Consider the following 72,089-nt stretch of genomic DNA (forward strand, 5'->3'; position numbering starts at 1 on the left):
TTGGAGATGGGTTGCTGCAAAAACCACCTCTCTGCCTTATAGTTGAAAAAAAGTTTTCCAATGTGTCCTGGTTAATTTTACGTGAGAATAAGTACAATTTTGTTCCAGTCAGTACCTCGGCAGCAAGCATTTCCAAAGCACATATATTGCTTAGAAGCCCCTTTACACATTTTATCCTCAGGGAGTAATCTTTTCCATCAGAGCCTACAAATTTCCAAGAGTGAATCCATGGCTTCATCACATGTAGAACATCCAGATGCTCTGAATCACTCCTAATACAGTTCCTTAGATGCACAGGCCCTTTCACACTGTATGTATTAAAGATATCAAAAATGTCATTAACTTTCTGACAAAAGTCTGAAGTGCCAGTTGCAGATAATGGCATACTACCACAAAACACAAGTGTGTCAATACCAGCTGCCACTGTATGGCTTAACACACGAACTGCAGTACCCACTTTCATTTTTGAAAAAGCTGGCAGTTCGACAGCTTTTTTAGTCAGCTTGGGAGCTAACTTGTATTTCCTGTGCAAGTCATTTGAATAGAGCTGAGAAATGTCCTTCCAAGAAGCAGTACCAACCAAACCATCATTTGATGTATGAATTATGTCATACCTAAATAGGTTGTTTCTGATGCTCTTAAACAAATGTGGGGTGTCATAGAAGAAATAGATCTTCTGCTCCTCATATACCAAACTTGGATTGTCTTGTGTAATTCCCAGTCTCTTTCTCCAGTCCACAAAATTTGAACCCTGATCAGTCACACAGGTCTTCACAACCAAGCCAATTTCCTTAAGTCTTTTGACTACTTCATAAAATATAGCAGTCAAATGAATAGCTCCCACTGTTCCTTTACAAAAACAGTAAAGCAATGGTTGTTTGAAACATGAAAAAATGCCATTAATCATTATCACCAACACACTGTTGGCAATTTTAGCTGTGCGTGTAAACCCAAAGTCCTCAAAACCAATAACAGTGTCAGAAGTGCTGTCATATGTCAAATTTGCCATTAGCGACATTTCATCCAATGACATATTCACAAGTTTATCATTATCAGAAAAATGTTGCACCTTTTGCTTTAAAAGATGGAATATATTGTCACTTATCCCACATTTTATTTGTATGCCTTCCACATACCTTTGTAGTGTACGCACTGATGGAAGCATAAAACATTCTGATAAAAACCTGTATGCCTGAGTGCTGTAATATAGTAAATTTAGAGCAAACAGCTTATTTTCGTCTTTCCATCTTGCAGCACGTTTCTCTTTCAATGGCATGCTAATCTGGCTTAACAACAAGTCAAGGGCATCTTTTTTTAAATATCGGGATCCTATAGTCTTTAACATTCGTTTGTCCTTGTTCACTTGCTCCTTCTGATACAATTTCTGTCGCTGTCTGTAGGCACTTTCCTTGTCCCGTAATAGTTTCGCTCGAAGTCTAGCGATTTGCACATTCTGACACTTCACACGCTTTTGCAAGACACGAACAGCTGCACTTAATCTAACCACTTCATCGTCAAAGCAGGTCTGTGTTGACGATTCACACGAATCTGGCACTGATACATGGTGAGCTGAACCAGCTGCTTCTGTGTCATAGGACTGTTTTACTGCTTTAGATTGACTGTCGAATCTTTGTGGCAGTTTCCTCTTCATCGTCAGCTGAGGTGGCTTATTTGGAATGTCAAACAGGGTGGGTACTGCATTCCACACGAGTTTGTTGTTGTCTGCGTTCATGAACTGGTTTTGTTCGAAATGTAGCGAACAAAACCTAATATTACTATACAGGTACACTGGGTCTTTCTTCATGAGGTCTTCTCGCCTGCTATTAACAAGCCATTTTCTGCTCCTAAAACGAAACATTCATCATTTATACACATATAGTTTGCAAGTGAATCCTGACGATACAGTTTAGTAACATGATGGTTATACCTCTCAGGATCCTTAGGAAACCTAAAAAAAGACAGCTTTGGTGTCTTCTTTCTGTTGTTGGTGCAATTTATTGCGCTACAAACGCTCCCGCCAGTAAAAGCCATTGTAAAAATCAAAATAAACAACCACTATTCTCCTTCTCGATCGCGCCGAACTCACAGTGTAACCTACCAGCCGCTTGGGGCGCTGCTGGCGCTGTAGGCAACAAAATCGAGGCGAAGTGTCGCGATTGTTATATTAGACTGTGGTGATGTTCCCTCAAACGTGAATCCACCGTAATTGCTGAGCGTGAAATTGTCTTTGGATTAATGTATTCTCTTTGGTTTAGCGAGAAAGCAAAGATTGTCTAATAGAGTTTAACGATTGACAGTTGTAGTTTAGTCTTTGACTGTGTTAGCCTTGAAAGGCGTCATGTAATTAATTTGGAAAATTTTTAGTATTTTTGTTGTTTGGCCTGTATTTGGGAATGGATGACGTAATGTGGAGTTTTGCGAAGTTATATCATTCTTTACTCATGGCTCCTTCTCACTTTAATATGAACATGAACTGACAATAACCGGCAGCGTATTAGTTTACGTGAAGTGTCATTTCAGTACCACCTGATAAGAAAGTTGCTAATTGAAAATGGCAGCTGAAGGTGGGGTTGTGAGCGTGAAAAGCCGATTCAGGTTGAGTATTTTCTGTAATCATAAATAATAATTTCGTTGGAAATAAGGTTTAGGAGTGTTTGAAAATAAGGTAGACCGACAGAGCCTTATCAGTTCTAGTTGGTTTGGCAAGCGCTCTGTGTAGGGAAGTTTTATTTTTAGGAAGGCCTTTCGTTACATTAGACGCCACTGGAGAATTTTTAAGCTGCATACTCCACCGTGCAATGCCACACTGCAGGATGTCTCACCGAACAGAAATTATTTGATAAATCTATCGTTATTTGAGATTTTGTAGTGTAAGTAAACTTTACGGTTGTTATACCAGCGCTGTTTGAAGGACGACCCCCCATTTGCCATTCAGAATGTGTTCTTCTCTTAGTGTCTTGTATATGCTCTCCCCTCTTGAAAATATTTCCGTTCAGAGTTCTCTAAAATGATTGTAATTGACATCTTTACCTGTAATCAATATTGGCTACTTAATTTTCAACGTTTTGGAAAATATTACCCCTCGTGCCTTAAGTCCACTGTCTACAATGAGACACTACATGCAGACTTTGATACAACTTGAGCGTTAGATACTGCCCGTCTGATTTGAGCCATGATATGGTGGTGGTGTGAAATGCGGAGGGAATCAAAGACTTGGTACTGCAAGCAGGTCCAACTGGATGTACGATGTAATAGTTGTCCAGAGATGAAGAGGCTTGCAGAGGATAGGCTACCCCTTGAGAGCGGAATCTGTTCCATCTTTGGCTCGAGGACAAAAACAACAATGTGGTCATTAGGAATTTTTATTACTTGAAACTAAATACTCAGCTAATTTGTTGGAATAGTAGTTAATGAAGTTAGTTTTTAATTTCCTTTCAATTTGTAGTGGTTTTCAATTACGTTCCTTGTCAGATGGAATCTTGTTGAAAACCTCAACACAAGAATATAGAACCCCAAACTAAACTGTAAACAATATGGTGAAGTTTATATGAATATCATTGTGATTGTACAAATACACCTCAATTGAAACTAATCAGAGCACTTTTCTTCTCTACAAACTCAATGGACAATATGTTGCTGGCTACCATTGCAAATGGGACTTTAGATAAAGACGACAAAACCTGAAGAATTAACTGTTCCAAATTGAAAATAAAACAATAATGCAAGAAGAATGAGAAGTATAGATGGATAGCAGGGGTAGATAAGTACAGCCAAAGATTGCAAAACGGTAGTTGTACTGTGTGTCATAATAATGTTACAAATGAACCGTATGGCATCGTATTTACAGTTTAATTTGTGATGTGAATGTGAAATTACTCGTTGTGCATCATTACAATTTATTGTGCAAATGAGCCATGGTACATAAAATTAATTATCAAATTTACATGCATGTCTGAAAGAGCAGACAGTGTTGTTGATCCAGAGATCGTTAAAGTATTACGAGCCTGGGTGGCACACGAGCCTGGGTGGCAAGCATTTGATGATGAATTTAGTGGACTACAATTGAAGGATGTAGACAGTGTGGCAAACGGAAGTTAGTGTCAATTTTAGAAACCTATAGATTGCCCATTTCTTGACCAGAGATTAAGTGGTACCCTTTCATAGAGAATGGCAAGAAATGCATCAAGCTCTTCTAATGATACTTCATCCCTCAGTGCTGTACACACCTCTCTTTGATCAATAAAACAAAACCATTTGATTTCGGAAACATTTTATTTCTTCAAATTTCCATTACCATGTACGCATGAAGATTCATCACAATTTTCATTGCTGCCCCAGAGCCATTTGAACTCCCTCATGTAATTGTTTTAGTATCAGAATCAGTTGAAATACCATTTACACCTTATTTTTCTGATTCAGCTTCTTCAGTATTATTTGTCAAAGCTAACATCTGCTCATCAATAGACAACAGTGATGAGCTACACTGTCACAGTGCCTGTTTGTTTTGTTTATGTAATGTTTTATTCTGACAAAGAAGCCACACTTAAAGTTTCATATCTCCATTGGAGCAACAGATGCAATAAAGGTTACCAACATGTGTAGCATTCATTGGCACCTAGTATGAAATGGGACAAAAATGTCACATTGGCAGTCCTAGGTATTTATTATTTTTTTCTCGAAAGGTGTTAAGACTTCATTTCAGAATGAGGTAGGCTAAGAAATACTGAAAGTCACGAACACTCATTGACGACCTAAAACAGATAGAATTGGCAGAGGGAACAAAATTTTGCTAAGGGACAGAAATGTCCTGTTGGCAGTTCTAGTGTTAAATCTTATACTTTTTTGTAATCTGAAGACAAGTTTTAAATCATATGTTCAGCTTTTATTACTGTGTGGGTATATTAGTGAATAATAGTGATTGTGATATAGTTCAACAGAGAATTTATCAGAATGTACAAAGTACAGGAAGACCTACAGAAGGTCAGCATTTAGTCCGTTTCTGGCAGCCGACCTCTCAACGTTGCCTGTAAAGTCATACACATAAATGTTTAGCAATAACAATGATGAGGTTCACTCACCAAATATGTACAGGGTTTTCTATTCGGGACAATTCAGTAGTGGAGCAGCTGTAGAAATTGCATTTAAAAATTGGTGTTAATGCTGTTTTTTACAGTCTTTTGGGTTGTGTTTTTCATTGTTGGTAATTAGTTTGGATTGTGATTAGTAGGAATTGTGGCACTTGTTTTACCTACATTGCTAAGATTAGGTTTTCAGTATTAGTTGTATGAATGAGCTTCGGTCTTGGGATACAGGGCACTTTGTTTTAGCTGTATAGGTCAAGTGAAGTGTTAGATATCAGAATTTTTCAGTTTCAGCATTTTGTTGACACAGTATCAGCAACATTTTAACCCTTAACTATAGTAGTGAAAAATACTTACGCTTCTATAATCGTGGGTCCATTGGAACCGTGTATATGGGGATTTTTCAGGATATTTAAGTTAGTATTTTATAGCACACATTTATCAAAATGGGAATACGGAAGTGTCCGATTCCACCCGTCTGCTTTGACCCATGATGTCACCAATATGGCAGAAACGACCATTCACAACTCCCATATCGTGCCTATGATGTCATTATGTAAACATGACAACAAACTTGAAAACAGATCGAAAAATCATCACACACATCTTCCTCAAAAAATATAATGAAACTAATGGGACAACCGTGCGAAATTGGGGGTTTTTGGGTGGGAAGAAACTAAATATAAACACACGCCACTGTACGAAACGACACAAAACGACAAAATAAAATGACCCCACAACCTTACCAAATACCACTACACATCATATCCTCTGGAATCTGTCACTTCCCTTTACCTATATATCTCAACAGCAACTATTGATACCACATTATAAAACTCCAAAACTTTCACCACTGCCACAATTATTGCTACCACAAAAAAACACCTAGAAAAACCAAATTGGAATCGAACACTTCCCTTGACCTATATAGGTCAACAGCAACTCACGATACCAAATCACCTATACCAACAACCAAACAACTCACAAATACCCCACAAAAAAAAAAAACACCGAAAAGAAAAACACCACCACAAAAAAGTTCCGACACTGCACTCTAGGTCAGACACCACAATCTCACATACACAAACCCACTCAAGGAAAGAAAAAAAAAACCACAACAAAAAAAAGCCAACCCCCCCCCCCCAAAAAAATCAAACACCCATAAATAATAAAAACCAAAAAACTCTCAATCACACACTACAACTCAACAACAGCAACAAAAGAGATATTCCACAACAAAATCACGAAACAACTACCACCTGCCTACCTCCAAAAAACTCGCCAACAACTAACCCCCCCCCCCCCTCCCACGACACCTCCCTAACCAACAACCTTCGGATACATCGTACTAACTGACATTTAAAAAAAACTTAAAAATACAATAGCCCTCAGGGACACTCTTCCGCAACTGTACTCATCTAAATGAGACTGAAGATTAGAAGAGCGCCTCTTCCCCCTTCCAATAACTGACTTAACGGCCCCCCCAAACCCTCCCGTGGTATTCGTACAGGCTCCGGTCTCATCATTTTTAAACTCAACGGCATGTTTAACTACTAAACTACCTATAAGATGAAAATGCATCTGAAACTGTGGTACGCCCCTTTTCTATGAAATCCTCAATTAATCCCACTAATTCCCTTTTTGTCCGTCCCTCCAAAACCCTAAATACACATTCTGAACCGTTTCCCCCCCCCCCCCCCTCCTGATAAAACAGCCCCCCACACCCATACACCAACCAAAGACTTACCCCTCCCATACTGCTTCTTCCCAAACTGCGACTTGTCAACCACCACCACCCCAGGCCCACTCAACTTACTCCTGTGCTTAATATACGCTGAATACACCTCACGACAAAATGAAAACCAATCAAGCACAGTCCTCTCATTCACATGAATCTCATGCGCACAGAAACTGTGAGAGGATCTATAGCAAAAATGATAAGTCATTAACACAATTTCTTGCGTGTCCAAACTAGACTTCTCGTACCAGGAACCTCACGCTATAGAACACCATAGATTATCCCTATGGCAGCTCCACATGAAGCCGTCCCTGGTCTGAGGCGCCAGAACTTTCGTCCATCGCATTTCCTCCCGACAGACAGAGCACTTCACCCATTTGGCCAACAGCTCAAAAAGCTAGAGGAACTCGATGAGGGACAAAGCACTGTCCTCCATCTGCACACACAAAGTCCTACTGTTCAATTTGTCAGTCATATCCCTACCTAACAAAGGCATAAACAAAGTAATGTAAAAAAATTCACACATGACAAACAGCAAACAACACTACAGTAACTTAGACACAACAAAAACTAAATCGATAACTCACTGAAAACTATTCCTGTAAAAGCACAGTCAACAGCAATACCACACACGTCAAGGACTAACACGCAACTGAACCCAATACACCACATAACACACCACCCATAAAAATGCCACCAGAGAGCACCACCGACCGCATCAAAATGACACCTATAAACACGCCACACTTGCAAACTAAACCCAATACACCACATAACACACAACCCATAAACACACCAACAGAGCACCGCCGACTGCATCAAAACGACATCTATCGTTGTAACGTCACGCCACAGCAGGATTACGTCATGGGTCAAAGCCGATGGATGGAATTGGACGCTTCCGTTGACCCATTAAAATCAACAGTAGGAGTCTGCAATTCTTTGTCTAAATGACACTTACAAAATCAGTTTTCGTAGGCTGAAAATGTGTGATGTACAGAAACATAAAGAAAATACAAAATAAACAAGTTAACTAAACCAATATTTTGTCTCCTAATTAATGAAAGTATGTTGTATCACAAAATTAACAAAAAATTGTAGCATGTTTCTAAAAAAAAAATGTACCACTTGCCCAATTACAGGCATTAATTGCATGCAGTATTTCCACAAGTCACGCATACGGGCTGCTTACACTTCATCTACACTTAGTCTATATAAGTAGACAGTCTTCGCACTCTTTCCAGGCAAATGGAATGAGCATCGCTTCATTTTGTTCTTATCCAGTTTTAGAGTCTCCCAAGAAGTTCCCTTCCCTGCCAGTGGAATTGTGATAGTTGTGGCAATGCTTATTTGAAGTTGTGCGGACAGTCTCTGATTATAGCATCTCAATTTTATATGTAGATCACATAAAGCCTTAGCAATGCCTTTCAAGAACATCATCTCTGTCATTTCAGCTCTTTCATGACTATTGAATGATGTAAGCATTCAATGCACTCATATCCAACGGTGTATACAGAAAAGGCATAGACCAACGATGTGTTCTGTGAGTGCTTGAATATACAGAGCACATCTGGTCAACAGCGTTGATGCCACCTTTTGTGGCGTTATGGTGCAGAATGATTTCAGACTTGTGTTGTCGTGCTGCATCAAAGACACAAGTATGATGCTCTTATTTTTTTGGTACATATTTGACAATTTTTGCTTCTTTTGTGAATCCGAAGAGTGAAGATCCAATTGAACGATCCTTATGTGGCAAAAATTCTTCAGGAATTTCCTTTTTGGTTTTCATCATCCCTACCACTATAATGCCTTTTGTTCACATAGTATTGACATTCCAATGAGGTGTACCAGCTGTCAGTCATAATGTTATGATTGGTGTTTAGAATTGGTTGGCTTAATTGTAAACAGACTTGTACTGGTATTGGTACTTTATCCTCTTCATCTGTCAAAGTGAGCCCATCAGTATTTTTATCATAGAAAATGACCATATTTATTCGGTTTGCTGGGAATGCGTATTTTGAAGTAACGCTGCCCACGGAAACTTAACGTCATCTCGTCAGTTGTTCCACTAGTAGCAACTGAGTAAATGCTTGAGAATTCTTATTGACTAAGTTTATTATTTCTGTAGTGATACATTGTGGGTCGATTTTTTTGTGCTTTTTCTATATATTCAGGATTGTTGAAGCGGAGGCATATTAGAACTATATAAAATCATAAAGAAGACATGCTTTGTTGGAAAACACTCTTCCAATTCCATCTGTCACAAAGAGTGATACAATAGCATCATGATTTGATATGAGCACAGTAGAATTCATCAACAGACTTAAGAAACGGTCCAGTTCTTCCCTCAGTTCTGTATGATCAGGAGATTTGTAACTCAGCATCAAAGTTTCTAATTTTTTATTGGTCCAAAACAGTATTTTGTTGAACAGTCAATTCGCCTGGAAAATTTTAAAATTCACATCAGTATTTTGTTGTTCGTATCACTATCAAACAGTAAACTGAGTGCTTCATTTGGATGGTATGGCTCAACAGGTCTTGATTGAGATATAGTAGATGGCAATCTCATAGTATTATGGCTTCTGACTTGAGTATTTCATGCTGTTGTTGCCTTAGCCCACCTATACCAATTTTCCCTGTAAAAATACCCAGTTGCAATGTGGTTGTTCACTCACCCTATTGTCTTCAGAACTTCCGCGTCAGATATTTCAGAGCTCATGTCACGGTCGCTGTCTATAACGGTGCCCTCGTAATTGTCTGAGAACTCATTGTCTGAATATGTTTCAGCATTACAAGAAGGTAAGGAGTTTTCATTAATTTCTTCATCATTGGTTTCTAATTCTTCATTCAGCCACTTTTCTATTATGTCATCCTCATTACCACATACACGTTTACAATTTGCCATCATGATAAATTGAAACAAGAAACAAAAGTAAATAGATCAACAAAAATAAAAAAAGTTACGTATCTATAGTCATGAGTCCATTGGACACTCGCGAAAGCCAATATGTACCATCGGAGTAGCAAATGAAATGCATCCATCTCACAATGTGCACTCCAAAGCACTAAAGGTTGGTGCTGGGGAGGGGGGGAGGAGGACTGTCTTGCATGCCACTTCGAAAATTCAACCTGGGTACAGTGATTGGACCCACGGCTATAGTTAAGGGTTAATATTTCATAGAGTGTTTATCAGCAGATCTGTTATAGTTGCAGTACATATAGTTGGCAACTAGTATCAAGCCTGACTTGTTGAAGCTGCACTGAAAGTGCCTGATCTTAATAACAAACATCAAAATGGCAATACATGCTTTATAAAATGTTCACAGATGACTGTGCATGATAAAGTCTGATTCTGACTTGCCAAGTAGTCCACGTTGATTGTGACAATCATCTGTGAACATTTTGTAGAGCATTTATTGCCATTTTGATGTTTGTTATTAAGGTCAGGCACCTTCAGTGCAGCCACAGTAGGCCAACTTCAGAATGAACCAGTTCATTTGAAACTAGTTGTCAAATACATTTATTGCAACTGTGACAGATTTGTTAATAGATGCTTCATGAATTCAAAATTTTTGGTTTTATGACAGGATTTTGTGTGCTTGATTTTTGCATTAGTATTTTTTTCAGTGCGCCTTAATTATTAGAATCATCATACACATTTATTTTGTTCGCCTCCCAAAACCCCATGACTGTCTCCTTAGTTTCATGTTATTCCTGCAATTTTTTAAATTTTTTATGTATATTTTTGCGTCTGTGATGGGTGATGTCATGGTTGCCATATTGAATAAGCCTGAAGTGGGGGTCTGCCATGTTGATGTCACAGGTCCAAGTTAACAGGTGCTACTGAATTCTTTGGTTTTGCCAAATTGGGTTATGTGAAATTCACTGTAACAATGTCTGTCATTTATGAAGGTTATTTCTCAATGAATTTTGTTTGACCAAATATTAAGTGGTGCATAATCTTTGTGGGATACTTACCAAGTTTACTGTAATTTAAGACTCCAAAAAAAATTCATAGCAGAGCAGAACAGATTATATACGTCAAATTTTAGTCAGCATAGGAGTGCCACAAAAATACCTAACAGTAATCAGTTGGAGTTGCTGCACCGAAGATGCCCATAAAGCAAACACTAAGATTTCCTTCCACTTCTTTGTCCAATCTGAACTTGTGTTGATGGGCTGTAAAACCTGAATCTTCCTTTATTTTGCTACTGATGTAGATGTCATAATTTCTAAGCACTTTCTAAGAGTGTGTTTAGCTGATGGTAATCATGGAACATCTGACAGAGTGTATGTATGTGATGTGCAGCTGCACTCTGTAGTAGAACAGTATAAATGTTCTTTATATCTTCCTTGGTGAAGACATAATCCTCTGTATTACAGAACTCTGTAGCACTCTACATTACTGTTTCCAGTAGAAAGTGGCAATTTTTATTTATCTTTGAGTAATGCTAGTGTTCTGATTTATTAAAAACAATTGGTGTTTGAAGTAAAAACAGAATGGTGCTTTCAAAACTTTAACATCTTTGATAATGTTTTCTTTCAGCCAATTGTGGGAATGGTTGCAATGGTGTCCAGTTTCAACAGATACTCTTCGGACAATTGAAAAGAAAATAATGACATGTAAGTGTACAATGTAATTGAGATCTATTGATTTTCTAAATGCAATTGAACTTTTTTTCTGTTTAAAGAAGACATTTATAAATTAGAGAATACTGAAGATTGCAGTACCAGACATCAACTTTGACCCATGATGTCATCAAGATGGTAGATACCCCTATTTAAAATTTATACAATATGGCGACCGTCATGTCACACATTACACATGTGAATACACACAAACAAAACAAAAAAGTAATGTCAGAACTAACATGAAACTAATGGAATAAGTGTAGGAATTGTGTGTTTTGGGTGGGGACAATCAGAATCATAAAGACATACAAAATCAAATACTAATGCAAAATTCAACCAATGGAAACCTCAGCCCTCAGCAGAATCACAATTAAAAAACCATTAAAAAGGGGTACTGGAAATTTCACTTGACCTATATAGCTTGGAAAAAGCTTGTGATACCCATGAGCCAAACTAATGTAACTGTTATCAAAATCGTACCAGACCAAAATAGCACCACCATACTCCACGATACCCACCGTTATAAACTACTAAATGTGAACTGCAGGTACCAACCTGAAATACAAAGTCACAAAAACTACTCCAACATAAATTTCTATAGCCACACCCCAAAGAAAATTATGTACATAAACAGAGCCCGCCCCCCCCCCCCCAAAAAAAAAAAAAAAAAAAAAAAAAAAAAAAAAAAAAAAAAAAAAAAAAAAAAAAAAAAAAAAAGCACCACCACCACCACCCAACAACTAAACAGCTAATACTTGACCCCAATACAATGTCCCACACTGCCAACATGTCATACATTCAACCGTAATACCATTTAACCAGAGAAGTTTAATAGTAGCATCATCTATAGCAGCAACTAATAAATCACTAGTAAGAGCCGTGCCTAGTACCAAGCTAAAAAATAAAAAAAAATTCTAACCGTGAACCTTTAATAACATGATGAACTAGCAATTCCAAAAACAAATCAGTGGCCAATAACTAATGACATTAAAATTATTCACTACCAAGCAAGCAGAAACAGACTTCCTGAGCACAGGGTACCCTCGACACTAAGTCCAGTGCCACATCATCATCAGTCACAATCAGTTTAGAAACATAAACATCCCTCATTAAAGTATACCAGTACTTACTCCAACATGCCATTTGCAAACATGATCACAATGATGTTACACAACACAGCTACGTCATGGATCAAAGCCAACGGCTGGTGCTGCAAACTTTGCTTCGCCATAAATAAAGTCAGTGCTCTCCAATTGCTGTTATGTTATGTAGAAGAACTTTTTATTATTGGTCTCAGATTTTAAAATTATGTTATTGTTACAGGTTTAAAAACAAAATATCGTGGATGGTATGTCGATATAGGAGCTGTTGTCGGGACATCAGACAAAGTATGGACCGTTTCTCTTAATGAAGAATCTCCACGAACACCAATTGTATTACTTCATGGTCTCGCAGCAGGTGTTGCTTTGTGGTGTCTTAATTATGATTCATTGGCCAGCAAAAGACCTGTATATGCAATTGATCTTCTGGGTTAGTGTTATTACTACTTTTGACGATGTGTAGAACTGCTGTGTAATAGTTTTAAAAAAATGAAAAAATCAAAACATAATTCTAGTTAGACTAGTTCATTTAGCTAGTTAAGCTTCGTAGATATTATTTACGATAAACTTTGTTACATAAAATGTGCCAGTAGACACTGGCACACTGGCACACACAGTGAGGTGACAAAAGTAATGGGATACATCCCAGTATCGTGTCAAACCTATTTTTGAAACTTCCTGGTGGATTAAAACTGTGCGTCAATCCGAGACTTGAACTCGGGACCTTTGCCTTTCACAGGCAAGTGCTCTACCAACTGAGCTATCAAAGCATGATTTGTGACCTGTCCTCACAGCTTCACTTTCGCTAGTACCTAGTCTTCTACCTTACAAACTTCACAGAAGCTCTCCTGCGAAACTTGCAGAACTAGCACTCCTGGAAGAAAGGATATTGCAGAGACATGGCTGTGCCACAGCCTGGAGGATATTTCCAGAATGAAATTTTCACTTTGCAGTGGAGAGTGTGCTGATTTGAAACCTCCTGGTGGATTAAAATTGTGTACGGGTTATGAGTTGTGCTTGGGTAATTCAGTTGGTAGAGCACTTGCCCGCGAAAGGCAAAGGTCCTGAGTTCGAGTCTCAGTCCAGCACACAGTTTTAATCTGTCATGAAGTTTCAAATCAGCACTCACTCCGCTGCAGAGTGAAATTTTCATTCAGGAAACCTAGTTTTGCTTGGTATAGTGTAGCAACTCTACATGGCATTGACTCAAAAAGTTGTTGGAAGTCCCCTGCAGAAATATTGAGCCATGCTGCCTCTGTAACTTTCCGTAATTGTGAAAGTGTTGCTGGTGCAGATTTTGTGCATAAACTGACCTCATGCGTACTTCGTTATGTCCCATAAATGTTTGATGGGATTCATGTCAGGGGATGTGGGTGCCCATATCGTTTAGTTGAGTTGTCCAGAACGTTCTTCAAACCAGTTGCAAACAATTGTAGCCTGATGAGATGTTTGGGAATGTCAAGTACACGAATGACTGCAAATTGGCTCCAAGTAACCAAACGTGACAATTTTCAGCCAGTGATAAGTTTAATTGGACCAGAGGACTCAGTCCATTCCATTTAAACACAGCCCACACCATTATGGAGGTGCAGCCAGCTTGCACTGTGCCTTATTGACAGCTTGAGTCCATGGCTTTATGGGATCTGCACCCCACTCGATTCCTACCATCAGCTCATACCAACTGAAATTGGGACTAATCTGATCAGCCCACAGTTTTCCAATCATCTAGGATCCAACCGATATGGTCACAAGCCCAGGAGAGATTCAGCAAGTGATTTCGTGCTGCTAGCAATGGCACTCACATTGGTCACCTGCTGCCACTGCCTACATATGCTAAATTTCATTGCACTGTCCTAAAGGATATGTTTGTTGTACGTCCCACATTGATTTGTGCGATTATTTCACATTAGCATTGTCTGTTAGCACTGCCAACTGCACACAAATGCCGCTGCTCTCAGTGAAAGCTGTCAGCCAGTTTGTTGTGTGTGGTGAGAGGTAGTGCCTGATGTGTGGTATTCTGGGCATGCTCTTGACAATGTGGATCTAGAAATATTGACTTTGATAATGACTTTACAAATTAATGTCCCGTGCATCTTGCTCGAACTACCATTTTGTAATTAACAATGAAATCCAGACCATTAGGTGCTTACAGGCATTGTTAATATCAATATGGACAGTTGACAATGTGTGCCCTGACCAGTACTTGAACCTGGGATCTCCTGTTTACATGGCAGATGCACTATCCATCGAGGACACGGATGATGGTGCTACTGCAGTGACTTATCTCTGGCATGCTCCCGGTGAGATCCACACTTCCAACTTACTGTCCACACACTACATTTGTAGTGCCCATTCCCTCTATACTCATGCCTCTTAAATACAGGTGTCCCCACACATTTCATTGTGGCACATGGCACATATCCGGCCTTTGATTTCTCGGTTTGCAGTCCTGGCCTTCTCCTGTCTATCCACTGGAGAACACATGACAACCTATGTGGTAGTGACCACTTCCCCATCTTTCTGTCATTCCCCTGGCGTCATGCCCATGGGCGCGTACCCAGATGGGATTTAAACAAGGGAGATTGGGAAGCCTTCACCTCTGCTGTCAATGCTGAATATCCCCCACATGGTGCCATCAATGTTGTCATTGAGTAGGTCACTACAACAATCGTCTCTGTGGCGAAAAACACGATCCCTCGTTCTTTAGAGTGCCCCTAGCGAAAGACAGTCCCTTGGTGGCCACCGGAAATCACTGAGACAATTAAAGAGCATCGGCGAGCTCTACAGCGACGTAAGCAGCACCCTTCCCTAGAGCACCTATTAGCCTTTAAGCAGCTCCGTGCCTGCCTTCGCCAGCTTATAAAATGATGGAAATGAGTGTTGGGAGAGGTATGTGTCGACCATTGGGTGCAATACGTCACCTTCCCAAGTCTGGACGAAGATCAGATGTCTTTTTGGGAAACCAGACCCCAACAAGTGCCCCTGGCATTAACATCAATCGCGTGTTATCTTCCAACGCAGATGCAGTTGCTGAGAGCTTTGCTGAGGACTATGCTCGAGCCTCTGCGTCAGATAACTAACCCCCAGCCTTTCACACCCTCAAACGGTGGATGGAAGGTAAAGTCCTCTTGTTCACTACATGCCGTAGTGAACCCTATAATGCCCATTTACATATTGGGAGCTCCTTAGCGCCCTTGCACATTGCCCCCACACAGCTCCTGAGCTGGATTGGATCCACAGTCCAACATCCCCTCGTCATCTTCAACTGGATCTGGTGTGATGGTGTCTTTCCATCGCAATGGCAGGAGAGCACCATAATTCCAGTGCTCAAACCCGGTCAAAACTCACTTGATGTGGATAGTTACTGGCCCATCAGCCTCACCAGCTTTCTTTGTAAGCTTCTGGAACATACGGTGTGCCGGTGGTTGGGTTGTGTCCTGGAGTCACGTGGCCTACTGGCACCATGTCAGGGCGGCTTCTGCCAGGGTCACTCCAGCACTGATAATCTTATGTCCCTCGAGTCTGCCATCCAAACAGCCTTTTCCAGATGCCAACATCTGGTTGCCATCTTTTTTGACGTACGTAAATCATACGACACAACCTGGCGACATCATATCCTTTCCACATTGTATGAGTGGGGTCTCCAGGGCCCGCTCCCGATTTTTGTCTAAAACTTCCTGTGCTCCATACTTTCAGTGTCCAAGTTGGTGCCTCCCATAGTTCCCCCCGAATTCAGGAGTATGGCGTTCCGCAGGGCTCCGTATTGAGTGTCTGTCTATTTTAAGTGGCAATTAACGGTCTAGCAGCAGCTGTAGGGCCGTCGGTCTCACCTTCTGTATATGTGGATGACTTCTGCATTTCGTACTCCTCCTCTGGTACTGGTGTTGCTGAGCGGTGCCTATGTGAGCCATTCACAAGGCACAATCTTGGGCCCTAGCCCACAGTTTCCAGTTTTCAGCCGTGAAGTCATGTGTCATGCATTTGTGTCGGCATCGCACCATTCATCCAGAACCAGAACTTCACCTTAATGACAATCCACTCACTGTAGCGGAGACATTTTGATTATTAGGACTGGTTTTCAGTGTATAATTGACTTGGCTACCTCATATTCATCGGCTTAACCGAAAGTGCTGGCAGCACCTCAATGCCCTCCGCTGCGTGAGCAACACCAACTGGGGTGCATATCGCTCTACGCTGCTGCAGCTCAACAGAGCCCTTGTTCAATCCCGCCTTGACTATGGGAATCTGGTTTATGATTCAGCAGTGCCCTCAGCATTGGATTTACTTGACCCAGTGCACCACTGCGGCGTTCGCCTAGCAATGGGTGCTTTTAGAACGAGTCGAACGAACCTGGTGACCAGTGTCCTGGTGGAGGCCTGAGTCCCTCCATCGAAGGTTAGCCATGCACAGATGCTTGCCAGTTACATTGTACATGTTCATAGTTCTCGTGCGCATCCGAATTACCGTCTCCTTTTCCCAACCACAGTGGTTCATCTCCCGCATCAGTGGCCCAGGTCAGGCTTATGACTGCGGTTCACGTCCGGTCCCTTCTGTGTGAACTGGAGTCCTTCCCATTACCACCTCTCCTTGAGGTCCATTCACGTACACCTCCACGTTGTACACCTAGGCCACAGATCCTTCTGGAGCTTTTGCATGGCCCTAAGGACTCCATTATCCTTGCGGATCTTCGCTATCACTTCCTCTTGATTCTCAACAAGTACCGGGCCCACGAAGTGGTTTACACCAATGGCTCGATGGCTGATGGTCACATAGGCTTTGTATATGTTCATGGAAGACATATTGAACAGCACTCCTTGCCAGATGGCTGCAGTGTTTTCACTGCAGAGCTGGCGGCCATATCTCATGCTCTTGGGCACATCCACTCATGCCCTTTTGAGTAATTTCTCCTGTGTACTGACTCCTTGAGCAGCCTACAAGCTATGGACCAGTGCTACCCTCGCCATCCTTTGGTAGCATTCCTTCAGGAGTCCATCTAAGCCCTGGAATGGTCCCGTCGTTCAGTGGTGATGTGTGGACCCAGGACATGTCGGAATCCCAGGCAACGAACTTGCTGACATGCTGGGCAAACAGGCTACGCGGAAACTGCTTCTGGAGATAAGCTTCTCTGAAACTGACTTGCGTTCTATCTTATCCCACAGGGTTTTTTGGCTTTGGGAGATGGAATGGCATAACAGTATGCACAACAGACTACGTGTTGTTAAGGAGACTATGAATGTGTGGAAGTCTTCCATGCGGTCCGCTCGCAGGGAATCAGTTGTCCTCTGCCAGCTCTGCATTGGCTGTATGTGGCTAACGCGTGGTTACCTCCTCTGTTGCGAGGACCCACCTCAGTGTCACTGTGGCTCATAAGTGACGGTCATCCACCTCTTGCTGGACTGCCCAGTTTTAGCTTATCTGCGGCGGACTTTAACTTTACTAGCATCCTACCTTCAGTGTTGGGTGACAATGCCTCAACAGCAATTTAGTTTTACGTTTTATTCATGAGGGTGGGTTTTATTATTTGCTCTAAGTTTTAGCGCATGTCCTTTGTCCCTCTGTGTCCATTCTAGTGCTTTTAGGGTGGAGGTTTTAATGTGTTGCAGAGTGGCTGGCTTCTCCTTTTTATTCTCATTGTTAGCCAACCATGGTAATCTGCTCTCTTGTCTTTATCTCTTCTACCTGTTTCTTTCATCTCTCTGTAGTTTTCATGTCCGATTTTGTTCATTTTAGTGTTTGTTGCCCTTCTGTTATTCTTGTAAGACTCAGAGAAATATGCTCTTACTTCATGTTTTAACCATTTTTATCTGTGCTAGATAGGTAAATTATGGTAAAGCTGCACTACATCATGTTTTCTCAAAATGAATGACAGTCTAAAAATGTAGTGCTTCAGATAATTTAAATAGGGAATTAGGAGGTAGCAGCATCAGTTTTGAATTCTGATATACTTTTTTTTATTAATAAAAGTATTATAACTGTTGTAATGAACTGTAGATTATTTACATGGATAACTAATGTCCTCCTTTTACTGGGCATGAGCTGTGCATTTTCCCACTATATGTGAGAGCACATTTTTATCCAGTCTTCCCTTCGCTTGTGCACCGCTTCTTGTACTCCCATTAGCCTACTATCCTTTGTTTTTCCACATGACCTTTCCTGCTCTGCATGCATTTCATGTATCACATTTGGTATTCTTCATTTGACCATTCACTTTTTGTTTGTCTTTACTATTTCGATTCTCTCTCTTTTCCTGCAGGGTTTCACTTTTTATGTCCCTCTGACTGCCATGTTTCTTACCCTATCACTGTGTGTCTCTCTTATGCTGCTCCTCAGGTATTGCATTATGTTTAGTGTATTTTACTCTTGTCTCTTTCCTTGATTACCCATCTCCCAACTACATTCATCAGTATTAGTGTGCGGTATGTGTAGCATATCACTATTGTCTTTTTAGGGTACAATCCCTTGCTCGATACCAAGCTTCTGGTGGACTTGTAGAAGGTTTGAACTTTCGACTGTCATTCATTACATTCTGTGTCATTGTCCTCTCTGATCTGTTGCACTGACAAAATATTTAAAACTTTTCACTTTCTTCAATTCTGCCCTCTGCATTAATACACTTTATCTCATTTCTTGTGATCAAAACTTCCCCTCTCTTTTATGCTAAAATTCATTAGACAATCTTTAATTTCTTCCTTCTCTGTGTCTAACTGCTGTTGGACTTCCAGTTCTCCCTGCACCTTCTCTCTGCGACTAGCATAGCTCCTTATTTTCTTTAACAGTATTTTCTGCCATTATGTCGTGACACTTTGATGAAAAGCAATGGTGAGAGAACAATTCCTTCTTGTAGTCTTTGTCTCTGTTCCATACAGTCTGTTCTCTCCAACCTTTACACATCTTCGATCTTCAGTTGTCTTCATGCATCTTTTTTCTTACCATCCATTCGGTGTGTTTATCAACACCTATTCTGGAAAGCTTCCCATACCTTCTGCATACCCTATCACATGCATTTCCTCTGTCAAGGAAAGTCATCACCATGTTCTATCTATACTCGGCACTTGTTCAGCCTACAAAATCTGAAATCTTATTGTTCTTCTCGTACTTCCTTTTCTTCCTTGCTCCATGTTCTTATTTCTAAGACCTCAAGTGGCATGATCCCACTTTTTTTTTATAATACTTTCTTCGAAATAGGTGTAACAATGTCCTCCTTTCAGTCTACAAGTGTGTGTATCTCCTTCCACATTTCCTCCATGATTGTGATACAGCTTTCCTACTTACCTCCTGCCTTCATCTCAATTCTCACTTCCTTTCCTCCATTAATTTTTCTTAACACCCATTGTACTACTTCTTGTGTTAATTATGTGAATACTTATGTTCCCTTCTGACTCATCTTCTTTTCATTCCTTCTATTTAGTTCTGTCTTGGGTTTGGGTGAGTTACCTGAAATGTTTCCACTGCAGTTGTTTTATTCCATCTACTTTCTCCACTTCCTTGCTTGCTTTATTTATCATACTTGGGATATCTGTTGTAACGTGCCTCTTCCTTTTTCACATTCTGTGCAACATGTTGATTTTTCCATCACAGCTCTGTTCTGTCATTTTCATGAATTATTCTGCCCATTCTTTTTTTCTTCTTTTTGCCATAATGTATTTTGCTTCCTTTTTCAGCAGTCTGCATTCATCCCCCTCTCTGATTTTTATTAAACTACTACCTGAAACTATTGCTTTTATTTTCTATTACTTTCTTTATTATTAATTTTATTATTACTATTACTCTGTTAACACTTCAAAAAGTTTTGCTCAAAGTAGGGCTTGACTGGAAGGACAGGCGACTGAGTTTGAGTATATACGAAAGTCAAAGTACTGAATTAGATGATAATGATAGCAGGAAAGAAGCCAAAAACAGAAGGAGAGTGTGTGAACAGTGCCCTCTATCATTTTACTTATTTTGTATGTTCATTGAGGAGAGGGGGTAACAGCAATGAAAGGAAAAGAACTGAAACCAATTATGGGGATGAAGGATATGTTGTAAGGAGAGTTCCTACTTGTGCATTTCAGAAAAGCTGATGTTGGTCAGAAGAATTCAGTTAGTACAGGCTGTGAAGCTGTCATTAAAAGGAAGCACATTGTCTTGGCAGCAACAGACTGGTCCAGCTGCATCTTGGCCATAGTTAGGTTGTGGCCATTTGTATGGCCAGACAGCTTGTTGGTTGTCATGCCCAAGTAGAATGCAGCACAGTGGCTGCAGCTAAATTGGTGGATCACATATGTACATTCACAGGTGACCTTACCTTTGATGGGATAGAGGTGACAGTGACGGGACTGGGGAAGGTTGTAGTGGGAGGATGGATGGGATAGGTCTTGCTTTTAGGTCTGTTGCAGGCTATGAGCCAAGTGGTTAGGGAGCAGGGATGGAGTAGCGATGGACAATGATGTTGCGTAAGTTGGGTGTGCGATAGAAAACCACTGTGGGGTCCCTGCTCCCACTCCAGTGCTACACGTCTTCTGCCCACCAACACATGTACATAGTCGTTTCCTCTTCCCTTCTTTCCTCTTCTCCCTTTAAATCCCCTCCCCTTCCCCATGTGGAGCCTCCCAATGTTGCATCTAACAACCCTATGCTGTCCCCACCACACCCCTGCACACTCCCATCTCTAGCATCTTTCCCCACCTGTTTCCTGCTATTCATTTTCCTTCCAGCCCCACACCTCTTCCTTACCTTCACTACCCACCCCAGCTAGATTGCTGCCCATGTCGGACGCAGTCACAGTTGGGTGTTAGTGCCCAAAGACAATGGTCATTTTGTGTGTGTGTGTGTGTGTGTGTGTGTGTGTGTGTGTGTGTGTGTGTAAGAGATAAGAGAGAGAAGTATTGTTAGTTGTACGCCAATGCAAAGTAAAACTCTCTTGCCACTTAATTGAAGGTGATATTTTTTTACAAAACATTTTTGAATCCGGGGTCATAGGAAAGGAAACAAGTGAATGACCATGAATATCTTATTTAAAAATGTTTTAACTGTCATGGGATGTTCTTCATACATGAAGATGGAGAGGTTTGCTGAAGAGAGGAAGCAATGATTGTAGAGACTCTTGGAGGATGCAGAAGAAGAATACTTAATCAGTAGTTTTAGTTAGTTTAAAAGACAATTTATTCATGTTTAACAAAATAAAATGAATGTTACCATGCAGTTACTTTTGAAACATATTACTATATTCATCATACACAATTATTTTATTTTGTGTACTTGAACGATAGTTGAATCTTTTGATCTGTCATATGCATAACTTTTCATCCTATCTGTGGGAGAATATTTGTTGAAAGATTGTTTTGTTTTTGTTTCTTGTTATTTCTTTGTTAATCTCTGTCCCTATCATTACTGATAATAAGATAGATGGCCTAATATAAAGTTTAATAAATATTCATGAATGGTGCCTTTCCAGTCAAAAATGGTTTGGCTGAGAAATAAAATATGAGGCCTGTCTTTTACAAAGAATATCATGAGCCCCAGTGTGTTAAAAATTGGCATCAGTATATTACATTTTTATGACATAAAAAAGATACTGTTTAACAACATGTTTGAATTGTTTTTAAAATCCCAAACATTTTGTTACTATAATTTTTGGAGAGAAAATAATTGTGAAACATTTACTGTGTTGAAAATGATCGAAAGAGCAAGTTGTTTGGCCATTATGGCAGGTTTTATTTGTAAATCTCTTAGTAATATTAACACATCAAACCAGTACAGTGTGTTATCACTGCTTTTTTAATTAAAATCCTTTCACTTCAGGTTTTGGTCGAAGTTCAAGACCAACATTCAGCAAAGATGCAATGGAAGCAGAACAGCAATTTGTGCGCTCTGTGGAGGAATGGCGGCGTGAAATGAAACTGGAAAAAATTATACTCTTGGGACACAGTATGGGTGGATTCCTTGCTGCATCTTATGCACTTGCTCACCCACAGAGGTAAATACCAGTGCCTAAATCAAGACATTAACAATGTAAATGATCTACAGTGATACTTTCCTTTTGCTTAATGGTGTTTCATAACTAAGTGATTAGACAGTACTAATTTCAACAGGTTTCTGTGAGTTAAATGACAAATGTAGCAGTCATTTCCTAACTTCAGAGGCTTCTACATTACTGTGTACTGTTCACACAATGTTCTATTCCTCTTGTGTACTTGTGCAAACCCATGGGCATGTGTAGCAGTTGCCAAGAACAATGTATTGCTTTTTCATATGCTCTGTTTCGAATCTGAACCACTATGAAACTTTGAGTTTTGTGAAGTTTCTCTCCTGCAAATTTTTGTTATTAAGATTATGTTTCTTACTTACTTATTTGTGTGTGTGTGTGTGTGTGTGTGTGTGTGTGTGTGTGTGTGTGTGTGTGCTGGGTGCTGTTTTCACTGATAGTATACTCACTTACATACTTTTAATATTGTAAATAATTATGACTGTTGTTATATCTGCACAGTAATAAATTTATGAAATGATACTTGATGAAAGATATGTTAAGTGATGAAAGATATGTTTTAGTTAGCTTCATTAATGTTTTTAATAAGTGCAGAGTGAAGCATCTGATACTGGCTGATCCATGGGGCTTCCCAGAAAGACCACCTGAAGCTTCAAGACGCATTCCTCTCTGGGTTCGAGCAATTGCTTTTCTTATGCAACCATTTAATCCATTGTGGCCTATTCGGTTGGCAGGACCATTTGGTAAGACATTAGTCATGATGTTAAAATTGATATATAAACATTGTGTTGTGAGTAGTAATAATGATAGTGTATTTTTGAATAACTGTTGTGATTAGAAAAGCATTGTAAACTTCAGCTAATTATGTTGCAAGATTTCATTTGATTTACTTCTGATATCTTTTTATTCTTTTAATGATAACTTTCACCTACTGTGTGTATACATCAGCCTTTCCCTAGATGACTAGTCAGCATCATAATCTATGGCAAGTGTCAAGCCAACACAAATTCCTAACCATGAACAAATGTTACCCAAGACCTGTTTTATACTGAATAGCATGTAATAGTTATTGCACTGAGAACACACAGATACATTTACATTTCTGCACTATTTATCAACTTCGGCAAACTGGTCTCTAGCCGGCCGCTGTGGCCGAGCGGTTCTAGGCACTTCAGCCTGGAACCGCGCTGCTGCTACGGTCACAGGTTCGAATCCTGCCTCGGGCAGGGATGTGTGTGATGTCCTTAGGTTAGTTAGGTTTAAGTAGTTCTAAGTCTAGGGGATTCATGATCTCAGGTGTTAAGTCCCATAGTGCTCAGAGCCATTTGAAACTGATCTCTAATCATGATCTCACTCATTGAGGTTCATATTATATCAGACTCTCTAACTTTGAAGATCCACTTTTCTACTTTAATTCTAGTTTTCCTCATTCATGTCACTCATATTATTAACTTTTAGTAATACGTAAAATAAGGGAAAAGCAGTCGCTCACTCATTGAGGAATGGTGTGTGAAGCATAGAGACATGTAGAAGAAAAACAGTAGTCATACCAGCTTTTGAGCTCTTGCTTTTTCTAGTAAAAGTACATACATTCACTCATACAACTGCACAGATGCCCGAATGTACATTCCCACGGCCGTGATGATACTAATTATTGATTATTGGAAAGCAGTTGCTTAGGCTAATGAGACAGATTTACAAGGGAACATGTAAATACATTAAAAAGATCAGCACTAGGCAGTATACAATCGAGAGCTCTGATGAAACAAAGCTGATCTCAGATCAGGAAGGGCCTAGTATATATGAGGGCCAATCTTCATTTAAAGTAAAATGTCACTATGAAGTACAATAGTATGTAATTGTATTGCCCTCTGTGATAGTGCCTAGGCTGTAAATATGCATGCTGTTGTACTTCATAGCTTACTGTGTGACATTTTACATATATATAAGAAGAGGGACAAGCTTTGTTTCAACGAAGCTCTTGATTGTATACAGTCTAGTGCTGATCTTTTAATGTATTTGTGTGTTCCATTGTAAATCTCTGGTGTTAGTTTTATGACTAACAAAGATGTACACATATTTTAGTATATTGTGCTGGATGTACACAGAGATATGGTTTAATGCTACTAACAAATATGTACACATGTTTTAATCTAGTGTGCTGTATACACAAAAAGATTTGATTGAATGCCAGCACTTTCATTTTTAAGCTAAGCAGTGCTATGATTTCCCGTCACTTTCTGTAAGCGCGCTTTGTACACCCTTATATACTACATATATACTCTTTTATTATTTAGGGGCCTGAAGATAGAAAAATGAAATGCTGAAACTGGTTGCTTTCAGAATAAAATAAAATATCTTAAAGTATACAGCTGTTGGCGAATTTCATTGACATTGGGAATATCCAATTGTTCCGTGTAGTCAAGTAGCTGCTGAAGGGATTTGTGCTGAGGTTTGCAGCATGTTTGGCAGCTGGAAGGTCAAGTTTGCAGTTTTTCATAGTTCGGCAGAGGCCATTCGTGCAGGTGAATAGTTCGTTCCATGCTATGCACACCGAATGTGGTGCTGTAATTACTGCATATCTATTGTTTGATATAACTGCTTTCACATGTGGCCCTGTCTTTTATTAGCTAGAAAATGCCCATGAGCAGACTCCATCAGCAGGCAATGGGTGGATGCATGGGAGAGGTCTTGCACCTGGGCTGAACACAAGGTTTCAAAAAGAGTAGAGGTTGTGAAATATGGTTTGAGCTTGGATTGTGTGATAAACGGATCTCTCATGCCATTGTATGAGGTTTGTATGGGGTGCAGCATAGGGAGCAGGAGTGGATTAAGGATGGACAAGGATATTCTGTAGGTTGGGTGGCTGCCAGAACACTATTTGGATGGTGGTGGGTTATTCCTAATCTTGGGCACTGTTGAGAGGTGGTGGAAGCCCTGGTGAAGGCATTGAATTTTTCAAGGTTGGGTTGATGCTGGGTGATTAGAGGAGTGCTGATTGGTGCTTGTTAGCACATTTGCTTGTGTCAGGAGACGGCACAGGACATCTGTTTATGGATGAGCTGGGTAGAATATTGTCTGTCAGTTAACTTTCAGGTAAGGTGATAAGTACGCTTTGACAACTTCTGCCTTCCTGTCTTGTGTGGTGCCCAAGGGTAGTGAGGCTGTCAAAGAGAGATGTTTTGATAGGGAATGGATGACAGCTGTCAGATTGAAGATACTATTGATGGTTGGTGCTCTTGATATGATCAGTAAGTTTTTATGGAGCCATCTTAATGGTGGAAATGAACTTCTAGGAAGATGGCAAGTTGAGCTGAGAAGGATCAGGCAAAGTGGATTTGGGAGTAGGTGTTGAGGTTATGGAGGAAAGACCAAAGGATGTCTTTGCCATGAGTGCAGATTATGGAAATATCATCAATGAATCTGAACAAGACTATAGGTTTTAAACATTGACTGGATGAAAAAGATTTGTCCAGGTGTACCATGAATAAGTTGGCACAGAATGGTGCCACACAAGTATCCATGCCAGGACCATGGACTTGTTTATATATTTGATTGGGAGTATTAGGAAAGAGGTGGTGGGCTTAGTATCAGGACGACATTGGGAAAGGTAGTGTTCCATGGCCACAAGGCTATGGATATAGTGGATGTTGGTGTAAAAGGACATCACATCCACAGTGACCAACAACTGTGGAGGGGTAATGAAGAAAGTGAGCAGTGTTCCGAGTGTAGGATGGGAGGTTATGGACAATAGTTTGGAGGTGTTTATTGACAAAGGCATAGGTTTGTTCTGCTGGGAGCATTGTACTCAGACACAGCAGGATGACCAGTAGGGAGAACTGTGGGGTTGAGTTTGTGGAGTTGAAGGAGTAGGTAAATGATTGAAGTATGGGGGGCACTGCCGTGGGGAGGGAGGTGAATTCAGGTTCAGGTTTTGGGATGGACCTAAGGCATTGACAAGGAATGGAATGGTATTATAGTTGTAAGGTTTGTTTGCAAATATGTTGGAAAGTCAGAGGCCCTCAGGCACATATGCATTACAATTCATGATTGCAGTGATGGAGCATTTGTCTGTGGAAATGATAAGATCTGGATTGGTTTTCAGGTTACAGTTAGGTATGTGTTCCACAGGAGTGATGTTGGACTGACTGGGGAGAGATATACGAAAGAAAGATGAGGCCAGGTTAGAAGTGAGGAATTCCTGAAAGATTACCAGGGGATGACTGTGGAAGGGAGAGGAGGATCATGGATGGAGGGAGGTTGGATATGTTTTAAACAAGGTTCTATGTAGGACTTTGGTTGGCTGTTATCAGTGGACTACGTGGTGAAAAAATATTTCCACTTCAGAGAATCAGTAAAGGAAAGAACATCCTTTACAAATTCAGCATGGTTGAACTTAGTTTTGTGTTAGTTTTAGTTCTGAGACTTCTATAGGGGTCAGAATTTTGGCACAATCTCTGAAAACAGAGTTATGGGATGGGTGTTAACAAATTAATGTATTTTGAGGAGACAGGAGGAAGTTTTGGGGGATATGAAAGACTGAGTATGTCAGCAAGTCATGTTGGAGAGCTGTGAAGGGTTGATGGTAGTTGGATCAGAGGGGTTGGCTCTTTCTTGGCTTCAGGTAATCTCATGCTGGCACGAGACAGGAGTAACTGGGCCAGCTTCCTCTGATGGTGTTGGGAATGCTATTCCAGCCATTTAAGGACAAGAGTTTCTATTACAGTGATGGCATTCAAGAATTTGTGGTCACTGAGTCAAAGGATTTTTCAAAAAGAATAGAGGTTGTGAAATATGGTTTGAGCTTGGATTGTGTGATAAACATATCTCTCATGCCATTGCCTTACACGGGTAAACCTCTGATTCGGCCACCATCCAGCACTTCTCTGATCACCCAGTGTCACTGTGGCCTGGAAAAGGTCAATTACATTCCTCATCATGGCTTTGACTGCTAATTGTCTTGCCATGAGATGGAGGATACCACACCAAAATCCTACCAACATCACCCAAAACAGTGTTCCACTGCCCACCAAATCTGCAGAATAAATCCGTGTTTGTCCATATTCCAATCTTTCCCCCCATGAGTCTTCGGCCCAGGTGCAAGACCTGTCACATACACCCTCCCACCACCTACTACAGTCCGGTCACAGGCAGTTCATATGCAGTAAATTCAGGACCACATGTGAAAGCAGGCTTGTTATTTATCAGCTATGTTGCAGTTACTGCTCCACCTTTGATATTGGCATGACAAATAACCAGCTGTCTCCTTGCATGAATGAATGGCCATTGCCAAACTGTGACAAACCAAAAGCTTATTCATCCAGTTGCCAAATATGCTACACACCACAATACAAAAAACTTCAACAGCTGGTTCTCTATATGGGTCATCTGGATATCCTGTTCTGGCACAAGTTTCTCTCAACTACACAAATGAGAATTCTCTCTTCAGCATATCTTGTGCTCTTGCAATCCTGTGGCCTAAATCACCGCTAACCCATTTCCCGCTGCTGCATGCTACTATTTTCTCCTTCTCTTGTCTGTTCACTTGAGTCCTCCCCCTCCCACATCGTTTCTGACTTCTTTCTCCACTCTTCCTCCTTCCTCCACTCTTCCTCCTTCCTCCCCCCCCCCCCCCTCCCACCATGCAGGAATTCACTCTCTCTCTCTCTCTCTCTCTCTCTCTCTCTCGCTCTCTCTCCTCTCCTCTCCTCTCCTCCCCTCCCCTCCCCCTTTTCTCCACTCCTCCCCTCCCCTCCCCTCTCCCCTCCCCTCCCCTCCCCTCTCCCCTCCCCTCCCCTTCCCCTTCCCCTTTTCTCCACTCCTGTCCCCTCTGGCTCCCTCTTCATCTCCGACTTTCTCTCTTTCTTTTTCCCTCCCTTCTTTCTCCTCCTCCACTCACTGTGTATCACTTATATGCTTCACCCTCTGAACATCTTTCATCTTGTTGTGCAGCCACTGATCATCTGCTACCCCTTCCTTGCCTTGTGTGTCCTTTCTTATCCCCTCATCATCTCCATCAGCCCAAGCAGCTGCTTCCAAAAACTGATAATAAATTTCACCATGGCCACACGAATGAACCTTTGGATGTCTGTATAGTTGTGTGAGTGTAGTTTTTTTTCTGTTACATGTTTTCTATGCTCCACACATCAGTTTACTATAGGTGTGTGGTTACCTGTACCATATTTTGCATATTTTTCTAATGAAGAGTTTTGATTATTGTTAATTTGCTAATTCAGCTCTCTCCCTCTTCCTATACATCATTACCTTTGTTTATATTTGTTTATGTGCCTACCACTCACTGCCCATTCTTTGATATGTCTATACTTTCTGTTCCTCTACTGCACCTGCCTTAAAAACACACATCAGCCACCCTCTATTGCACAATTTAAATACCCCCTATTGTAACAACCCACCCCATTAATAAGTGCCACATTATAACTTCCTGCTCTTGTGGTGATGGCTGTTTTTTGAACATTTAAATCTAGTGCTGTTTTTAATTTTTTCTCCTCTACCTTCTTGTGCTGTCCAGCTTGATTGTTAACCAGTCATGCCTGTGTTTTTATGATTGGGTTGCATGATCACAGGTGTTTCTTACTGTTGCACTTGTCAGTTTATGATTGAACCTATTTATTTATGAGCACCCCAACCTATGTCCTGCTTCTTTAAAACCTTTTCTGGCCTTCATTCGAACTTCCTACAACATAGCTCTCTACACCAATCTTACTATTTTTCCATTATAACACTACCACCACAAGTTTTTACATTGCAATTTTCAACCTTATCTAACAGTTTTTTCAGTGACTCCTCCTTTCTCCCAGCCATCCAACCATGAATTGCTACTCATTGTACTTCACCAAATCTGAAAATTCCTCAAAGCCCTTGCAAAATTCCAATCTCACATCCTCTTTTTGAAGTCTTGTTTGGTTCATGGTATACCACCTTGTTGTGGATTGGCAAGAGAGCCAACTCACTATGAGAGGAAGCCGAAAGGCACGCGTTTTAGCTCACGCAGGCTGGCGTGAGGTCTAGAACAGGTCAAGGAGATGAGACTAGCAAAAAAGGACGTAGCTGTGGAATACTTAACTTTAATCCATAATTGGTGAACATCGCTCTTGACGGTACATGTTTTACAGCATCAATAGTAACTGGTAATGGTGCCTTGCTAGGTCGTAGCAAATGACGTAGCTGAATGCTATGCTAACTATCGTCTCGGCAAATCAGATCGTAATTTGTCAGTGAACCATCGCTAGCAAAGTTGGTTGTACAACTGGGGCGAGTGCTAGGAAGTCTCTCTAGACCTGCCGTGTTGCGGCGCTCGGTCTGCAATCACTGATAGTGGCGACACGCGGGTCCGACGTATACTACGGACCGTGGTCGATTTAAAAGGCTACCACCTAGCAAGTGTGGTGTCTGGCGGTGACACCACACACCTAATGGACTTACTATTAAAACTGGCATAAACTCTGAACCTTGCAGACGCCTCAGTAATTTCTAAAGGCTTCACCTTTAACACAGAATCTAAGTCCAGCGGACCTTCCTTGCTTTACTGGTTCTCTGCAGTGGAAATATTTCTTCACCATGCACCCCGCTAACAACAGCCAACCAAAACCCCCTATATGACACTGTTTAAAACACATCCAATCTCCCTCCAACCATGATCCTGCTTCCCCATCCACCCAGTTGTCCCCTGATAATCTTTCAGGAATTCCTCACTTCTAGCCTGCCCTTACCTTCCTTTCCTGAATCCCTCCATTGCATGTCCAACAGCAATCCAATGGAACACACAGTTATCCATAACCTGAACCTTGTCATCCCTCCCACAGACAAAGGCCCTACACAGTGGTCACAAAACGAGCGGCTGTGTGGCTGAGGTCTCTGCCCATTTTCTGACACATCTGCATACAAACCATATGACTGTGATCTCATCCTAGTAGTTCAACATGTCCTCCAGCAGCTTATCAAGGCCTTGGGTCCATCCCAAATTGTGAATCCGAATTTATCTCCTTCCTCACACCAACAAACCCCTTCACTCCAACCTTTTTCCCATTCCCCAAACTCCACAAACCCAACCTCACAGGTCTTTCTACAAGTTATCCCATTTTGGCCGGGTACAATGCTCCCAAAGAATCAGCCTCTACCTTTCTTGACCAACACCTCCAAACTATTGTCTGTAATTTCCCATCTTACATTCAAGACACTGCTCAATTCCTTCCCTTTCACTCCACAGTTCCTGTCCCGTTAACCACCAGACTCATTGGTCTCTGTGGGTGTGACATTCTTGTACACGAATATCCCCTAACATCCTTTCCTGATGTCCTCCTGGTACCAAACACACCACCTCTTTCCTAATCCTCCTAGCCAACTACATGCTGACCCACAATTATTTCACTTCCAAAGGCCAACTCTGTAAACAAGCTTGTGCTATAACAGTATTGTTCTTATACAAGTCTAATATTGTTATGCTGCTATGACGCCATCCTACCAAACTTATTTATGGGCCACATTTGGAGGAATCTTCTTATCCCGTCAACACCTAAAATGAATCGTCTGGTTGAGATTTATTGATGACATTTCCATGATCGGGAACCATAGTGGGACAACTTTTGCATTATTCTCTATAGCCTCAACACCGACTCCCAAATCCACTTTACCTGGTCCTTCTCAACACAACTTACCACCCTTCCTAAATGTTGATTTTCACTGCTCAGATGGTTCCATAAATACTTCTATTCATATCAGGTGCACCAACCACCAATAATACCTCCACTGTGATAGCTGCCACATGTTCCCTGTCAAAAAGTATATACCTTACAGTCCATCACCTGTGTATGCTACATCTGCAGGGGAAAGCTGGAGTTGTCAAAATCTAACTTTGTCAGATTCTGTGTTGGTAGACATTATTTTATGCAGCTCATCCATAAACAGGAGTGTGGCATCTCATCCTCTGACACCAGTAAATGTTGTAACCAGCCACCAACCAGCACTGCTCTGTTCACCCAGTATCACCCTGACCTTGAAAAGCTCTACCACATCCTTCACAAGGGCTTCAACTACCTCTCATTGTGGCCTGAGATGAGGGATATCCTACCTAAAATCCCATCGACATAATCCGAAGTAGAGTTCCACCACCCACCCAACCTACAGAATATCCTTGTCCATTCATATTCCAATCCTGCTCCCCAGGGTAATTCACTTTTGATTGACCCAGTTGCAAGATGTGTCCCGTACACCCTCCACTCCTGCAACTACATTCTAGTCACAGACATTTCCTACCCAATGAAAGGCATGGTGATGCTTGTTAGCAGCTGCATTACGTATCAGCCATGCTGCAAATACTACACAACACACTTTGTGGGTATGACATGTAACCAACTGTCCACTTGCGTGAATGACCACCAACAAACTGTAGAGAACAACAAACGTGACAGTTTACATGCTGAATACGCTGCACACAACAACACTGATGATTTAAATAGCTGCTACACTATCTTGGTACCCCAGTCCAGCACACATTTCTCTTTAACTATGCAGGTGGGAATTATCTCTCCAGCTCATCCTGCACCCTCGGAATCTCCCTGGTATAAACTTCTACTAACCTGTTTCTCACTGTCTTATGTTTCATTTCCCATTTTCTCTTATGTCCACACCACTCCTTCCCTGTTCAGATCATGTACTGCCTTCTCCCACCACTTTTCTCCTTTTCATGTGGTCTCCCTCTCTCCCTCCACCCATCCCCTCCCTCCCTCCCTCCCTCACTCACTCACTCACACCATGCCTGCCTGCCTTTGTGCTTTAGGGTTTTGCGTAGTATGTGTGTGAATGAGTATAATTTTACTAGAAGTAGTGCAAGAGCTTGAAAGTTACATTGATTTTCTGTTACTTGTTTTTATGCTCGCACATTAGCCTGCTGTAGGCGAGTGTTGCCTTACCCTTGTGTAATGTACCACTACATCCAGGAATTTTCAATATTGTTATAATTTAATAATATATTGGACTCAATTGCTTCTTATTTTTGCGTTCTCTTGAGCAGCTATTCATTGACCTCAAAAGTAGACCACTGAGTTCTGAACATGTCAGTGTGCTTACAAGTTATTGTGTCAGTATGATCCTAGCAGTAACTACCAAAACTAAAAGTAGCTAAACGATTAAAATATTCAAGTATTGTAAATGTTAAAAAATATAACAAAATTGTGACTTCAATAACTAGAAATGACCTATTTCTGATAAATAAACCTGATAGAATACCATAATAAGTACAGGTGGCTTACATGCTTGTGAGATGAATTATTGTTGTGTTGACACTCTGTAGTGTGCAGTCTCTGGAGCCCCTCTGCATTGGCTATTGTCAGACATTTGGAACTGAAAGTGGGTGTACTCTCCTATTAGGCATTCAGTGTCATAGGATGTCCCATGTAACATTTAAAATCTTTCCAGAGTAAGCACATTCCCCGAATGTATCCTGAATTTCTCACTGCTTTCTTTAATGAATAAACATGAAGTGAGAATTGTGTAATGACTAGGCATAAAGTGATAATTGTTGCCTTTTTTGTTATTTTTGTTTTTAACTGGACTGATGTTTCTTGGACACAAGATTCGAGTACTGTCTCTAATTTTCCAACAGACAAATAAATCTTCAGGTTTCCCATCCTTGCTAATATCTTTGAACACAAGTCTTTCAGTTCTCCGCCAAAATCTTCCTGTAGCATTAAGTGATCTATTTTTTCCATACGCTGATGAGCCAATACTGTATAACCATCTACTTAATATTGTGTTTGTCTGCCTTTGTAATGCAATACAGTGACAATTCTGTGTAACATAGACATGGTTCTGAAGGTATGAACACCAGATATTGATGCACAGTTATTCATATAGTATTATCATAAATTGTTGCCTGATGGTTTGTGGGTGCAGATCTGGCATTTGCAAGCATCCAAGAAGTGTTGCCTCAAGTTCAAATCAGGAAAATTACATGGTCAAAACATCATGCACTTCAGACCACTCAAGCACGATTCTGACCTTGTGACATAGACAATTATCCTACAGGAAGATGCCATCATCGTGAAGAAAGACATCAAACATGAAAGGACGTTGGTGGTACACAATAATTTTCACACGGTCGGCAGCTGTTGGGTGCCTTCAATTACTGTCACAAATCCCATGGAAGTCCAGGCATATGTCCTCTGTAGCATAATATTGCTCCCCCCTTCCCCTCCTCTGCCTTTACAAATGGAACACTTTTTGTAGAAATCCTTGCTCCTATATAGTCCATGCTGTAACAGAAGAGAATAATCCTTGATGATCACCTATTTGTGGTGATGTCCCACATCATCACGAACCTCATCAAAAGCATCATTTCTTGTTGAGATTTTATGATGAGTAGGGAGCATAAGATTTCATAAGTGAGAAATACCATACGAATAACTGGTGATGTCAAGAAAATAGTAGCATAAATGCTTACTTTCAAGTCACCATTGCTGTCAGAATCTAAGAAGGCTAGTTCCTTTGACATAAGTGTGATCATAAGCCCAGCCAAAAGAAATTCTTCAAATGCCAGCAGTATGAGTATGCTATGTCATACAAGAGCCAAACAACTTGTGATAAATATTTCACAATTGTACGTAAAATAAAAACAGTATGTTTATATAAAAGAAACTATTCTGAAAATCATGCAGCTGACAAATTTTCCTAGAGATGAATAAATGCATGAAAAAGTAGGCTGTTGGAGACTGTGTTTCAAGATTAGAATTGCATATCAGGCTATTAAACTGCCAATGTTTGTGACCTTAAAAGGCCACATTAAAGAAAGCTGGAACAAACACTTATAGCTGCAAGTCTTCCTCCAAACATAATGTTTTTGTGATGTCTGTTTTTTCCTTAACGCTATTAGCAAAAGCTAGAAATAAAGCTAGAAATAATAAAGTTCATATCTTTCAATGTTGCCAGTTTAAGTAGAAATGGAAAAAAATAACTAAAGTGCTCCAAACCTTTTACATCAAAAAAGTATCCAGCCAGTTGCATTCATTCAAGATAATCATATTCATGTCTGCCCCTGGTAGCTGAGTGGTCAGCGCGACAGAATGTCATACCTAATGGCCCGGGTTCAATTCCCAGCTGGGTCGGAGATTTTCTCCACTCAGGGACTGGGTGTTGTGTTGTCCTTATCATCATCATTTCATCCCCATCGACACGCAAGTTGCCGAAGTGGCATCAACTCGAAAGACTTGCACCAGGTGAATGGTCTACCCGGTGGGAGGCCCTAGCCACATGACATTTCCATCATATTCCTTAGGCAGCTGTTTTAATGAAGCAATATCCAACATTCTGAATCTTGTCATGTTCTCCATCCCTCCCACCATCTCCCCCTTCCCTGGCAGCCATTTCCTCAAAGAAAATGTAGAGAGAAAAGGAGGAAACTGAATTGTAGACAACGTGTAATGTGTTTTCAGAGAAGCAAGAAGCTGACTGGAAAAGTGTTAGGCAAAGAAACAATTTTCCAGAGACTGCCCAAGTAGGGCCGTGCAAATTACACTGCTTCAAAAGTTGATTACTATTAATCTCTTTATATAAGAGATTTCAAATACTTCAGTGTTAAAATAATTTAGTATACAAAAATATTTTTTTTTGTGGGAAGTTCAGCACATTTACAGCCAGGAATCTTTTTACCTTTTATAGAAAACAAGATTATATAGAAAATGTTTTGTGAAAGTATGTATTTGTTATAATGAGAGTTTAAATTTCCTCATCACTGTTAAGAGCCATTGCGTGAGATGCACTCTTTAGTGAATGATTATTCCCAGGTTGAATTCAAGAACATTTTATTCACAGCACAAATATACCATAAAGTTTAGTTCTAAGAACAGCTGAAAGATTGTTTGTGATCACTTGACAATAACAGAAACAAATTTCACTGATATAATACCAGTTCCAGGGGAAGCCTCATCTCAGGTGGCTGTAGAATGGTGTTTGCTGGGGGCTGTACCATGTGGAGTACTGTGGAGCAATATGGAGACAGTTCTGTGTGGAGTGGAGCATCTGGGCTGGTCACTGTGAGTTCTGATTGATGGGCTATGAGGGTGGCCGGCTCCTGGCCTGGAAATGAGTGAGCAATTGAATGCTGCTGCTTCACCTTAAGTATCGAGCAGTTGGAAGTATGTCTGCGACTTCATGACGTGAAGGGATGGTACTCATTTCCTCAATAGGAGCTCCACTAGTTTCCTGGTGCAGGTACTGGTTGCAATTGTTGGTTGGTGCCCCTGGTGAAGCCTGTAAAAATGGGTGTATCAGCAGACAGTTTGTATACAGTATTGTGACCACAACATGTGAAGCCCTTGTGGTATTTGTAAATTGTCTCCAGAGGAGAGACACCTGTGCGCCAAGGGCAGGCAAACACTCTGGGCAAAGATGTGCTGGATGTGTTATGTGGGCAGCCTATGGCCAATTTACAACACCCCTGTTCTTTGAACAGATGATTGAGCCCAATTGTTGAAGCCACCAATACTGCATTGGAACTTACTTTGGCTGAGGAGAGGTCCAACGGAACGAGGAGTTCAGAGCAGCTGTAACCCAGTTGCAGGAATAGATTACCGAGTATTCTGAAGTGAATGCTTTCCAGGTTGTGGCTGACCTGGCCAGTACTGTGAAGAGAAAATGCAGGAGAATTAGCGGTAGTGAAGAATGCAACCACATGTGAGCCTCCCAGTGGCCCACAAAGGAAAGACCAGTGGCCCAGTATGAGGTGCGAAGGTACTGGCGGCCATGGAGTAGCAGGATTGCTGGATACGGTGGAAGACTGGGCTCAACCAGTGTGATGCAAGGCGTGCGACGGTGATGACAGACACAGTGTCGGCAGGCACTAACTAACTTGTGGACAGTGGTCACCGGCTTTGAGAGCATATGGGAGGAACAGAGGAATGTTCGATGGATTCCAGAGGACAGAGAGATGCCACGAAAAGGAATGAAAAGGGCACAGGCACAGGAGCACAGGAAAAACATGGGCCAAAGGGTGACCGAGGTGGCAGGAAGGCCATTGCCACAGCATTCATTGGAATATGGGAACAATTGGATGGAGTGAGACCAATGGGCATCAGGAAAGTTGTTATTGCAGCATGCTTAGGTGCATACAAAAATCTTCACCACAGAGAAGGATGTATGTTACATAGAAGCAGAGGTGCATAGGGTTGTGTGGCTCTCGAAAGAAAGAACTCAACCACCGATGTATCGGCTGGAAGAGGCAGCATGATTTGGCGGGCAGCAATGGACTTGGCTGTGGGAGGATAGTGTCGGGTTCAGCTGTAGTGGAACTGCAAGATGATGCAAAGACTACAGATGCTCTGCTTGGCAGAAGTCAAAGTGTAGTGCCACGTAGGAAAGGGAGGCCAGCCATGGCTGCAAAAAGACAAAGGCATAAAAAAAAAAGAGTCTGTCAGGTATGGCTGGGAAAGGCCAGTGTTTGGGTGGCAGTTGAGTTGTGGTGCTGTGTGTAGGGATCTGACAATGGTTTCATCATTGTGGATGTAGTATCAAATGTGGCAAGAAGGAGAGAAAGCGGACCTTGCTGCTGGAAGATGATGTGTGCCATCTTCATGAGGAAGGCCAGGTGACATGTCTTGGGCTGAGCCACCCTCATGAGGAATTCCAAACATGGCTGCATCTTCATGGTGAAGGTTCACAGTGGTAGGACAGCATAGGGCATGGGGGAAGGGATGGGCCATGGTGGCTGGGCGGGATGGCATGGGTTGATGACCCAAGGAGCTGCAGCCTGTGGACTCAAACCTCATCACCAATGGAAGTCTAGGTGAGCCAGCTTTGTGAGAAGGGCCGACCATGACTGCAATGGGCAGAGCAGTGTCAGGCACAGCTGGACATGGGGAGCAGGCGGGCAATGGACTAAGGGAAGAGCTGACAAAGGCACTGAAGCCAGAGGAGGTACTGGTGTGAATAGTGATGCTGTACAGCCGTGACACATAGTCAAGTGATACGTACCTGTGATGAACTATCCCTTATTTTTCCACAGGCGATGACCTCCAGAAACAAACATATGGTATTCAGGTCTACAGATTCCACAAAAGTGCAACAATGTACACACAGTGTAAGTTTCTGTCTCACACAAAGTATCCAACCTGGGCAGTAAAGTAATGTCCCTGGAATGAGATTAGAGTGCCATAGAAGACACATTTCTATCCTCGTTGCTTATATTATATCAAAAGTTTAACTCTTGCCTCTGTTACAACCAATTGTGGGTGATGAACGTTGCAGTAAATGGTTGTAGTAAATAATTCCCAGGTTGAACTTAAGAATATACTTTATTCATGGCACAAGTTCACAACAAAGTTTGGTTCTAGTAACAACTGAAAGATCGTTTGTGATCAGTTGAGAATAACAGAAACAAAGTTCAGTGGCATAATACAAATTCTCAGGGAAGCTTCATCCTGAGCAGCTGTGATGTAAAGCAGAGCATCTGGGCCAGTCTCGGCAAGTTCCTGTTGATGGGCTACGAGTGTGGCCAGTTCCTGGCCCAAAAGTGAGTGAGCAGTTGAATTCAGTGACAGGAGGTTGCACTTAACATTATGTAGTTATCAGACAGAGATATGTCCATGACGTGCAGAAAGGTACTTGCTTCAGTGTATCAATGACGTGTAGGGATGGTGCTCATTTCCTCAATAGGAGCTCCACTAGTTTCCTGGTGCAGGTACTGGTTGCAATTGTTGGCTAGTGCCCCTGGTGAAGCCTGTAAAAATGGGTGTGTCAACAGACTGTTTGTATACAGTAATATATCCACAACATTCAATGCCTTTGCAGTGTTTGTAAACAGTCTGCAGAGAAGAGTGCCTGCTGGCCAAGGGCAAAGATTTTGTGCTGGGAGTGTGATGTGGTCTTTAAAATATGGTCAAATGGTTCAAATGGCCCTGAACACTATGGGACTTAACATCTGAGGTCATCAGTCCCCTAGAACTTAGAACTACTTAAACCTAACTAACCTAAGGACAGCACACACATCCATGCCCGAGGCAGGATTCTAACCTGTGACCGTAGCGGTTGTGCGGTTCCAGACTGAAGCGCCTAGAACCACTTGACCACACTGGCCAGCAAAATATGGTCAAAATACCTATTTATTCCTGCTGCAAAAGGGTTAATAAAAATATCTCAATATTCTGGAAGATTTCTCGTGTGTCATTTCTTTCCTTGAACCCATTATGCGAAAAAAATCCTGGTTGTCAGTGTTTTTAGAGGCTACTCTTTCGTTCTGTTTGGGTTACATGTGTGTTATATGCAGGTATGCATTGTTGTACTGTATAGAGACTTTGAGAGCAATGGAAAAAGGTGTGTGTGTGTGTGTGTGTGTGTGTGTGTGTCTAAATTATTCTCATAAACTAACCAGTTTATTCACTGTACCATACCTTATGATATCTGGCTATCTGAAATATGTAGTGTGGTGAATACATTAATTCAAAGTGGTGGAGACTGAATATTCCTAATATTCCTTTATCACTCCCAGCATTTAACTTTTTCAGGGTTTATGGAAGTTTATGATCATTATTTATCTGATCGCTGCTCCAAGTGTTGCAAAATGACAGATAACTTTGACATGCCCAGGGCATTCTCTTTCTCTAAAAGAATCAACAATTTATTTTACACTGACCTGAACAAAAGGCTGCTTAAAGTCTTTGGACAGTTCAGATACAGTAAGAAGTTGAAATTCATTACTTGCTCAAAGTCCACGGGTGCAATGCAGACTGCCTATGAATTTCTAGGTATGCAGTAAAACTTCCAGTAATCCAGAATCCCTTTCTCCATTCTCCAAGGTGGAGATACTTACTGAGATACTTGGGGGGGTGGGGTGGGGGGGAATAAGAAATGCTTCTACAGAGGTGGAATTCAGGGGAAATGTTACATGTTGTTTTGTTGTCTCCCGTACCATAGTTCCACTGGTGATGAGTGTGCTTGTGCCTTAGAGCAGAACAGTCGCTGGAAAGGGTTGAACATAATATACAACAGGCTAAATCAGTAACATAATTGTCATATGCCTCCTGCCGGAGACTTGAATGAGTAAGGAATGATGTCTCTCCATCTAATGAACCTTATTTTTATATTTGTATATTATATGTGAATTTCATTGCACATGTGGCATAATTTATTTGAAATATTGAATTTTTTGCTGATTAGTGGGCAGCCTCAGAACTTATTATACTTTGTGTTTTACCTTACATGGCTTACTGTAATGTCACAAAGTCCTTATAATTACTAGTGCAGAAGTTCTAAACTATGGTAATTATGAATTCTAGCAGAATGAGTACCCTTCCCAGTCAATCTACATAACATTCTGGTCCTTCCCTGTGCCAGGCTCACTCTCCAAGCCATTGCCACATGAATCATATACGTGTGATAGATTCAGGTGCAAGATCTGTCTGAGTCATCCACACAGCACATTCTACTCCAATCCTGTATAGGCTTATCCTGTCTCATCAGAGGAAGAGCCATGTATGAAAGCAGCCATCGTATACAGCTCTGCTGCAATTTCTACACAGCATTCTGTGTGTGCGTGACTACCACCAGCTGTTCACCCTGTGGTACCCTGGACTGACGGTTTTGAAAGTTCAGCCGAGATCAGAATTCGATGATGGCACTGCTATATATGCGAGAGCTAGCCTCACTGCTGCAGCTCTGGTTGCAGAGCCATGCTTATCTTGTTAGCCAATTGATGCTTGTGGCTACATTGTAAAGCTAGTGATGTGCCAGCTCTGTCTTAATTCATGATTTTGCTGTGCTCTTGTATCGTTGTCAGTACACAGTGTTGTTTTAGTCTTAGAATTTGCTAAACCTTAGGTTTTTGCTCTTGGATACTCGTTTGGGTGTGCTGTCTCTGTTGTCCGTGTCCCACCTGTTGTTATCCTCCTGTTCACACCTGGCAACTTGCTATTGACAGCCATTGGCTGGAGTATTTTTTGACTTTGTTAGATTCTGCCCACAATAAACCTGAGATTTAATGGTCACTGTCAAACTGGCCAAAAGAGTTTGCAACCCAATGGTGAAACACACTGCAGAGCACAACTTACTTAAATTTAATGACTGTCGCAATCCATTCCATCTGGATCCTGGATCCTCCCCCCTCACCTTCTTCCCCAAGTCTCCTCCTCCTCCTCCTCCTCCTCCTCCTCCTCATCATCATCATCATCATCATCGTTGTTGTTGTTGTGGTCTTCAGTCCTGAGACTGGTTTGATGCAGCTCTCCATGCTACTCTATCCTGTGCAAGCTTCTTCATCTCCCAGTACCCACTGCAACCTACATCCTTCTGAATCTGCTTAGTGTATTGATCTCTTGGTCTCCCTCTACGATTTTTACCCTCCACGCTGCCCTCCAGTACTAAATTGGTGATCCCTTGATGCCTCAGAACGTGTCCTACCAATCGATCCCTTCTTCTAGTCAAGTTGTGCCACAAACTTCTCTTCTCCCCAATCCTATTCAATACCTCCTCATTAGTTACATGATCTACCCACCTTATCTTCAGCATTCTTCTGTAGCACCACATTTCAAAAGCTTCTATTCTCTTCTTGTCCAAACTGGTTATCGTCCATGTTTCACTTCCATACATGGCTACACTCCATACAAATACTTTCAGAAACGACTTCCTGACACTTGAATCTATACTCGATGTTAACAAATTTCACTTCTTCAGAAACGATTTCTTTGCCATTGCTTGTCCACATTTTATATCCTCTCTACTTCGACCATCATCAGTTATTTTGCTCCCTAAATAGCAAAACTAATCTAATCCCCTCAGCATCACCCGATTTAATTTGACTACATTCCATTATCCTCGTTTTGCTTTTGTTGATGTTCATCTTATATCCTCCTTTGAAGACACGTCCTTTCCGTTCAACTGCTCTTCCAAAGTCCTTTGCTGTCTCTGACAGAATTACAATGTCATCGGTGAACCTCAAAGTTTTTACTTCTTCTCCATGAATTTTAATACCTACTACGAATTTTTCTTTTGTTTCCTTTAGTGCTTGCTCAATACACATCGGGGAGAGGCTACAACCCTGTCTCACTCCTTTCCCAACCACTGCTTCCCTTTCATGCCCTCGACTCTTATAACTGCCTTCTGGTTTCTGTAAAAATTGTAAATAGCCTTTCGCTCCCTGTATTTTACCCCTGCCACCTTCAGAATTTGAAGAGAGTTGTCAAAAGCTTTCTCTAAGTCTACAAAAGCTAGAAACGTGGGTTTGCCTTTTCTTAACCTTTCTTCTAAGATAAGTCGTAAGGTTAGTATTGCCTCACGTGTTCCAACATTTCTACGGAATCCAAACTGATCTTCCCCGAGGTCCGTTTCTACCAGTTTTTCCATTCGTCTGTAAAGAATTCGCGTTAGTATTTTGCAGCTGTGACTTATTAAACTGATAATTCGGTAATTTTCACATCTGTCAACACCTGCTTTCTTTGGGATTGGAATTATTATAATCTTCTTGAAGTCTGTGGGTATTTCGCCTGTCTCATACATCTTGCTCACCAAATGGTAGAGTTTTGTCATGACTGGCTCTCCCAAGGCCATCAGTAGTTCTAATGGAATGTTGTCTACTCCCGGGGCCTTGTTTTGACTCAGGTCTTTCAGTGCTCTGTCAAACTCTTCACGCAGTATCTTATCTCCCATTTCATCTTCATCTACATCCTCTTCCATTTCCATAATATTGTCCTCAAGTACATTGCCCTTGTATAAACCCTCTATATACTCCTTCCACCTTTCTGCCTTCCCTTCTTTGCTCAGAACTGGGTTGCCATCTGAGCTCTTGATATTCATACAAGTGGTTCTCTTCTCTCCAAAGGTGTCTTTAATTTTCCTGTAGGCAGTATCTATCTTACCCCTAGTGAGACAAGCCTCTACATCCTTACATTTGTCCTCTAGCCATCCCTGCCTAGCCATTTTGCACTTCCTGTCGATCTCATTTTTGAGACGTTTGTATTCCTTTTTGCCTGCTTCATTTACTGCATTTTTATATTTTCTCCTTTCATCAATTAAATTCAATATTTCTTCTGTTACCCAAGGATTTATCATCATCATCATCATCATCATCATCATCATCATCATTTCTGTTTACTCCTCCACATCACTGTAAGCATCAAGAACTCACTGCTGCCAGTGCCCATGGATTACATTTCTGTGCTGTGCACCCGCTGCTGCCCCACAAAAATCACCATGTTTTCAGAAGTTATAAAGTGATTGATAGTGGCTGGCCTGGCCTATCACTATTTTATATGTGCTCAGTCATCACCCAGATGTCTCACATTTAGTGTTTGATGATTTATGTGATATCTTGAAGTATGCTCCCTGCCGCCGTTGGATAAGCAGCTGCAGCAGCAAGTCGTATACTCCTAGCTCACTCATTTGTTACATAGTTTAATTCTTAATTTCTTTGCATGTTTTTGGTACTTGCATTGTTTAATTCATAAATTTCGGGCGTATTATAGTATTTGAGAGTTGTAGCATCGCGTTTTAGTACCTGAATAGTGTAAATTCTCGTAGTCTCCTTCCGCCGCCGAGCAGTGTCAGCAGTGCGCAACTAGCAGCATTAATGAATTTACTAGGCAATCTTGTATTTTAATAACCGTTTAAATTTTGTCGATTTGTTTGCGCTCTCTGTAGTTTAGTTCAGACGTTCTTTGCAAAACAGTGTTTAGCATGGATAGGGACTGCAACTGCTGTGTTCGGATGCAGGCTGAGTTGGCATCCCTTCGCTCCCAGCTTCAGGCAGTGTTGGCTTCGGTCACACAGCTTGAGGCTGTTGCCAATGGGCATCATTGTGGGGGTCCGGATGGGGGTTTGTCGGGGACGGCCAGCTCGTCCCACGCATCCCTCGATCGGACTACGACTGTGGTTGCCCGGGATACTGCCCGCATTGAGGCTGATCCCTCACCTGTGGTAGAGTGGGAGGTCGTCTCAAGGTGTGGCAGGGGGCGAAAGACATTCCGGAGGGCTGAACGGAAGGCCTCTCCAGTTTGTCTGACGAACCGGTTTCAGGCTCTGTCTCAGGCTGATACTGATCTTCGGCCTGACATGGCTGCTTGTCCTGTTCCAGAGGTTGCCCCTCAGTCTGCAAGATCCGGGCGGTCGCAGAGGGTGGGCCTACTGGTAGTTGGGAGCTCCAACGTCAGGCGCGTAATGGGGCCCCTTAGGGAAATGGCAGCAAGAGAGGGGAAGAAAACCAATGTGCACTCCGTGTGCATACCGGGGGGAGTCATTCCAGATGTGGAAAGGGTCCTTCCGGATGCCATGAAGGGTACAGAGTGCACCCATCTGCAGGTGGTCGCTCATGTCAGCACCAATGATGTGTGTCGCTATGGATCGGAGGAAATCCTCTCTGGCTTCCGGTGGCTATCTGATTTGGTGAAGACTGCCAGTCTCGCTAGCGGGATGAAAGCAGAGCTCACCATCTGCAGCATCGTCGACAGGACTGACTGCGGACCTTTGGTACAGAGCCGAGTGGAGGGTCTGAATCAGAGGCTGAGGCGGTTCTGCGACCGTGTGGGCTGCAGATTCCTCGACTTGCGCCATAGGGTGGTGGGGTTTCGGGTTCCGCTGGATAGGTCAGGAGTCCACTACACGCAACAAGCGGCTACATGGGTAGCAGGGGTTGTGTGGCGTAGGCTGGGTGGTTTTTTAGGTTAGATGGCCTTGGGCAAGTACAGAAAGGGCAACAGCCTCAACGGGTGCGGGGCAAAGTCAGGACATGCGGGGACCAAGCAGCAATCGGCATTGTAATTGTCAACTGTCGAAGCTGCGTTGGTAAAGTACCAGAACTTCAAGCGCTGATAGAAAGCACCGAAGCTGAAATCGTTATAGGTACAGAAAGCTGGCTTAAGCCAGAGATAAATTCTGCCGAAATTTTTACAAAGGTACAGACGGTGTTTAGAAAGGATAGATTGCATGCAACTGGTGGTGGAGTGTTCGTCGCTGTTAGTAGTAGTTTATCCTGTAGTGAAGTAGAAGTGGATAGTTCCTGTGAATTATTATGGGTGGAGGTTACGCTAAACAACCGAACTAGGTTAATAATTGGCTCCTTTTACCGACCTCCCGACTCAGCAGCATTAGTGGCAGAACAACTGAGAGAAAATTTGGAATACATTTCACATAAATTTTCTCAGCATGTTATAGTCTTAGGTGGAGATTTCAATTTACCAGATATAGACTGGGACACTCAGATGTTTAGGTCGGGTGGTAGGGACAGAGCATCGAGTGACATTATACTGAGTGCACTATCCGAAAATTACCTCGAGCAATTAAACAGAGAACCGACTCGTGGAGATAACATCTTGGACCTACTGATAACAAACAGACCCGAACTTTTCGACTCTTTAAGTGCAGAACAGGGAATCGGTGATCATAAGGCCGTTGCAGCATCCCTGAATATGGAAGTTAATAGGAATATAAAAAAAGGGAGGAAGGTTTATCTGTTTAGCAAGAGTAATAGAAGGCAGATTTCAGACTACCTAACAGATCAAAACGAAAATTTCTGTTCCGACACTGACAATGTTGAGCGTTTATGGAAAAAGTTCAAGGCAATCGTAAAATTCGTTTTAGACAGGTACGTGCTGAGTAAAACTGTGAGGGACGGGAAAAACCCACTGTGGTACAACAACAAAGTTAGGAAACTACTGCGAAAGCAAAGAGAGCTTCACTCCAAGTTTAAACGCAGCCAAAACCTCTCAGACAAACAGAAGCTAAACGATGTCAAAGTTAGCGTAAGGAGGGCTATGCGTGAAGTGTTCAGTGAATTCGAAAGTAAAATTCTATGTACCGACTTGACAGAAAATCCTAGGAAGTTCTGGTCTTACGTTAAATCAGTAGGTGGCTCGAAACAGCATATCCAGACACTCCGGGATGATGATGGCATTGAAACAGAGGATGACACGCGTAAAGCTGAAATACTAAACACCTTTTTCCAAAGCTGTTTCACAGAGGAAGACCGCACTGCAGTTCCTTCTCTAAATCCTCGCACAAACGAAAAAATGGCTGACATCGAAATAAGTGTCCAAGGAATAGAAAAGCAACTGGAATCACTCAATAGAGGAAAGTCCACTGGACCTGACGGGATACCACAGAGTACGCGAAAGAACTTGCCCCCCTTCTAACAGCCATGTTCCGCAAGTCTCTAGAGGAACGGAGGGTTCCAAATGATTGGAAAAGAGCACAGGTAGTCCCAGTCTTCAAGAAGGGTCGTCGAGCAGATGCGCAAAACTATAGACCTATATCTCTGACGACGATCTGTTGTAGAATTTTAGAACATGTTTTTTGCTCGAGTATCATGTCGTTTTTGGAAACCCAGAATCTACTATGTAGGAATCAACATGGATTCTGGAAACAGCGATCGTGTGAGACCCAACTCGCTTTATTTGTTCATGAGACCCAGAAAATATTAGATACAGGCTCCCAGGTAGATGCTATTTTTCTTGACTTCCGGAAGGCGTTCGATACAGTTCCACACTGTCGCCTGATAAACAAAATAAGAGCCTACGGAATATCAGACCAGCTGTGTGGCTGGATTGAAGAGTTTTTAGCAAACAGAACACAGCATGTTGTTATCAATGGAGAGACGTCTACAGGCGTTAAAGTAAACCTCTGGCGTGCCACAGGGGAGTGTTACGGGACCATTGCTTTTCACAATATATATAAATGACGTAGTAGATAGTGTCGGAAGTTCCATGCGGCTTTTCGCGGATGATGCTGTAGTATACAGAGAAGTTGCAGCATTAGAAAATTGTAGCGAAATGCAGGAAGATCTGCAGCAGATAGGCACTTGGTGCAGGGAGTGGCAACTGTCCCTTAACATAGACAAATGTAATGTATTGCGAATACATAGAAAGAAGGATCCTTTATTGTACGATTATATGATAGCGGAACAAACACTGGTAGCAGTTACTTCTGTAAAATATCTGGGAGTATGCGTGCGGAACGATTTGAAGTGGAATGATCATATAAAATTAATTGTTGGTAAGGCGGGTACCAGGTTGAGATTCATTGGGAGAGTGCTTAGAAAATGTAGTCCATCAACAAAGGAAGTGGCTTGCAAAACACTCGTTCGATCTGTACTTGAGTATTGCTCATCAGTGTGGGATCCGTACCAGATCGGTTTGACGGAGGAGATAGAGAAGATCCAAAGAAGAGCGGCGCGTTTCGTCACAGGGTTGTTTGGTAACCGTGATAGCGTTACGGAGATGTTTAATAAACTCAAGTGGCAGACTCTGCAAGAGAGGCGCTCTGCATCGCGGTGTAGATTGCTCGCCAGGTTTCAAGAGGGTGCGTTTCTGGATGAGGTATCGAATATATTGCTTCCCCGTACTTACACCTCCCGAGGAGATCATGAATGTAAAATTAGAGAGATTAGAGCGCGCACAGAGGCTTTCAGACAGTCGTTCTTCCCGCGAACCATACGCGACTGGAACAGGAAAGGGAGGTAATGACAGTGGCATGTAAAGTGCCCTCCGCCACACACCGTTGGGTGGCTTGCGGAGTATAAATGTAGATGTAGATATATGTTTAATGTTGTGTGCGTAGTTTTAAATATGTATTCTCGTGTTACATCTGCAATGAAATATTTCAGGTGAGTGGTTAATAGCAAAGACGAGACCTGATCTTACAAGAAAATTCGCACCAGCACTTGAAGAGAATGTTAGCCTGATACCTCAGTACATTTATCAGTGCAACGCTCAGAATCCCACGTAAGTACTGTTTGTGTATTTTTATGGTTCATTCAGTCCATAGAAAAATTAATTACAAGCAGACAAAAATAAAATTGATTTCACCCTTATGTGTAAGGTCTGTCTTGACAACTAAATAAGAAACATTTGAATTTTACCTGTCATACTTTACACCATTCTATTTCAAAATAACCTGTGGATTTGTAATATATTATTGAGGTGAGCACACAAAATACATGGAATTTCAAAATAGCTATTACATAGATTGCTTGATATTATTGTTTATACCTACGAATTAGTAAAGAAATCTTTTGCGTAATTTTTAGAGGGCTTTTATTTACCAAGGTGTCTTCCCTCATTCTGTGCATCACAATGATTTTGGGGTGTTTCATGCACAAATGTAAGATTGTCTGGTATACAGGCCTAGTTCTGAGGCTGGCCACTGTGGCTGAGTGGTTCTAGGCACTTCAGTCCAGAATCGCGCTGGTGCTACAGTCGCAGGTTCGAATCCTGCCTCGGGCATGCATGTGTATGATGTCCTTAGGTTAGTTAGGTTTAAGTAGTTCTAAGTCTAGGGAACTGATGACCTCAGATGTTAAGTCCCATAGTGCTTAGAGCCATTTGAACCAACCCAGTTCTGAATTCGGACTCACCAAAGAACTGAACATGAATTCATTCACTGTATCCCCATTATGATATTACTATATTCAATGTCCTAGGACACTACAGTGTTGTATTTATTAACAGCAAAATGTAGGCAGAAGTGCAGTCTTCTCGAGGTAGGCTGCAGTTAGTTTATGTTGTTATTTCTTGCTGCAATTACAATTTGACTCCTTTTCTTAGAGACACTGATGAGAAAGAATGCCTCAGATTCTCTTAAATCAAGTTGTGAAACATTGTCCCAGTTATTCTCAAATCAGAGTGAATGTTAGCACAGAGAGCCTCACGTATAATTTATATGTAGCTGAAGAGAATGGAACTTCTTTTTCCTGCTGGAATCTTGAGTGATTGTGTACTCATAAGGAGTTAAATATGTTTACATATGATATTATTATGAAATGGATACATTGCTCCTCTCCATATTGCGGTGATGTTGAGTCTCAGATAGACACAGCAACAAAACTGTCACAAGGTTAGCATTTGGCCAAAAAGGGCTTATCCGAATTAGACCACACACACACACACACACACACACACACACACACACGCGCGCGCGCTGCTGAGGACATATGATATGATGATAAGCAGCTATATCAAATGTTATTCCAAATTATTTGCTGAATGGGAATTGAGAGACATCAGATGCAATGAGTATAGATGTATTATCCAGTTGTGACACATGAAATTTGTACCGGCCAGGGACTGGAGCCCAGAATTCCAGCTTATAAGCTGTCACCTTAATCATTTTGGCTATCTGTGCACACTCCTGTGCCCAATCCAGATCTCCATTTGTGTCTTTCTACGTCCTGATATCATAGTCCTATGTACATCTTCTTTTATTAAGTGCGTAAAGTGACCATTCATGATAAGCAAGAAATTGGGGTTCACTTCCTAGTTTGGATTAAATTTGCACGTCACAATTGGGTAATACGCCTATATCCATTGCAGCTGATATCATGAAGTTTGCAGTCAGTGAATAATTTGGAATAATTTAAATATGTGGCAGCTGCTGTGTAGGATAGGCACACTTCTGTCACCGTGGCAAATGGCGATGTTCAGCATGTCATGCAATTGGGATCTCATCTGACCTTGTAGTCACCAGTGAAATGGCAGTTGAGCATAGGAACAAGAAGCACGATATTTGTGCATTTGATGACAGATTGATCATGAGAGCCAAGTGTATTGATGGGCAACAATATGTTGATAACAGGTCTCCTATCAGCTGTTGTAGATTATAACAGTGGATAGAAAAGTTAAAATGCAGCAAATTATTTATCAAATAACTGCAGCAGCAACAAGCAGGCACCCATATAGTACAGATCCACCACCTGATTGTGGGACAGAGAATCTACTGGTCCACATATGTATCCTAATTCACTATATGATACAGGCCACAGAAATTAGCACAGATGCAGGAATGCTACCATTGTGTGTTTGATGTGTGGATACACCTTGACTAACTGGTTAGCATGGACAATGTTTTTCGGGGATTTTGATATTTTTTTGTTGAATTTGGTGTTCTCTTTTGGCAGTTTTGGTACCTTTTTTTTACAGTTTCTGTGGGTGCTTCTCCCTCCCCCCCCCCCCCCCCCACTCCCCCCTCCCCAAAATTGCCTTTTTTCAGTTTTGACATAATTTTTTGGCCTTTTTTTTGTACTTTCGGAGTTATTTGCGTCATTCAGTTTTACTTTTTGGCAGGTTCGGCATTACTTCCTTGCAGTTTCAGAGCTATTTTTTGGTGTTTTTTCCCTGCCGATTTTGGTGTTATTTTAGTTTCTGACAGCTAGTTCTTTTTGTCATATTTCACTTTCTTATGTTGTTATGTTGAAAATGAAAATATTCTTTCCAACTATGATATTTACTGACACCAGCTGTACATTTATCTACATTAACATTAAAAACATTTACACGAAACTTATTAAATCTAATAAGTTGTGTGTGCCAAGTTGGTAATTGTAGGAAGTAAGTTTTTTCAGCTGGTCTTTCCCAAGTGGGTTGTGGAGGAGACCCAACAAGATGGCTCAAGGGCAAAATAATTCCCCAGGATGGCAGGCCATTCCAAGCACCTGTTGGGAAAGGTGACGTGGCAGAAGGGAGTGTTTTAGAGTGGAGCGATTAGCATGAGTGGGGATGGGCCAATGAAATGTGACTACTGTGTCTGAGTGGCTGAAAGACCTGAATGTTATAAAATTATGTGGAGTGGTTTGGAGCTCATGAAATCGGAGGTAGTCAATTGGACAGCATCATGGATGTTTAGTCAGTGACTTCTTGGAGTGGAATGTTCAGAGACTAGTGATCCGGGAAGTATTTCTTCCAGTACAGAAAGCTGAGAGTACTAACAAGGACATTTATTATGTCTGAGTGTGGGAGTTGATAGTAACAAAGCGGGGACATTGTTTCAACTGTTAGCTGTGTTCATATTCCTGTTCAGCTGTCAGTTCGTGCAATCTTTCTGGCAAGAGTTGGGTTGCCAGAAGACACTAATTAGTGGCCTTGTACTTGTGAGAAATTTAATCATGTCCCATAGGGTGACGCAGGGCAGGCAGCACTTATATAAGGTGATTGTACATGTGTAGCAGTGCAGAGAATTAGTCCTGGGTATGATAATAAACATTGACAATTAAAATTGCAGATCAGTTGGCCATGTAATTTGTTTGGTGCACCACACCTTGCAGAGATTATGTGGTTTCTGGCCACAGCCGCAAGTGTGATATCGCACAGTGCCAGGAAGCTCTGAAAATGGGAGAAATGAACATTTCAGTGTGAAAACAGTCACCCAGAGTCTATATTTGAACATGGTCTTCAGCACAAGAAGATACATTTGGTAATGTCCACATTTCCTCTGGCATGGGAAGTTGCTTTTCCCCAAAATTATGAAGGAATTTATATCCCTTTAGAATATCTACATGACTGGAACCTGCCATTCCAGATGCAGTGTGAGCGTTAATAATAGAGGTCGTAATTATCATCCTGTATTTGAAACAGGAGCTTACGGCGGTGAAGACAACAGACTTATGTGGATATGTGGCCATAAGTGAGGCCCATTTGCATTAACTAAATGGCATATTTTCATAGTACATAAATATATATACAAGAAGCAAACAGATACAGCAATTTAACTACGAACATGTGAATTTGTTTTTGGAAAGAAATCAGGACACTAATGATGTTTTCACTTTAATGTTGATTCAATATTTTTTGCTATTTTATGAATGAAGTTTGGGGAGACAGCTTAACCCTTTGGATGGCCTGAGCTGTAGCTTAGATTGGAAGATCGTAATTCAGTTGTTGCAAGGCCAGTGATCATGATTCCATAAGAAGTTATCATATTACATAAGCAGCATGATTTAAAACTGAGTGAGGTAGCGCAGTGATAAGCACACTGGACTCGCATTCGGGAGGGTACTAGTTCAAACCTGTGTCCAGCCATCCTGATTAGGTTGTTGTGATTTCCCTAAAGCACTTCAGGCAAATGCCAGGATGATTCCTCTGAAAGGTCACGGCCAACTTCCTTCCCTATCTTCCCTAATCTGATGTGAGACCGATTACCTCACTGTTTTGTTCCATCCTCCAAATCAACCACTCAACGACCATGATATTTCATATTTACTACTGTGTACTACAAAAAATGCAGTTCAATAGATGTACTACTATAAAAGTCTCCCATAAACATTATTTTTGGTACTGTTTGTGGTGTAAAAGTATCAGGAAATGTGCCATTGGTGACTAAAGGTGTTACTGAAATGGAGTTCATCGGTCATAGGCTATTTTTGTTTCTACGGCCATAGTTCCTTGTGTGGTAAATGAACTGTCATTTAAGATTATACATGAGAAATGGTCAGAATTAATATCAATATTTAGTAACTAGCAATTTACAGTATTAGTAAACTGCTAGCCTCTGATTTGAGAGATCATTACATGGAATTGGGGAAAATGCCAAGTTCATGTTACATTGTTAAAAAGCTGCTGATTTTGCATTATCATTAATGTGGAATTTTCCTACCCCTACTGATTAGTGATGAAACTTTTTAGTGTGTACTGGTTGCAGGGTAGGGAGGTATTGAAAGCCACCCAAGGCAGTGGAACCTGCCATCCAGGCAGGTAGCAGAGTTATTCTCATATTGGGAATATTTACACAGGGTGAAATAGGATATCACTTTCCTCGGCCACGGGTAGATGACCCATGAATCTGATGTACAGTCACGCACATGTTTTTGTTCACCCTAAGCATTTTAGTCAACCTCTACCTACAACAAGACAGTCTATCACCCCATCAATCCCCGACTTGGTCAGAATTACTTGAAAAACATTCCACAGCAGATAAGGAAGTACTTGTGTGTTCCACCTCACTCCACCCTCTCCTCCCAGTCAGTTGCCCTCAGTTCTGTTGTACACATCTGCGACCCCATTGAATGTGGTGTGTATACCTTAGATGCAGCTATCTCATGGAGTTGTGAGCAGCTGTTGAGCAGCCATGGATCATGATTGTTTCACAACACTTGTGGTGCATGTGGAATCCATGTCACAACAGTATGTTATTGCTATCAGGGGAAAAGGGGTGGTGATACACTCTATTAAATTGGTGCTTGTAATTTAGTTGCCAATAGATGTGTTCAGACTGTCTGTGGTCAAACTTTTATCCGAGATTAGAGATATATAATAAGTGTTCTAATAATATAGATCAGCACAGAACTTTCTTGTTTCACATATCTAGCTTTCGTTGTTTGGTAGTTACTGGGGATATTTGTATTAGTGATGTTAGCTGTGTTATACAAATCACATGAGATATTCATATGGTTCCTCACCGTATTGTTTGCAGATTTGTTGGTGTTTATGATGATAAATTTGTGCTTCCTTTTTCAGAGGTGAAGCTGCATTTCGTGCAATGATGTCTGGATTTGGGTGGGCAAAACACCCAATGATTCAACGTATACATTCCTTGCCTCCAGAGATTCCAATAACCATAATATATGGTTCAAGATCTTGGGTTCAGAACACACCGGGAGAAACAATAAAGCAAGCTCGCACAAATTCATATGTCAATGTGCAGGTAAGATATTCTAAGCAATGTGAGCAAAAACATGCAAAATTTCGTTTGCTAAACATGAAAGAAAAATAGAGGTATATACCAGTAAACCACTCCTGAGTGGTAATGGGGAAATATAGTTACTCATTATTTCCATCCTGTTATCTTCCTTTACTCCTACAGCCAAATATCTCCGTCACAACATATGAACTTTTAGTCATCATATACTGATAGATCAGTTGTATTTGTAAGTTTACAATTAGCGAGATCTAATTTTTATAACGTTTTTGCTAGTGTATATAATGACCCTGCGCCATCTACTCTGCTTGTAACTATAATGTACTATTAACCTCCTTTATTACAAATGGCTGGTTGTGCCTGTTAAACTGTGTGACCTTGCTACAACCTTAAAAAAAAAAAAAAAACATTGTTAGCTCTCCTTTAAAGTAAACTGGACTCTTACAAATGATAACTGTCCAGAAGGTAGGAGACGAGGTACTGGCAGAAGTAAAAATGTGAGTACCGGGCGTGAGTCGTGCTTCGGTAGCTCAGTTGGTAGAGCACCTGCCCGCGAAAGGCAAGGGTCCCGACTTCGAGTCTCGGTCGGGCACACAGTTTTAATCTGCCAGGAAGTTTCATATCAGCGCACACTCTGCTGCAGAGTGAAAATCTCATTCTGGAAACATCCCCCAGGCTGTGGCTAAGCCATGTCTCCGCAATATCCTTTCTTTCAGGAGTGCTAGTTCTGCAAGGTTCGCAGGAGAGCTTCTGTAAGGTTTGGAAGGTAGGAGACGAGATACTGGCAGAAGTAAAGCTGTGAGTACCGCGCGTGAGTCGTGCTTCGGTAGCTCAGATGGTAGAGCACTTGCCCGCGAAAGGCAAAGGTCTCGAGTTCGAGTCTCGGTCGGGCACACAGTTTTAATCTGCCAGGAAGTTTCAAATGATAACTGTGTTTGTACCTGTCTCAATATTAATTAGGCTATTATACTTTTTCATAGCATTTAGTCAAGAACTAGAGTGTTGTCTACACTACACTTAACTTCACACCTTTAATTATTTTGATGAGTCATGTTTCGTACCAAAACACAGTGTCATTATTTACTACTGAGCTCAGAACCAATACTAACTCACCTTCAAAACTTTCCTCCTTTTGATATATGCCACCAGTCCTGAAAGAACAGAATCTTGAAGGTAAATCTGTTCGTTAAACTTGAAACAGTAATGAATGTGTGTTTGAATAAACAGATTTTTTGCTTTAGTACCAGAATTAAACGAACAATTGAAAGACTTCCCTTTAAAACATTACTTTATGAACTGTGCAAAGAAAAATAAGTTAATTATTGTCATCAGACTGAATTTATTTTAGTCTTAAGAATTTAAGCAATGGCTGTTACGAATGTTTTGTATCTCCATTTTCATTTGTTAATGAACCACAAAAAACTTGCACTAACGATACAGCCCAACTGCCAACCCTGTATCAACACTGTCCAGTGGGTTAGCCTACTGCACATTTTCTCTTGTAGAAAAGGTGTTCCAGAAATGGAACGATAAGGAAAAACTTGGCAGTTCTCTGGCCTAATGGCTTCCCCGTTTCGTTGGCTGAGTACTTCTCTTTTCATAATAATAAATAATAAATCCCAGAGTTTACAAATGTTATTGTTTTAAATCCTTAAGTATACACCAAAGGAATAAAGTGTTTAATTATTAATCAAAATATTCTTTTACCATTATTTTATACCTCTTTAAATAATCATGATTAAGTCATATCAGAAATTTACAACACACTACATAAATATAACAGTAATACTGTTCTGTTACAAGTAGCATGTAAAATGCACCACACAAGGAATTATTGCATTTTGTATATTGCAGGTAATTACAGGTGCTGGACACCATGTATATGCTGATAAAAGTGAAACTTTTAATCAGCATGTACTTGAAGCATGTGAGCTGTCAGACAGACGTGATAGCAGACTGTTGGGTACTCTTCCTCAAAATGGAGATGATGAAAGTGATGATGAAAAAAGTGAAAGTGATGCTGAGGGAAATATACTGGAGGATATACGTTTTGTTCCTAGTTGAAACAGTCTATGGATCTCATATTTCGTGAAATGTAAAACTGCAATTTGTTTGTAGTTGAATTTGTTGAAGATTGAAATTCATATATGCAATTGTTTTAAATATCTTAAATTTTATTTATGATAAAATGGAAATTCAGTGTAAAATAAAACATATTTTAACATGTATAAGATTTTAACAATTTTTGAAAATGGAAGATGGGCCACTTATTACCAGATGTCAAAACAGGATATGGAGTAGGGATGAGACACAAATCTGAAAATGTAATTACACTCTAGCTTTTATAAGTGTCATTAATTTCCGAATTGGAAGAAAGGAAGTACTGATTATAAAAAAGGTATATGAGATTTATGGATTGATGTTCATAGCCAAGGAAAGTTACTTGATGAGACCTATCAGTAAACATAAATGTGAGTGAGTGGTGGCCTAACTTCACTAAACTCTAGGTTCAACCATAATTTAAATTTTCTCTTTAACCTCAGATATCGTTAATTTGTCAGTGGGCAAGTAGACTTCTATTGCATCTCACTAATATTAGTTTTATATATATATATATATATATATATATATATATATATATATATATATATATATATATATATTTCCCCTTTCATGTTGAATAAGATTTTAATTTGTATATTGCTTCCTCTTTTCTTAATTTCACTATATTGGCTAAATACAGAACCACCTCTCTGCTGATGGCAAGATATTACAGAAAATAAGGAAACGTGAATAAGACTTTGAGCAGTGACATTATGTATCCATGAGCATATGTCCCTACAGTTCCTCTTGCTATATTGAATATGCAATTCAAAGTTTCAAACTTTTGCACACTTTCCTTTTTGTGTTTCCCTTCATCTACATTTCTGCTGCGTAGCTTTTTTTATTATTTTGTATGTCTTCCAGGACTTATTATTACACATGTAGTGTATAGATTAGTACTTCCCAAATTTGTGAGATGTTGCATGTGTAAGTAATGGGAGTAGGGTCCTGTTACGTTCCAGTCTTCCTTTTGTTGTTCTCTGAAATCACCTCAGGTGATCTTCCCTAACTTGTGTTCTATTTGAGTGAGTGCTGAGTTTAATGACATTAATGTTGTAGGGACTTGAAACTGTAAGCTATTTTCTTTACACTATAAAAATGGTAATGTGTCTATATATGGATGCTAATACCATTAGAATCACATCATTGCATTTTTTCCCATTGACGAGATATTTTTCAAGAAATTTGTGTGTAACAGTACTTGAACATCTATTTTGTAACATGATGTGATATATTTGTTATGCTTATTTCATGTTTTGTTTGAATGTGAAATAATGTAAAAATATCAACAGTGGATGTTGCTTAAATCTGTGATGGACAATCACCAAAGAACTGTTTAGTGATAAGAAATTTTGGTAACTAAAGAACATAAAAGTAAATAATATTTTAGATAATGTGTGTAACAGATCTTATTTTTACCTCTAACCCTCTGTATTGGTATCACAAAAGTATGGTATATATGCTACATAATTAATTTGAGAATTAATGTTTTCCATTTGCAATGATTGAGCACTTAAAGTTCTTCTTGTAAATATTTGGTGTATCAATGAAATAATAATAATAATAATATGAGGAGGATAGATTGCTACTCACCACGTAGGGAACACATGAATTTCACACAAATACATTGAAAAAAGAATACTAAATATCATTAGCTATCAGACTAAGTCCATTACCAGATATAGACAGAAGAAACACATGCACATGATTATGCATGGCCACTGTCATCTCTGGGCACTAAAATCTGACTGCATCTGAGGCGAGCAGCAATGGTACACGAGGTGTTACCTACACTCTGCTAAGGCTCTTATCCATAAGTTGTATGCAGGTGAAATGGGATGGCTCAGAAGTCAGATCTTCATTGGGTGCTCCTTTCAGAGTTGAGCCATAGGTGCTTGTAGACACAGTGGCTGCGTGTGTTCAGGGCCATGTGCGTGTGTGTGTCTTCCAATAGCAGTCTCCCCCTCCCTCCCCTCCCAATGTGTGCACCCACCACTCAGGACTGCCTCTACGTGGCGAGAAGCAGTTTATCCTTTTTTATATTATCCTGTCCAGGATTTTCCATTGTTTGGTGTATCACAAAGTTTGAAACCGACAATGACCCATCATTTTGTGAATGTTTTATATGAAGGAAAGCAGTTGCAGATGCACAGAGAAACTGGGGTTGATTTTGTGGCATAATTGATATTAATATTCCATCACTTGAAGGCTTAACTCAGATATCTAACCGAAAATAGGCTATTTTATGTAATGAATATTTTATGAAAAATAGACTATACATTTCAACCTTTATAAGTTTGAAAATCAAGAAGCGACAATGGCTCCTTCAGTATAATCTTTTGATATGTTTTGACATTTTGCAAAGAACTTGGCATAGTAGGTTTAATTGCAAATTACAAAGTACATCATAAATGCACTTGTAGTGACTGAGCGCCAGAGGCTGGGCACACACACGGAGAAAAACAGTGGGAAACACAGTCCAGGCCAAGTCTGGCGATGAGCAAGTTCATCACAACAAATCACTGAACTGTCCTAATTGGGCACATAGAACCTACACAGAACATAAACTTTGCGGGAGAGAGTGCGCCCACTGTTGGTGTGCAGGTGTCCTCAATCTGCTGGTGGTGGCACTGCCAATGAGGGGTGCCGACACTCTAATTTGGTAGTCTTGCCTGCAGCGCAAAATGTGAACTCTGCAGGTGTGATGGTGGTGATGTAACTGGACACACCTCACATCTCATACCCCCTCTGGGGATTTGGAGCCACATGTATTGGTGGTAAAAGGTGGAAGGTCATGTGAATGGGACTAATGTCAGAGACGGACTGGTGTGGTCAAGTATGCCATGGGGCATGCCCAGGTGATTCTGCAGTATTGGCAGTGATGCGATGGCAGATGCATGTTGATGATGATGATCACCTCCATTGGCTTGTTGGCATCGAATGATGCATTGTTGCTGTGGCACTGGATTGTCAGCTATCTCCAGCGTGGCAGGATGTACAGTGAGAAGTGGTCCAGATGATGGCAAGCCAGATATGGGACAAGACCACACGTGCCACTGGCATGAAATCTGTGCCATCAGCGGTGAGGGATAGGGCAGAAACAATGAGCGATTCTGTGGGAGGGTGGTGTCCAGGCACACTCTGTCGAGCACTGGCAGAGGACAATGTTCTTGCTCAACAGTTCCTCAAGTGAAGGTGCACCTGTGCACGACACTTGCATGTTGACTCCTTGCTGCAGTCTACAGTGATTGTGGGTAGGTCAGGTCAGCGCCCCGATGGTTGGAGAGCAGCAGAGTATTGGTGTCAACAGTGAATGTTTGCGTACTGCATTTCTCTTGCACTGTAGCTAGCACCCATCCAAGCTGCTGACTAACAGTATGTTCCCAGACATACATGCTAGGTGTATCACAATGGATGTGAGTGCATGTTGGGGCATGCCGCAAGGCAGATTGGGTGCAGCAGAGTCCTGGGTTGTCAGTTGTGGAGGATCCTTGCCACGCTTGTGCCAGGCAGTGGTGTAGTTCTGTAGGTACCGTGAAACAGAGGAATACCGAGTCTGCCAAGCACTTTTGTAACTGCAATTTAAAGGTCCACACAATATGCTTCACCTTCCCACATGATTGTGAGTGAAAATGCGTGGACGTGAGATGGGCAATACAATTTTGGCTGTAGAAATCTTGAAACAGCACTGATGTGAAATGAGGGCCGTTACTGGAGACAATCATTAGGGCAACCCTTCAGTCACAAAGACCTGTGGGAGAGCTCACTCAGTAGCTACCTTGGTGGTGGAGTGCGTTTGCAGAATATGTGGGTAAATGGACAACATATTGACCTCCACCTACCGTACAGAATGACAGAAGAGATTGACAGAGATGGTGTAATTGTGGCCCTACAGCTGAGGTGGCATGGGCTGTGGAGCAAAAGTTCTTGGCAGCACCAGTTACTGTTTAGCACTGTTTTTATTTACAGATATCCTCTCAATCACTGAGTTAGTGCCAAGCCAGTAGACAAAAAGCTGCACAAGGAGCTTCATGCAGGTCATACCCCGGTGGGCATGGTGTAAGAGACCAATGGTATGAGTCCACAGGACTGAAGGGACAATGACCCAGGAGTCATCCGAGTCAGTCCTTAGGAGGAAAGTGCCAGTGCCTACCGCCAGCCACTGATGGAGAATAAAATGGGAGCCGAGTGGACCAGACACCTCGGCAGGCAGGCGCTTTGGCTGCCATCACACACAAAATCAACTACCTCTCGAAGCAGGGATCTAGGTGGGTAGCTTGTGCCATGCGATGTGGCATTACTGGAAGTATATCCACCATGTGCTTCAAGTAATCATCAATCTGGAAACAGCCAATTTTAGATTTGTCAAAGTCTGGATCAGGTCCCACGGGCAGGTGTGGTGCACACTCAGAAACTATGCCTAAAGCCGCCATTCCGATCAGAGAATAATTGCGTTGAATGGCTGTCAACATTTTGGTACAAGGGGCTGCTCAGAGCCATCTGCCTTTCTGTAAGCTCACACCCCTCCAACGCCATAGTGGGAAGCGATTATTGCCAGGACAAATTTTTTGCCCAGTATAAAGGTACCAAGGCACAGCAATGTCTTTAGCAGTGTCTTTATATGCGTGGAAACTCCATTGCACGCTGGTAACCAAAAGAAAGAAAAACTGCTTTTTTGCAACTTTTTCAATGAGTGAGTTGTGTCTGCCAAGTTAGGGAGAAATTTTGAAAAATAACTGGTTTTGCCCAGAAATGATTCGAGTTCTTTCAGGTTTCGCAGTTTAGGGAGTTTGAGTCGCCACTACATGGTGCTTCGTAGATTTCACACTGTCCTTTCAAAGAAGGTGGCCCAAATGTTCAATTTCTGTATGAAAAAACTTTGATTTTTACAGATTGCACTTAAGGCCCTTCCCTTGCCATTTAGTGAATAGAATCAAGGGTTAGTGAGGGTGTTCCTGCCATGAGGAATCTGTGACATTGTCTTTAAGATAGTTTGCACAGGATGGAACCCCTCGTGTTAACTGTTCTAAAAATCAATGAAAAATTATGTATATACCCGAAAATAATAAAGTTTTGAAAATATAATTGGATAGAAAAAAAAATCTACTCACCAAATGGCGACAGGAGAACATACATATAAAAGGTATTATGAGTACAAGCTTTTGGAGGCAGTGGCTGCTTCTTTTGGCAGAAGGGAAAGAAGGAAGGGTGAAGGAAAACGACTTTTGGGGTTTAGGAAAAGAGGCAGAGTTTGGAAAAGTCGCCCAGAACCCTGGGTCAGAGGAATGTTACTGGACGGGATGAGAAGGAAAGACTTCTTATCCCATCCATTGAGTCTCCCCCGACCCGGGATTACTTGTGACTTGTCGGAACTCCACCCCTTTTGCTAAACCTCACTAGTCCTTTTCCTTCACCGCTCTCCCCTCCCTGTCAAGCCTCCAGCCTTATATGTGTGTTCTCCTGCCACCAATTGGTGAGTAGATTTTTTGTCTGTGTAATGTTAAATGACGACCACACTCGCAGTACCAAATGACCAAATGAATAGAATGGTAAAGTCCAAGGGACATCTAGATGATCATTATCTGTCAAGAGCCATGATCCAGCCAAGTCTATTTTAGAAAAGCAGTCACCGTTCATGAGCTGTGTATTATTTTTGGCCAGGGAATGGTGTAGCTATCCACTACAGACTAGATGTTAATGGTGGACTTAAAATGTCTGCACAAAATAGGTACCCTGTAAGTCTTCCGATAACAACCAGTGATGGTACAGGCTGTGCAACCAGTCCAATTTTTGCTTAACCGCCAGCCACAGAGCAGATGGAATAGGCACTGCATGACAAAATTTGAGAACAGCCAACACTTACAGTGTGATGTGGAACCCATCTTCTGCAGCACCCAATCCCAGTGAAAACAGTGTCCAAACTCGTGGCAGAAGTCATCTAGTGCCCGGAACAGGATGAAACTGGAAATGAGATGTGCAGCATCCTCAATTGGAAAAAAAAACCATGAGTGCATCAAGATCAATAATATTTTTGGACGTTGCACTGTTGATGGCAAAAAAAACATGAGCGCATATGATAAACTGATACTCAACGTTGATCGTGAACTGGCCTGAAGAAGAATTGGCTGACCTCTGTAACAGACCAAATGATGAGTGATGGAGGAAAGAAAAAGGTGACTCAAGTGATGATACTTTTCAAGATTCAGAGATGTCCTGGTATTGACCTGGAAATGGAATGATCTTTGCAGAATTTGCAGTATAATATAAATCTTGCATGGAAGTCTGAGCTCCTGGCTGAGCATCAGTGTGACAATATGAACCTCCAGGAGGTCTTACGTCTCCATCTGAGTACTGGCCATGCTGGCATCTGTGGCAGATAGTTGCAACATGAACTTCGTTAAGGCTAGCTGTGCATGCAGATGTGGAAGCAACTACAGACATGTGCTGCGAAACAATCAGGACAAGACGGGAAACTGCATCGAGTAGAGCCACAGTCTGATGGTGAACAGTGCGAACAAGAAGAAAACAATGAAGGTGTTGGTGAATGATGCTGTTGCTGTGGTATGGAAAGCACTGCCGCTACTCCCACTGTGTCAAACTGTTCAATCGCAGCATGTGACACTTACAACACCTGAGCTGTTGTCAGGACTTTCTCGAGACTGTGGCATCTTCCAATCACAATGCCTCCTGACACACTTCTCTGGCTGGACCAGAATGGACGACAACATTACATATCAGAGAGTCAGCATAGGAGCATTGACAGTAAGCACTTGTAAATCTGTACTTCCAACTCAACCTCCAGAGGTTGGCTTATGCTTACCTGATGGGATTGGCCCTGCTTCTGTTGTCACTGGTGAAATTCCATATGGTAAGCCACAACATGGGTTTGCTTATGATGATCATCATTAAGCAACTCACAGGATTGAGAAAACAATAATGCTGCATGGTCCATTGACAGAGCGAGTTTCTGAAGCAAAAGAGATGTTTTCAGGCTTGATCCAAGACAAGAAAAAGGAGTTTTGCAGAGATGGGTCCATTACCTGAAATACTGCATAACACTGCTGCACAAGTACAAGTCCCACTCTTCCTTCGCCTCTTGGTACAGTGAAAGAGCTGTGGGCATGGGTGGTTGTGCTGAAGGTGGGTGTGGAAGGACCATGTCACCCTGTGAAGTTGTAACCAGCTAACGAAGCAAGTCTAACTACTGTTGTTGCGGTTTGAGCTGGTGCAGTTGTAACAACTGAACCATTGCTGTAGTCATTGTGCTCATGGAACACACACACACAACAAAATGACATTTTTGCCAAAAACTGTAGCATCTACAGTTGCAAATAACAAAGTACACAGTAAATACAATTTCAGTGACCCTCTGCCACACACCGCTTGGTGGCTAACGGAGTATATATGTAAATAGATATGTAGATATGAATATAATAGAAAGAAACATTCCACATGGGAAAAATATATTAAAAAAAGATGCTGTGACTTACCAAACGAGAAAGTGCTGGTAGATAGACACAATAAAAAACACACACACAAATATCAAACTTTCGCAACCCGTGGTTGCTTTATCAGGAAAGAGGGAAGGAGAGGGAAAGACAAAAGGATGTGGGTTTTAAGGGAGAGGGTAAGGAGTCATTCCATTCCTTGATGCGGAAAGACTTACGTTAGGGGGAAAAAGGGACAGGTATACACGTGCGCGGGCGCGCGCGCGCACACACACACACACACACACACACACACACACACACACACATATCCATCCGCACATATACAGACACAAGCAGACATATGCAAAGGCAAAGAGTTTGGGCAGAGATGTCAGTCGAGGCGGAAGTACAGAGGCAAAGATGTGGTTGAGTGACAAGTGATGTACGAGGCGCGGCAAATTGAAATTAGCGGAGGTTGAGGCCAGGTGGGTAACGGGAAGAGAGGATATATTGAAGGGCAAGTTCCCATCTCCGAAGTTCTGATAGGTTGGTGTCGGTGGGAAGTATCCAGATAACCCGGACGGTGTAACATTGTGCCAAGATGTGCTGGCTGTGCACCAAGGCATGTTTAGCCACAGGGTGATCCTCATTACCAACAAACACTGTCTGCCTGTGTCCGTTCATGCTAATGGACAGTTGGTTGCTGGTCATTCCCACATAGAAGGCTTCACAGTGTAGGCAGGTCAGTTGGTAAATCACGTAGGTGCTTTCACATATGGCTCTGCCTTTGATCGTGTACACCTTCCGGGTTACAGGACTGGAGTAGGTGGTGGTGGGAGGGTGCATGGGACAGGTTTTACACTGGGGGTGGTTACAAGGTTAGGAGCCAGAGGGTAGGGAAGGTGGTTTGGTGATTTCATAGGGATGAACCAAGAGGTTACGAAGGTTAGGTGGACGGCGGAAAGACACTCTTGGTGGAGTGGGGAGGATTTCATGAAGGATGGATCTCATTTCAGGGCAGGATTTGAGGAAGTCGTATCCCTGCTAGAGAGCCACATTCACAGTCTGATCCACTGGATTCTCTTGTACCAGAACACTGTCTTCAGGGCAGAATTTGATGAGCCATTGCTGGAGAGTTGCTGTCTCAGCTGGATGTTCAAAATCATGCACAGTAAATTGACCTATCTGAGGCACACCATCTTGTCACAGCACTGACAATGTGGGTGGAGAGGTTAGCATGTTCAGTGAAGCCGAAATCTATGCCAGCTGTGGTGCAGCTACTGGCAGGGTCTCCCATACCAGACAGGTCTCAGCAAATGAACTGGATGCTGCATGTCCCACAATACTCTGTCTTCCACACCAATTCCTGTAGTCATTCCCCAGGTGCCTAACTCAAGGTGTGGTACCATCTGTGCCAAGGGTTTCATGGCTACTGGGCTACTGGCTGATCTCCCTGAGTAATTAGCCTTGCACTGGGTGTGGCTCTGTGGTGTTGATGGATATATCATCAATCCTTGTGTGACCAAAGTGGAGAACACAGAAGCAAAATAAGAATTGAGGGACTTGGAGAGAACTTAAGAACTTATAACTTCTTTATTATACAATTTTGTAAGACACGAATTGGTGTGTTACTTAGGCAATGATACATTTACAATCCTCTAAAACAAGACAATCTTCTTTTGTCTCTTGTGATGTCACAGAACATCTGTCACTGAAGCCAACCTTATTGATTTCAAAACACTCACCGACACACAGCAAAACACCATATGGCAGAACAACCTGCTCCCGAATCACCCCCTTCTCAGTAAGACGGTCACAATTCACTGTACCACTTACACTAGTCTTGCAGGAAATCAAATTATGCAGCCTGATCTTGATGTCGTGGTTTTTTATCTTCAGGTTGTTTGTCCCGCGGTGGTGGTGAAACTGGAGTATCTTCTGGCAATTTAACATCTTCATTTAGCAAATATGCAGGTTTCAATCAGTGGCTGGAAATGTTTTTTACGTGGTCATTCATTTTGAGTCCAAAACATTTTGGGCCTTCATATGGAGATTCTAATGACTTTTTAACTCTCTCAACCCTTACAAATACGTGTGTTGACCTGCTGAGGTCCTTGTATACAAATGGTGTCCGTTTTACTTTGTGAGCTATTTTTGCACAGGTTTCAGCTAGTTCATGTATTGTTTTAGTTGTGAAACAAATTGGGGTAAGTCTGAATCCCTTTTTGTTCCATCTTCTTGAAACAAATCACCACGTATCCTGATGAACAAACCAAAAATCATTTCTGCTATCATAGCATTAGTAATAAATGAAAAGCACCAGTTTGCTTTTGTTCTACAATATTGTAGAATATTCTGTAGAATAATATTGTAGAACAAAAGCAAACTGGTGCTTTTCATTTATTATTATAATGTTGTTCTACCAAGAACCGACGGAAGATTCTGTTAATATCATAGCATTAGTGTTTTCTCTGATTGAGCAACGAAGACCAAGAAGGATTACAGATATTGTTTGAATCCATTTTGTAGTTGAATGTGAACAGAGTGCTGCTTTAAGTGCATGATTAAATCTTTCTATTTTTCCATTGGATTGAGGATTATATGCAGTAGTTTGAGTTAGATTACGACTATATATTTTTGATAGTGCTTGAAATAGCTTAGAATTAAATTGTCATCCACGATCGGCACTATTTGATAAGATGTGCCAAATCTAGTAATCCAACAATTAAAGAAAGCTTGAGCTACAGCTTTTGCTTGTATATCCCAAAGTGGTATTACCTCTGTCCAATTCGTAACTCTATCAATACATGTTAAGCAATATGTATATTCATCAGAAGGAGGCATTGGCCCTATCAAATCCAGATGAATTACTTTAAAACATTCATCAGCGTCGGGAAAGTGTCCTATTGGTGAATGCACATGTCATGATACCTTGTTTTTTTGACAAGCATTACATGCTTGTGACCAATTTGCAATGTCCTTTTTCATATTCATCCAGACACATCTTGATGTAATCATTTTTAGAGTTGTCTTGATACCTGGATGAGCCAAATTATGATAATGTTGAAAAATAGCATAACGGAATTGTTCAGGAATATAAGGTCGAATACTTTGTGTCGAGACATAACACCACAATTGCTTGCCTGTCTGAGTCAAATAGTATTTTAATTCAAGTGAAGTATTATTGCCGAATTGCAGTTGATGAAGCTCTTCGTCCTTTTCTTGTGCCGGGGCTATCTCTTCATAGTTAATTGGAACCAATTCTTCAAGCCTTGAAAAGCTATCAGCCACAACATTTGCTTTACCAGAAACATGTCGCAAATCTGTTGTAAATTGTGAAATATATTGGAGATAATGTAATTGGATGGATGTTGCTTTCTCATTCTTCTGCTTGAATGCATATGTTAGAGGGGCGTGATCAGTATAAATAACCAAGTCTCTACCTTCTAACAGATATTTGAAATACTTGACAGCCATATATATACTAAGTAGTTTTCTATATCTAAAAACAAAGATGATGTAACTTACCAAACAGAAGCACTGGCAGGTTGATAGACACACAAACAAACACAAACACACACACAAAATTCAAGCTTTCACAACCAATGGTTGCTTCATGAAGAAAGAGGGAAGGAGAGGGAAAGACGAAGGGATGTGGGTTTTAAGGGAGAGGGTAAGGAGTCATTACAGTCCCGGGAGCGGAAAGACTTACCTTAGGGGGAAAAAAGGACAGGTATACACTCGCACACTCACACACATCCATTTGCACATATACAGACACCTGCTTGTATCTTCCTTAAAACCCACATTCTTTCGTCTTTCCCTCTCCTTCCCTCTTTCCTGATGAAGCAACCGTTGGTTGCGAAAGCTTGAATTTTGTGTGTGTGTTTGTGTTTGTTTGTGTGTCTATCAACCTGCCAGCGCTTTCGTTTGGTAAGTTACATCATCTTTGTTTTTAGATGTATTTTTCCCCCGTGGAATGTTTCCCTCTATTATATTCATATCACTAAGTAGTTCTCTGTCAGATGTGGAATACTTCTTCTGTGCCATCGTGAACTTTTTTTGAAAAGAATCCAATAGCTTTCCATTGTTCATCTTGCCTCTGTTGCAGCGTAGCACCAGCTGCAAAATCTGATGCATCCACAAATAATGCGAGTTGGCTGTGCAAACCTGGAAATGTTAAAAGCATTGCATTTGCGAGATCTTCTTTACATTTTTGGAACTGAGCAATTGCTTCTTCTATCCAGTCAATATGCCCTTGGTCATTTTTAGTTGGTCCTTTTAGGTAATCATTCAATAAGGCTTGGTTTTCTGCAGCATGTTCTAAATGCCTACGATAAAAATTGATGATTCCTAAAAATTGTCAAAGTTTGCGTTTAGTTCATTAGCGCAGACACTTTTTCTGGATCTGGCTTCGCTTCTGCAGGTGTGATTAACTGTCCTAAGAATCTCAGTTCTTGCACTCCAAATATGGATTTTCCAACATTTATTACCAGACCACACTGATTCAATTGTTTAAAGAGTAAATTTAGATGCTCAATATGTTGTTCTGGAGATTATAATGCTATTAAAATATCATCCAGATATGGAAAGCAGAAATCCAGCTCTCTTACAACTTCGTGTATAAACCTCTGAAATGTGCTAGGTGCATTTCAAAGTCCGAGGTGCATATAATTAAATTCATACAGACCAAAAGGAGTAGTAACCACTGACTTTGGCTTGTCTTCTTTGGCTAATGGAATTTGATAATACACTTTTAGTTGGTCAATCTTGGAGAATATCTTCTTATTCTGCAGCATAAAATTTACATCTCTACTCGAGGGACTGGATACCAGCCTGGGAGAGTCCTGTCATTAACATGACGATAATCTCCACAAACTTGCCACTGACCATTTGACTTCATAACAAGGTACAGTGGACTGTCCCATTGTGATTGTGATGGGACGTATAATACCATTATTCAACAGAAAGTGGTATTCTTTTTTAGCTATTTGCAATTTATGTGGTTCCAACATGTGAGCTTGACTATACACCAGTGGCCCACTAGAAGTAGTGATATAATGCTGTACTTTACACTTTAACACCTTTGATATTATAGATGGTTTTGTTAGCTCAGGAAATTTCTCTAACAGCTTTGAATACTGAGATTTTGCTTAGAGTGAGCTGACTGAATCGTTAGCAGTCACAGTGGTTACCTCTGCAGAAATTTTTAACTTAGTAATGTCATCTATCAGCTTTTTATTTTTCAGATCTACGAGTAAACCAAAATGATGAAGAAAATCGGCTCCCAATATTCTTTTTGATACATCTGGCCATTCAAACTTATGTTTAAGACCTAATTCAATGGTTAACAGCTTTGACCCATAAGTTTTTATTTTAGAACCATTTGTGACATAGAGACTAAAGTCAGAGGGTTCAAGTTTCTTAGTTTTCGACACTGGTATAACAGAAAAATCTGCACCACTATCTACCAGATAAGATCGTCCGCAAGTTCTGTCTTTAGCAAATAACTGGTATTGGCGGCTTACTGTAGGAGCTAGGGCAGAACACTCAGCCACTTTTGACTCTGCCCTTTCTTGTTTTCTTTATTTTTCCATTGGCAAGGCAGTACACACTTTTCAGGTTTACACCATGAGCCAAATTTGAAGTGATAATAACAATATTTACCATTTGTTTTGAACTGTGTTTTGTTTCTACTTCTGCTGCACGATCTGGATCTATTTGATTCTCGGAACATCTTAACTTCATTTTCTAATTCTTTAATTTTTACAAGAAGATCTTGGACTGATAAGGATGTGGAAGGAACTGATTGGGCTGAGTTAATTTGAAGCTCCTTAGCATATTGCATCTCCACTATACAATCAGCCATCTGCGCAATTTTGTCTGTCGTTTTTTCTGATATCACTAATATACTTCGACTATTACTAAGAAGTTTATCGAGCCACAATGTTTTTAAAGTGTTTTCCGGCAAGTTGGTCCCAGCATAGCTTTGCATTTTTCTTAGTAACTGGCTAGGTTTCATATCACTCAGTTCCAACCCACTCAACAGTTTTTTTTTTTTTTTTTTTTTTTTTTTTTTTTTTTTTTTACGCTCCTCACTTACCTTGAAAATTGTTAAAGAGTCGTTCTTTTGCCAGTGAATATTTATTATTTTCATCACTGGTTACCAGATCCCAGATGTTTTTGACATATTTTAGTTCAAGCTGGGCCAGCAGGTAATTGAACTTAGTTGCCTCTGTTGCTAGAGCAGTGATTGTAAACTGAGCTTTGGCTTGGCAAAACCAAGTATCGGGCTTTTCTACCCAAAAGGGTGGAAGCTTTACACTTATCTTATTGATTTCCAGAGTACTCACAGGATTTCCCCTATCAAGTCCACTTCCTATCGGGATTTTGAGTATTTTTATTAAACACCATCTGTGACAAATTGCAGCAGATTCCGCGTTGGACAATTTGCCAATAATTACATTGCAGGTTTTTTTTTGTTGCCTCACTGATCACATCGGGCTCACCACTTATTGGTGGTGTCTAAATAAGGTAAACACAAACAAATAAGAACTTATAACTTCTTTATTATATAATTTTATAAGACATGAAATGGCGTGTTACTTAGGCAATGATACATTTACAACTCTCTAAAACAAGACAATCTTCTTTTGTCGCTTGTGACAACACAGAACATATATCTCTGAAGCCAATGTCAATGTCAAAACACTCACTGATACACACCAAAACACCATATGGCAGAGCAACCTGCTCCCACAACCTCATACACCCAAGCATTGGGGTTGAAACTGATCTAAGCTGTTTCTGCAGCTTGATTCAATGATAGATCAGTCAAAGAAATGGAAACCATCACTGAGAAGTTGGATCAGGTCAAGATCAAACCCGTGACTGTGGCATAGAGGTGAAAACTTGTCAGGAAACAAAAAGAAAACAAAGGCAAAGAAAGTCTTCTTAAACATAAATGGAGGAAATTAAAAGGTCTCAAATATAAGACCTCCAAAAAAGGCTGTCTCAGAGTGAAGGTGGTACACACAACCATTCAACCTACAGGATGGGGAGCAAGAGAATAAGGGAGGAGTCTAATACACCCACTTCTCAGTATAATTGGTTCCAGAAAAAGCCAAGGCAAGAAATAGGGAAACAGACCTATAGTACTGCAGCCTTTGTTTTTAGGATGGCAGTTATTCAACAAGGACATCCACTACACCACACAGCCCTCACAGCAGAAACCGTTAGTTCAGATGGCTCTCTTTGAGAAGACAAAGAGGGATGCAAGTTCAAGCCCAAATTCAGGAGAGTCCATCTGGACAAAGGTGCTCTAAACTGTGTCTGTGAGGGAATGGGAACAGTGGGTTGGCTAAATGGTGCCCAAAATATCTCCAAGGAAGGAGGAGAAGCTGCTGGTCATGACAGCAGCTGACCTCTTCAGGACAGTAAAGACAACAAGAAACTTCTTGAGTGTCTAAAGCAGTGGTCATCAAACTGCATCCTGCAGGCAGCATGCAGCCTGGCTCAAGTGTTCATACGGCCCACAGTTATCAGCCATGTTTTATAATACTATACTTCTAACGGGTAACAGTAGAATCTAACAATGTCAACTAACATTAAAAGCCCCTTAAATGTGTATTTTTCTTGCTCAGTAACAGAAATACTTATGTACAATAATAGTTTAAGATGTGCTTAATTTTAACTGAGAAAGAGAGCGTGTTCTGTTATTGGCTGTGAGCTAAGTAAAGTTGGCTGCTTAGCTCAGGGGGCAGAGTGGTGTGTAGCACAGCTACTGCAGGGTTAATAGAAGTTAAAGGAGGAATATTTTATTCCTGTCTTCCAATGCTGACATGCTCAAGAGCATGTGAAACTAGCACTGATCAGTTGGTATGGTGTAAGTGTCAAATGGAAGTAACATGGATTCGTGAATGTGCATTAGAGAGAGAGTCATTTTGAAATGTGGTACATCTTTGTAGCAAGTAATATGAAATCAAATTTATAAGACTGCTGTGATACAAAGCAATGAGTGAAAGGAAAATGATATTCAAAACAGGTAGAAAAGCCGGCCGCGGTGGTCTAGCGGTTCAGGCGCTCAGTCCGGAACTGCAGGACTGCTACGGTCGCAGGTTCGAATCCTGCCTCGGGCATGGATGTGTGTGATGTCCTTAGGTTAGTTAGGTTTAAGTAGTTCTAAGTTATAGGGGACTGATGACCACAGATGTTAAGTCCCATAGTGCTCAGAGCCATTTGAACCATTTGAACAGGTAGTAAACATTTCTGATCGTGCCTCATGTTGCAATAACTATTATTAATTAATATAACAGACTAATTTATGTAGGTTACCAATTAATAGTAAGATTGGCAGGGGAAGGTGTGATAAACTGACCAGAACAACAAAAGTAGCCACTGCATATTGTCCTGAACATCGCTGCTGGCTGTGGAGAAATGATCAGACTAAGTTCTGATAGTACCATTGTTGTCAGTGAGTCTGAGAGAGGGAGCTTGTTCTGTTATTTGTAGTAAAAACTATTTTGTTTCTGAGTCATCTGATGTAAGATAATTCATTTGTATTATTGTTATCCCACTTGTATGAAGTGTAATAATTTGTTACAATAAATGACCGAAATTAACCACAGTAAGAGCTAGTTACTTAAAAAAATAAGTAAATAAGGAAACATGCATAATACAAGAGGAAAAACTGACTTCTAAACCCGTTTGTATTCAAAGCTATCATCTGCCATTCTACCCCTTCGTGACAACTTTAAATTAATTGAGTTATATTATTCAAATCCATCCGTGTTCTGTTATATGTTTACAAAAGTCCAATTAAAAATGGTCTGGTGCAATCACATGATATTCTTTCCGATACTAAGGTGTGAAAACACCTAAAAAATGTTCCTGTGAATTAGAAAAACAAACATGGGATCCTATAGTGATGACTTTGGCCCATTGGCCGCAGTAACCACTTTGAATGAAGAACTGGTCACTATGTAAGCCTTTAGAAAAATGCATGTTCTAATATATAATATTTGTTTTCACTTTAAAATAATTAGTGTGATACCTGATAATAAGTAGATGTGTAAGTGATAAGCTTTTATCAATAACCATAGTTTGGTAAAAACTTAATTTCTCTTGGAGTGCCCCCCCCCCCACCCCTTTTTCCTATGCTGTCCAAGGTGGCGCCATCAATGTCAATACTTGCTCTTAAGCAAAAAAGTTTGACCACCACTGCTCTAAAGACTCTGTTTGAGAAAGTATGGGCTGCACATTAGAAGGTCTCCACAGAGGACTATAAAGCAATTTACCAGTAGGTTGTATCTGTAGGCTAAGTCCCTCTGGCTGAAGACAGTGAAGAATCCCTGAGGGCAATGCCAGAACTGTATTTAGAGCTCTCACAGGTGAAAGTTGTTGTTGTTGTGGTCTTCAGTCCTGAGACTAGTTTGATGCAGCTCTCCATGCTACCTGCCGGCCGGAGTGGCTGTGCGGTTCTGGGCGCTACAGTCTGGAGCCGAGCGACCGCAACGGTCGCAGGTTCGAATCCTGCCTTGGGTATGGATGTGTGTGATGTCCTTAGGTTAGTTAGGTTTAATTAGTTCTAAGTTCTAGGTGACTGATGACCTTAGAAGTTAAGTCGCATAGTGCTCAGAGCCATTTGAA

General features: G+C 41.1%; 1 protein-coding gene across 1 annotated transcript; it reads left to right on the forward strand.

The window, feature by feature from the left end:
• Nucleotides 1-2,308: 2,308 nt before the first annotated feature.
• LOC124615550 ((Lyso)-N-acylphosphatidylethanolamine lipase-like) lies at nt 2,309-55,502 on the forward strand. The gene is made up of 8 exons (XM_047143525.1): nt 2,309-2,595; nt 11,366-11,442; nt 12,775-12,981; nt 22,332-22,506; nt 23,110-23,258; nt 47,108-47,225; nt 52,728-52,914; nt 54,763-55,502. The coding sequence occupies exons 1-8, from the start codon at nt 2,552-2,554 to the stop codon at nt 54,970-54,972; spliced, it is 1,167 nt and encodes a 388-aa protein (XP_046999481.1). The 5' UTR covers nt 2,309-2,551; the 3' UTR covers nt 54,973-55,502.
• Nucleotides 55,503-72,089: the final 16,587 nt, after the last annotated feature.

The sequence above is a fragment of the Schistocerca americana genome, chromosome 5 (genome assembly GCF_021461395.2).
Source record: "Schistocerca americana isolate TAMUIC-IGC-003095 chromosome 5, iqSchAmer2.1, whole genome shotgun sequence".
Taxonomy (NCBI): domain Eukaryota; kingdom Metazoa; phylum Arthropoda; class Insecta; order Orthoptera; family Acrididae; genus Schistocerca; species Schistocerca americana.

What these genes read in the sequence shown, in the direction of transcription:
- LOC124615550 (XM_047143525.1), top strand. Translation starts at nt 2,552, where the DNA reads ATGGCAGCTGAAGGTGGGGTTGTGAGCGTGAAAAGCCGATTCAG. An exon ending in AGCGTGAAAAGCCGATTCAG is followed by an intron (nt 2,596 to 11,365) that starts GTTGAGTATTTT and finishes GTTTTCTTTCAG; the next exon opens with CCAATTGTGGGAATGGTTGC. An exon ending in ATATGCAATTGATCTTCTGG is followed by an intron (nt 12,982 to 22,331) that starts GTTAGTGTTATT and finishes CTTTCACTTCAG; the next exon opens with GTTTTGGTCGAAGTTCAAGA.